General features: G+C 43.1%; 2 protein-coding genes across 5 annotated transcripts; one reads left to right on the top strand and one right to left on the bottom strand.

Annotated features, from left to right (window-relative positions):
* Positions 1 to 2747: 2747 nt before the first annotated feature.
* On the top strand, positions 2748 to 8148 carry LOC112256617 (lysozyme g). 4 transcript variants are annotated; one of them, XM_024429973.2, is made up of 9 exons: positions 2748 to 3067; positions 3323 to 3369; positions 3745 to 3828; positions 3947 to 4146; positions 6190 to 6346; positions 6439 to 6579; positions 6833 to 6916; positions 7107 to 7268; positions 7490 to 8148. In XM_024429973.2, exons 3-9 carry the CDS (start codon positions 3765 to 3767, stop codon positions 7597 to 7599), a joined length of 918 nt encoding a protein of 305 aa, XP_024285741.1. In that variant the 5' UTR covers positions 2748 to 3067; positions 3323 to 3369; positions 3745 to 3764; the 3' UTR covers positions 7600 to 8148. The 4 variants fall into 4 exon arrangements, with proteins under 4 accessions (XP_024285741.1, XP_024285740.1, XP_042181363.1 ...); XM_024429972.2 differs by lacking the exon at positions 3323 to 3369 and having other exon boundaries at positions 2749 to 3067; XM_024429975.2 differs by lacking the exon at positions 3323 to 3369 and having other exon boundaries at positions 2751 to 3067; positions 6833 to 6886.
* A 19909-nt stretch (positions 8149 to 28057) lies between these two features.
* On the bottom strand, positions 28058 to 30965 carry marcksl1a (MARCKS-like 1a). Its single transcript, XM_024429971.2, has 2 exons — positions 30676 to 30965; positions 28058 to 29400 (listed from the first exon to the last, which is right to left on the bottom strand). The coding sequence occupies exons 1-2, from the start codon at positions 30757 to 30759 to the stop codon at positions 28876 to 28878; spliced, it is 609 nt and encodes a 202-aa protein (XP_024285739.1). The 5' UTR covers positions 30760 to 30965; the 3' UTR covers positions 28058 to 28875.
* Positions 30966 to 72089: the final 41124 nt, after the last annotated feature.

Here is a 72089-nt window from a genome sequence, read left to right on the forward strand (position 1 = left end):
TGGCGGCTCAGGACAGACGGGAGACTCTGGCGGCTCAGGACAGACGGGAGACTCTGGCGGCTCAGGACAGACGGGAGACTCTGGCGGCTCAGGACAGACGGGAGACTCTGTCGGCTCAGGACAGATGGGAGCCTCTGGCAGCGCTGGGCAGGAGGAAGGCTCTGGCAGTGCTGGACAAGCGGGAGCACCTGTAGAGAGAAGACGGAGAGACAGCCTGGTGCGGGGGGCTTCCACCGGAGGGCTGGTGCGTGGAGGTGGCACCGGATAGACTGGACCGTGCAGGCGCACTGGAGCTCTTGAGCACCGAGCCTGCCCTACCTTACCTGGTTGAATGCTCCCTGTAGCCAGGCCAGTGCGGCGAGGTGGAATATTCCGCACTGGGCTGTGCAGGCGAACCGGGGACACCATGCGTAAGGCTGGTGCCATGTACGCCGGCCCGAGGAGACGCACTGGAGACCAGATGCTTAGAGCCGGCTTCATGGCACCTGGCTCGATGCCCACTCTAGCCCGGCCGATACGAGGAGCTGGAATGTACCGCACCGGGCTATGCACATGCACCTGGGACACCTGGGACACAGTGTGCTCCACCGCATAACACGGTCAGAACGTGACAGTGGCAGCATCATGCTGTGGGGTTGTTTTTTAGCGGCAGGGACTGGGAGACTAGTCAGGATAAAGGCAAAGATGAACGGAGCAAAGTACAGAGATCCTTGATGACAACCTGCTCCAGAGCGCTCAGGACCTCAGACTGGGGCGACGGTTCACCTTCCAACAAGATAACGACCCTAAGCGCACACAGCCAAGATAGAGCAGGAGTGGCTTCGGGACAGGTCTCTGAACGTCCTTGAGTGGCCCAGCCAGAGCCTGGAGCGGAACTGGAACGGACGTCACTCGCTCTGAGACCATGAAGTAGTTGTTCCCCTTGCTCTGTAAGAGCCGTGGCTTTTCTGGAGCGATGGGTAACGGTGCTTCGAGGGTGACTGTTGTCGATGGGTGCAGAGGGTCCCTGGTTCGAGGCGAGGAGCGGGACGGAAGCAATACTGTTACACGTTCACAGAATATAATACATTGTTTTCATCAGAAGAGAAATGTGTGCAACTGTTTCCAGCAATCAGTATACTGCACACAATTCTAAATCACCCCATCAGTGTCCTACCAGGTACAATATATGGAAACATGTACGCAATGGACTGTATACTTTTATAAATGTTAATGTTTTACAATATTGCGGCCATGCAGAGATACAAGTAACCCAACTGCATTGTTTGCAAGTAACTTTGGGTTACTCCTAAGTCCGCATCATTGGCAACTTCCTTGTATAGTTTGGCTTTGGTGTGGATTGAAGTCTATACATTCATATCAGTTGTACTCCTCCATTGTATCAGCCTTTACTTATGTCTATTGTGGGTAGTGTTTCTTTGCACCAATGGATAGTCTACAAAACAATGAGCAAACCTGCCTTTGTATTGAACACATGGAATTGGATTGTGATACCGATGAATGAATCCGCTTATTTTGTATTTTCTTTCATAATGAATATTATTTGATTAGATGCGTGTGACATTTTTGGGTGAAATATCCATAACAGGAGAGTTATTGTCCATAATTCTTCTTCTAGATAGCTGTACAGGTACTTCCAATTTTGATCATCATGATTCAGTGACTGCAAAGAAAATGTATTGATCTACTTGGATTTTTGAAAGACAGACTAACTTTCTGCTTGGACTCAAGAGACGAGTATGGCTGCGTTAATCTTTTTGCAGGCGTTCTTGTTTTTTTGATGAATCTATTTGCAATTTCGACTTAGACTGTATCAGCTGTTCCCTTCTGAGTGACAATCCTGTCAGAGCTTTTGTCAGTAACAACAACAACACTAAAAACAGAGTCTTTATTGTTCCTTTTAGCTATTTGAATCCAAGGAAATGGTAGCTTGTGAGTATAGTTCATAGTTTGGAGTTAGTCTTGGCAATGTGACTGCTTTGTCTGAGAAAAATATTGCTTTAGTTATAACAATAATGAGGACCCATGTATGCTTGCTTCTCTGTTTAGTATCTGTGACTGCCATGGAAGTTTGAACTGGTGAAGTAGCCAATCCTTTTTTGATACCAATATTTATTTCTAATAATTAATAGCATGTCAATGTAGTAGATTATTACATTTTATGAAGTGAAAATGCATGAAAAATAAAGCATTTGTCTGTATAAAATGACGTTTGTGGTTGCAGATTTATAGGCTGTACATATAATGGTGTGTCCATAACCAGTGCTTGACTTGCACTGAAATAAGTGCCGGTACTCCTTTTGGGTGTAGGTATTGTGTAAATGTAGATGCAGAAACTCCACAATATTGCTTTAGCTAATATTCTATAAGAGGAACAGGAGCTCCAACAGTAGGACATTTGAGGTGCCAGTATTCAGGTCTGGTGAGCTCCTGCCCAAGTCAAGCACTGCCTATAACAATGCTTACTTTGAGATCATTGATTTGAGAATGGCATTTACAACTTTTTTTGTTGTAGAAAATACTACATCTTCGACAGTGGCTAGGTAAACCAAACGCGTGGATTGCACTCTGTCTGCAAACAGGCCTGCATTTTGTAAATTGTGTGGACTACCATTATAAAGCTTGACTCAGCGAAATGACGTTGTCACGAACAGCAATGCACATATTGAGATGCGCGAGATGCAAGACTCGCTCTTACTGTCACATACAGTATTTGCTCATGCGCACGGGCTCGCTTGACGATTTGCACAGAGTGGTAGCCAGGGTACCAAGCAGTGGAGGTTGAGCCTCGCGTTTCAATGCTCTTAGTTGTAACGGAAATACACTTTGCTGTTTACTTTCTCCATCTACGTCAGGGATACACCTCGCAAGATTGGAAAGAGCAAAATCGAAAGTTAAGAGTCTGTTGGAACGTTTGAGATCTGTTGTGTTGTATTTTTCAACATCAACAGATCTTTCAGAAATCGATAGGGAGTAAGAAGCAAGTCGTCTGAAATCATATTGCTGGGTTTGTGTGTTTGACTAAGGATCCTCCAGTTTCAAGAACTTCAAAGCGACAACAACATGGGTGCGCTTGATTTATCAATTACTCTGCATAATATTGGGAAGTATTTGCAAAAAATACTTCTATACATTTCTTAAAGTATTTATGGTATTTGGCATATTGTTAGCTAGTAGTCCATCTCCCTAGATGGCATTGGGTTCTCGAGAGCTAATTCTTAGGCAACTGAATTAACTTTACGAACATGTTGACCTATTGGTTGACGTGGACATAATTAATATTTTTAATTTAACCAGGGAAATCTGTTCTTTCCGGAGCTAGGTGTCGCTATGCATTACTGTTTTGGCACATTGACAGCCTACAACAGGGTTTGTACAAAAAGCTAGTAGCCAACACTTCAGCTTTAATGTTGTGTGGCACTGCATTGTGGATGAGTCTGAACCCAGATTAACCCTGGTGTTTGTGTGCATATGTTTCGGGTTCTGTGTTGGTAATCGCTAGCTGCCACAGTCATACACTTCTACAATTTATCTGATTTGAAATTAGATTTTAAACCTAACCTTAACTCTAACCACGCTGCTAACCTTATGCCTAACCACATTATGTTCATTAATTTTTACAATATTGCAAATTTTGACTTTAGCTGTGGAAACACTGTTGGGGGTTGCAAAATATGAATTTCCATGATCTGAAAAAAAGTGGACACAAGTACGGGCTACTTATTCTTTTTGATTGTCATTTAGCGCCTCCTTATGGAGACATTATGAAGGTAGAAACAAGTGGTGCTTCCTGGAGGACAGCAAAAGCTGATGGGGGAAATGACGAAGGTATGCGCTTTCAGGCTATTCACTCACAAATATTCAATACAATATCCAGTATTAATCCATTTCATATAATCAATTTAATAAAATAAATGCTATCATTTTCTTTACTGTTTTCCTGAAGGGGTGCTTGCATCTCACATAATGGCAGAGCATGACCGTGCTGCCATGGACAAGTACAAGAGACTCATAATGAAGGTGGCAAAGAGGAATGAAGTGGACCCAGCTGTTATCTGTGGCATCATCTCAAGAGAGTCCCGGGCTGGGACAGGACTGGACAAGCACGGCAGGGGGGACAATGGCAAGGCCTTCGGACTTATGCAGGTAGGCACATGTTTGAGGGAATAAGCAGTGGCTTCATATTTAATTGAAATAGTATCTTATTTATTCCCATCCTGAGGTCAAATGTTGACATTATATTTGATAATTGAAATCAAATTGTATTTGTCACACACGTGTTTAGCAGATTTTATTGCTGGTGTAGTGAAATGCTTGTGTTTCTAGCTCCAACAGTGCAGTAATATCTAACTATCACACAATCTAAAGTAAAGGAATGAAATTACGAATAAATTACGAATAGGTGCTGTAGGTGTCCTGGAGGGCAGGTAGTTTGCCCCCGATGATGCGTTGGGCAGACCGCACCACTCTCTGGAGAGCCCTGCGTTTGCGGGCAGTGTAGTTGCCGTACCAGGCGGTGGTACAGCCCGACAGGATGCTTTCAATTGTGCATCTGTAAAAGTTTGAAGGTTTTAGGTGCCAATACAAATTTCTTCAGCCTCCTGTGGTTGAAGAGGTGCTGTTGCGCCTTCTTCACCACACTGTCTGTGTGGGTGGACCATTTCAGTTTGTCAGTGATGTGTACGCCGAGGAACTTGAAGCTTTCCACCTTCTCCACTGCTGTCCCGTCGATGTGGATAGGGGGGTGCTCCCTCTGCTGTTTCCTGAAGTCCACGATCAGCTCCTTTGTATTGTTGACGTTGGGTGAGACGTACCACACCCCCAGGGTCCTTCCCACCTCCCTGTAGGCTGTCTTGTCATTGTTGGTAATCAGACCTACTACTGTTGTGTCGTCTGCAAACTTGATGATTGAGTTGGAGGCATGCGTGGCCACGCAGTCATGGGTGAACAAGGATTACAGGGGGCTGAGCATGCATCCTTGTGGGGCCCCAGTGTTGAGGATCAGCGAAGTGGAGGTGTTGTTTCCTACCTCCACCACCTGGGTGCGGCCCGTCAGGAAGTCCAGGACCCAGTTGCACAGGGCGGGGTTCAGACCCAGGGTCTCGCTTAATGATGAGATTGGAGGGTACTATGGTGTTGAATGCTGAGCAATAATCAATGAACCAGATACTAATATAGGTATTCCTCTTGTCCAGATGGTATAGGGTAGTGTGCAATGCGATAGCGATTGCATCGTCTGTGGATCTATTGGGGCGGTAAGCAAATTGAAGTGGGTCTAGAGTGTCAGGTAAGGTAGAGGTGAAAAAAGCACTTCATGATAACAGAAGTGAGTGCTACGGGTGGTAGTAATTTAGTTCACTTATTTTTGCGTTCTTGGGTACAGGATCAATGGTAGACATCTTGAAGCATGTGGGGACAACAGACTGGGAAAGAGAGAGATTGAATATGTCCGGAAACACTCCAGCTAGCTGCTCTGCGCGTGCTCTAAGGATGCAGCTAAGGATGCCATCTGGGGCGGCAGACTTGCGAGGGCTAACGCACTTAAATGTCTTACTCACGTCGGCCACGGAGAAGGAGAGCCCACAGTTCTTGGTAGCAGGCAGCGTCGGTGACACTGTTATCCTCAAAGTGGGTGAAAAAGGTGTTTAGCTGGTCCGGAAGCAAGACGTTGTTGTCTGTGATGTGGCTGGTTTCCCCTTTGTAGTCCGTTATTGTCTGTAGACCCTGCCACATACATCTTGTGCATGAGCCGTTGAATTGCGACTCCACTTTGTCTCTGTACTGATGTTTTACCTGTTTATATTCAGCCATATTCCCAGTCACCTTGCCATGGTTAAATGCAATAGTTTGCACTTTCAGTTTTGTACGAATGCTGCCATCTATCCACGGTTTCGGGTTATGGTAGATTTGAATAGTCACAGTGGGAACAATATCTCCTATATACTTCCTGATAAACTCATTCACCATATCAGTGTATTTGTCTATGTTGTTCTTGGAGGCTACGCGGAACATATCCTAGTCCGCGTGATCAAAACGATCTTGAAGCGTGGGATTCTGATTGGTCAGACCAGCATTGAATAGTCCTTAGCACAGGTACTTCCTGTTTGAGTTTCTGCCTATAGGAAACTCATACATTTCGTGACCGCCACAGCCCTGGTGATTTCTGTAAAATATCACACATTTTTACAGATTGACACTACCCCAGCCCCGAGCGGTGGCGGGCACACTCCAAAGGGGGAATGGAACAGTGAGGAGCATCTCCAACAAGGCACTGAAATTCTGATTGAGTTCATCAAAATAATTCAAGAGAAATTTAATTCATGGACCAAGGAGCAGCAACTGAAAGGTCATACTCTTTTTCTCAGAGTTTTTTATAAAAATAATGAATATACCTGTTTCAATTGAATATGCAACTATTGCAATATGTTGTTTACCCAGGGGGAATAGCAGCCTACAATAAGGGACATGACCGTGTAGAGTCATATGAGGAAGTGGACACTCATACCACTGGAGTGGACTACTCCAATGATGTTGTTGCCAGAGCTCAGTGGTTCTACAACCATGGTTATCGTGAAACAAGTAAATAACTGTTATAAACCATTATACACATGTTGAACATGATAAATACACCAAATAATAATTACACTGTGTGGTTCAACTTCAAACCTTCTCATCCAAGTTTCTTGTTTAGTTAAGTCTTTCAGCAAACTCTTATGGTTGATGCCAAACAGTCACAAATTCATTTTATTTAAAAAAATGCAGATGCTATAATGTACTGAAAATCTAAAATTGTAGTTCATTGTGTATATACTCTATTTTCTTCCCTATTTAGCAAACCTTGTCATTAAAGTAGCAGCTGTTGTAGTGGGAGCTGCAGTGGGAGGAGGTATCATCATTTTATCAGCATTAACATCAAGTAACTTTTCATAAAGTAAAATGTTTCTGTATCTTGATAGTATATCTTTTTTGTGTGGTTGATTTACTTATAAAACAACAAGAATTTACGAATAATTATATACGTGTAAAAGTGTCATTGGAATGTCACATTGTCAAACTCTTAATGAGGTTGGCTGTGTTTTAAAATGTTTGTATGCTTGGCCTCACAGGTTCTGCTGTTGCCCTGGCACCAATAGTCCTCACAGGGATCGGGTTTGGCGCTGGCGGGATTGCAGCTGGATCAACAGCAGCAGGCATGATGTCTGCCGCGGCCATAGCCAATGGAGGTGGGGTAGCAGCAGGGAGTCTTGTTGCTATTCTACAGTCAGCAGGTAAGGATCGAACCAAAGATGAACAAAGATACAATATTTCAATGCCAATGAGTTATGAATAAAAGCTAAGATGATGGTGGGGTTTCTAACTTTTAAAAGCTCATATGACTGAACTGAATGGATCATAGATTGTTTTGCTTTTTTTACTTTGATGTATTGGATGTTTGTAGATCTCAGATGTGAGTGAGACCGTGACAGACATTGTGTGGTATTCCCTCAAGGTGCCGTAGGGCTCTCGGGAATGGTCACTGCAGTTGTTGGAAGTGCGGGAGCAGCCATCGGAGGAGCAGTGGGAGGAGCTGTGGGATGGCTGAAAACAAAGATTTCTTAAATGTTCCATCGAGCCTTTGAAGAACACCTGTCAGTAGTGCAATACACCCTCACACTGTTGATACTGCATGCTTAAAGTATTCTACTTGTCAACTGAATAAAATAAAAAATCCATTGCAACTCTGCTGTTAAGAAAAACAGGTTCTCTGAGGATTGTTCCCTAATTGTTCCCTAATTTTGCAGTTGAAATTAGCTCAGTGGTTCTACAGCCATGGTTATGGTAAAAAAAAAAAAAAAACTTATTAACCTTTTATGAACATGTTGAAAATTATGACTACACCCAGTAATAATTACACAACTTCAAACAGTCTCATCCAAGTTTCTTCCGTAGTTGAATCTTTCAGCAACTTGTCATTGCGCAATATAATGAAACATTTCTTATTTTCTGACCTTTTGGAATGGATGTGTTTTTAGTTGACTGTCTTGGTGGGACTTGTAGCAATATTGATGTTACTCATATTGATGTTAAAAAAGGAAACAGAAACCAGTTGTTACTTACTTTATTAATGTGCTGATTGACAACATGCCTAGTAAAGTTTGCTTAACTATATATCTTTGTCTGTCGTGACTACAACACAAAGCATATTGAAACATGGTGGCAGCGGGAGTCAAAAGAACCTGGATCTCATCGATGTAAATGAAGAATACATCCCAGGCTGCAGTTTGAAAAAATGCAGAGTTTACAAGCTAGTCATCGCGCCGAACATCAACGTTAGCTGGCTATTGTGAGGGACTTTATGCTAAAAGCTAGCTGTCTATTGGATACAAGCAGATTCGTGAGTAGCTAACATTCCATTCTACAAATAAATCGCCATGGAAAATGCACTGAAACCTCCGGGAAAAATAGACTGATTGTATTTTAGCACTGACCTGGAAAAGATGGAAAGAGGAATTCAATTTGTACATGGCTCTTACAATGACAGAAAAACCTGAGGATTACAAAGTGAAGATACTGTATTATCTCATTGGGGTAAAAGGTAGAAAGATTTGTGAGACCCTATGTGTGGGCAGTACAAAAGACAATCTCTCTGAGGAAGTAATTGCAGCACTGGATGCATTTTGTGATCCCAAGAAAAATGAAACAATTGAGAGAATGTTTTCATGCCAATTCAGGGCCGAGATGAGAGTTTAGACATCTCACTGAATTGAGGACTCCAGTGGCCACCTGCAACTTTGGAGTAATCACAGACTCTCTTATCAGGGACAGGATTGTGTGTTGCACGTGTGACCCACACTTAAAACCTGTCTAGAACTGGGGTTCAGCGGAACCCCTCACCAACAGCCAGTGAATTTGCAAGGTGCCAAAATCAAACAGAAATCTCATAAATCCAATTTCTCAAACATACAAGTATTAGGCACCATTTTAAAGAAAATTCTCGTTAATCCAGCCACAGTGTCTGATTTCAAAAAGGCTTTACAGCGAAAGCTCCACAAACAATTGTTAGGTCACCACCAAGTCACAGAAAAACACAGCCATTTTTCCAGCCAAAGAGAGGAGTCACAAAAAGCAGAAATATAGATAAAATTAATCACTAACCTTTGATCTTCATCAGATGACACTCATAGTACTTCATGTTACACAATACATGTATGTTTTGTTCAATAAAGTGCATATCTATATCCAAAAATCTCATTTTACTTTGGCGTGTTATGTTCAGTAGTTCCAAAACATGCAGTGATTTTGCAGAGAGCCACATCAATTCACAGAAATACTCATAAACATTGATAATAGATACAACTATTATACATGGAACTTTAGATAAACTTCTCCTTAATGCAACCTCTGTGTCAGATTTTTTTTAAACGTTACGGAAAAAGCACACCATGCAATATCAAATCAAATCAAATGTATTTATATAGCCCTTCGTACATCAGCTGATATCTCAAAGTGCTGTACAGAAACCCAGCATAAAACCCCAAACAGCAAGCAATGCAGGTGTAGAAGCACGGTGGCTAGGAAAAACTCCCTAGAAAGGCCAAAACCTAGGAAGAAACCTAGAGAGGAACCAGGCTATGTGGGGTGGCCAGTCCTCTTCTGGCTGTGCCGGGTGGAGATTATAACAGAACATGGCCAAGATGTTCAAATGTTCATAAATGACCAGCATGGTCGTATAATAATAAGGCAGAACAGTTGAAACTGGAGCAGCAGCACGGCCAGGTGGACTGGGGACAGCAAGGAGTCATCATGTCAAAGGAGTCATCATGTCAGGTAATCCTGGGGCATGGTCCTAGGGCTCACGTCCTCCGAGAGAGAGAAGGAGAGAATTAGAGAACGCACACTTAGATTCACACAGGACACCGAATAGGACAGGAGAAGTACTCCAGATATAACAAACTGACCCTAGCCCCCCGACACATAAACTACTGCAGCATAAATACTGGAGGCTGAGACAGGAGGGGTCAGGAGACACTGTGGACCCATCCGAGGACACCCCCGGACAGGGCCAAATAGGAAGGATATAACCCCACCCACTTTGCCAAAGCACTGCCCCCACACCACTAGGGACAGAGCATTATACAATGCAGATACTGTGGATGGACACGAGAGAAAAAATACAATACAGCGTTCAGAGCCCAAACAAGCCAAAAAGATATCCTCCATGTTGTGTAGTCAACATTTGTCAGAAATAGCATTATAAATATTCACTTACCTTTGATGATCTTCAACAGGTGCACTCCCAGGAATCCCAGTTCCACAATAAATGTTTGATTTGTTTGATAAAGTTAATAATTTATGTCCATATACCTCCTTTTGTTAGGGCGTTTGGTAAACAAATCCAAACACGCGTGCAAGTCCAGCGGAAAGGTCAGACAAAAAGTTATATTACTGGTCGTAGAAACATATCAAACGAAGTATATAATCAATCTTTAGGATGTTTTTAACATAAATCTTCAATAATGTCCCAACCGGAGAATTCCTTTGTCTGTAGAAAAGCAATGGAACGCGAGCTGACTCTCTCATGATCGTGCGTCACGAGCCCTCTCATTCAGCCCCCCTTCACAGTAGAAGCCTGAAACAATGTTCTAAAGACGGTTGACATCTGGTGGAAGCCTTAGGAAGTGCAAGATGACCAGTGTATCTCCAATAGGGGCTGAGTTGAAAAACAACCAAACTCAGATTTCCCACTTCCTGGTTGGATTTTTTCTCAGGTTTTTGCCTGCCATATGAGTTATGTTATACTCGCAGACATCATTCAAACCATTTTAGAAACTTCAGAGTGTTTTCTATCCAATACTACTAATAATATGCATATATTAGCATATGGGACTGAGTAGCAGGCAGTTTACTCTGGGCACACTTTTCATCCAAAAGTGAAAATGCTGCCCCCTAGCCCAAACAGGTTATTAAGAGAGTGCTTACTCAGAGAGACTGATCTCAGTTTACAGAAATGCATACAGATTGGACGAGCTGCAGAACTGTCCAGACAGAGAGCTAAAGTCATAAATGTGTAGGGCCCTGTAGCAGTGCATGTAGTAACACAGACAGAGAGACTGAGAGGGAGAGGAGACCCTACAGAGGGACAGAGCATTATACAATGCAGATACTGTGGATGGACACGAGAGAAAAAAGGAAAAATGCCCTGCATATGGACAAAAATGCAAATCCTGTGGAAAAAACAATCACTTCTCTACAGTTTGCAACAGTGCAGGGACCAGCAAGAGAAACAGAGTCCTGGCAATGGAAAATGCGTTAGCTGACTCAGAGAGCGGTGAGGATGTTCTCTGCATCACACTAGGGCCAAAGTCAGAGAGCATCAACGTGGTGCAGGAGAAAACCCCAGACCCCAAATGCAGCTCTCTTTGCAACCATGCTGGTCAACAAAAAGTCAGTCAGATTTCAGCTAGATTGTGGCGCTAGTTGTAATGTTATCCCTACAAACCTCATAAAAGCCAGTCACCTAGAGCCCTGCAGTCAGGTATTGGGGATGTGTAAGAAGAATACTCTGACGCCACTGCACACTTAAAGTGATCAATTCATGCAATAAGAAAACCTCCTGAGTTAAGTTCGTCGTAGTCAACAAGAATGTGCAAAGGCCCATTCTAGGCAGTAAGGCTATCCAGGCAATGGAGTTGATTACTGTGCAGCATCACAACATCCCGGCCATCAAGAAAACAACAGGATCCTGGACTAAAGAGCAAAATAAACAGGAGTACTCTGATGTGTTCCAGGGAGATAGATGCTTATCCTGCAAACTGAAGCTGGAAGTGGATGAGCGAGTGGAGCCCGTCCAGCTGCCAAAGAGAAGAGTGCCAGTAGCGCTATATAAACCACACAAAGAGGAGCTCAGTGGTCTAGAGAAAAGGATGATAAAAGCAGTTGAAATAAGCACAGATTGGATTAGCAGCCAGATCGTAGTGAAGAAACCGTCTGGAACACTAAGTGAGTATTGATCCGAAACCTCTCAACAAGGCACTCAAGAGGAGTCATTACCCACTTCCCACTATTGAAGACGTGCTGCCAGATCTGAACAGAGCACGCGTGTGGAACTGGAGGAGGAATCCAGCTATCTCACCACATTCTCTACTACCATGGGATTCTACAGGTGGCTGCGCATGCCAATGGGAATCAGTCCAGCCCCAGAGATCTTTCAGAGGAAGTTGAACCAGGCAATGGAAGGTCTTCCAGGAGTCAAAATCATTGCAGATGACATCCTGATTGTGGGAGAAGGAGACAATGATGAAGCGGCGACTGTGGATTTGAACCTGCGTGTTGAGATCACGTTTGGTATGGGGGGACAAAATACATTTATGCACGATTGCGCACGTGCGCAGCCGGTTTGGGTTCCGTGTTAGGCCTACTCATCTTGTTGACTGACAAAGGAAGTGCCCTACATTGGCCACCTGCTAACATCAGAGGGGTTGAAAGTGGACCCAGGAAAAGTGACAGCCATCAAACAGATGCCTAGGCCTACAGATGTGCAGGGGGACATAGGGACGAACTGTGGATGTGCAGTCAGATCACAAGCCTCTGGAGAGCATCATGACAAAGCCTCTCCTCAGCGCACCTAAAAGACTACAACGCATGCTCATGAGACTCAAAAACTACGAGGTCAGTCTCCGATACCTTCCCGGGAAAACATGTGGTGTTGGCCGACACCCTGAGCAGGGCGTACCTCACAGAACAAGACAGCGGAGGCCCCGTGAAGGTCGAAGTGGAATCAATCAATATGATACACTACCTCCCTGTGTCAAGCGAGAGACTAAAGCACATCCAGAGAGGCACTGAGCTGGACCGGGAGCTCCAGACACTGAAAAATGTGATCCTGCAGGGGTGGCCTGAAGTGAAAGGACATGTACCCTTGGAAGTAGCCATGTATTATCACAACAGAGATGAGCTGAGTGTGCAAAATGGAGTTATCTTCAGAGGTGAGCGAGTCATTGTGCCTACTGCCGTCAGGTCAGAGATAATGCAGAGAATCCATTACTCACACATAGGAACAGAGGGATGTCTGAGAAGAGCTTGTGATTGTGTCTACTGGCCAGGCATGAATGCACAGCTGAGAACATATATGGCACAATGTAGCACCTGCACTGCAGCAGAAAGAAACATTGAGGCAACACGAAGCACCAAAGCATCCCTGGGAAAAAATAGTGACTAACCTGTTCCAGTTCAACGTCAGAGACTACATGGTCACAGTTGATTATCTCTCCAACTTCTGGGAAGTGGACCATTTGGAGAACACACAGTCGAAAACGGTCATTAGAAAACTGAAGACACACTTTGCACGCTATGGGATACCTGACATCCTTTACTTAGACAATGGTCTAGGGTACTCTTCAGACGAGTTCCGAAGTTTCAGCAAGACTTTACACACAAAACATTGTCTCCAGGATACCTGCAAAGTAATGGGAAAGTGGAATCGGCAGTGAAAACAGCCCAAAGACTGATGGCAAAAGCAAAGAGAGCAGATGCTGACCCATACCTGGCCATGCTGGATCACATAAATACACCGTCACAAGGAACAGACGGCATCCCTGCAATAGTGCAGGGAAGACGTGGGAAGACGTACAAACGGACACTACTTATAATGAGTGAAAATCTTCTGGGACCGGTGATGGCAAACTGTCAGCTGGAGAAGTTCAAAGAAAGACAGCAGAAACAGGCAAAGTACTACTACACCTCTGCTAAGGATCTCACAGAGCTGCAACGAGATGAGAGGGTGAGAGTTCAGCCACTCACAGGACAGAAACAGTGGTGGCAGAGGGCCACAGTAGTCAGACCTGTGGAGCAAAGGTCCTATGAGGTAAAGGCAGAACAGGGACAAGTCTTCAGGAGGAACAGGCAACACCTGAGGAAGAGGAGAGAAATAGAGGAGGATTTCCCCACTGTTGAGGAGCCTGGCACAGGAGGAGCCAGTAAACAGAGCACCAGCTGACGCCCAGCAGGGTGTTGAACACAACCTAGAGGTGGACGCTGCACCTCAACAAGAAGATCCAAACATCTCAGGTCAAGCACCTCCTGATGTAATCAACACTCCCCACACAAGGTCTGGTAGGGCCATCCGAAAACCTATACACCTGAAAGACTTTGTGTGAAGGTAAAAAATAATACTAAATAATGGACAGTCAGAGACAGTAAACAAACATTCAGTTCACATTCCAGTTTATTGCAGACATGGACTACAAGCCAAAGTTAGGTGGAGTTGGCCTTTGTTGTAAAATAAAATTATATCCAAAAACCTCAGTTTACATTTGGCTTTGCCTCCAAAACATCCCGTGAATTTGCACAGAGCCACATCAATTTACAGAAATACTCATAATAAACATTGATAAAAGATACAAGTGTTATTCACAGAATTGAAGATTCAATGCAACCGCTGTATCATATTTCAAAAAAACTTTACGGAAAAAGCAAACCATGCAATAATCTGAGTATGGCGCTGAGAGACCAACACACCCCAAACAGATATCCGCCATATTGGAGTCAACAGAAGTCAGAAATAGCATTAAAACATCTCCTTTTTGTTAGCGTGTTTAGCCCAGTATTCCAAATTCATGACGCGCGATCACTAGAAGCAGACGAAAAGTAAAAAAATTATGTTACAGTCCGTAGAAACATGTCAAACCAAGTATAGAATCAATCTTTAGGATGTTTTTAACATAAATCTTCAATAATGTTCCAACCAGAGAATTCCTTTGTCAGAAATGCAATGGAACGCAAGCTAACTATCACATGAACGAGCATGGTCAGCTCGTGGCACTCTGGGAGAGACCTTACTCATTCCCCTCTCATTCGCCCCCACTTCACAGTAGAAGCATCAAACAAGGTTCTAAAGACTGTTGACATCTAGTGGAACCCATAGAGTGTGCTGCGTTTGTGCCTGTGCTATATACAGTATGTGGGCTATATGGGCTATATATATACTGTATATAGCACAGGCACAAACGCAGCACACTCACTGCAGGGTCATTCAGACGATATCTAGATTTAAGTGATTCATAATATTTAAAAGTGTTCCTTCATAAATGGGTCGGCAGGGTAGCCTAGTGCTTAGAGTGTTGGACTAGTAACCGGAAGGTTGCAAGTTCAAATCCCTGAGCTGACAATATCTATAAAGTTAGATACCTTTGTCTGAAGTAACCTTTGCACAGACGGTGATTCATTGAATGGCTTTTGTTCAAGCCCTGGTCTAATCACATTGTAGCCTCAACACATAAGGTGCTCAACAGGACTTTGATAAGCAGACAAGGGTGTTTCAGGACTGGATCAAAAGCCAATCCAATTGACAACATGTGACTAACAGTGCAGTTTTTTACTTTGAGGGGTGTTAAAGTTGTTACAAGAATTATATTCCTCTATGTTTTAATACCCAATTAAAATTAAACACTCTGTCAATTCCTAAGAATTTGTAAGACTCTTATTTGCATAAAATGGACAGAGACCGGTCTCAAAAATTAACCAGCTGCGTTTATTCTCGAGAGTACTGAACATGATACAGTTTACCACAGGTTATAAACTGAAGATGACGTCATTAGTTTTCGTACTACCCCGTCTCATCTCCGCTCCAGTACAATGGCTGTATGGTTCTCAAGACTTAGATACTTTATGACCAGAGCCAAGGTCTGCCTGTGTAGATAAGCATTCTAGACAGTCTAGCGATAAGTTCATTCATTTCTACCAAGGAACAGACAGTCATTGTTCTAATTCTTGATTATATTTACACACATTATATTCAGTACTAAGGTTAAAAGAAAATTCCTACATCTATACAGTAACATAATAGTTTTCTGATTAGTCAGTCCTGATTGAAATGTATACATAATTAGTCATTATTGATTAAAAAAAATCCCTTAGCATAAGTGCCTTGATTAATATTAGATTTTGTGCACAAGCTGTTATTGACAAGTAGACACAGACCTCCACCCCTTGTCTTACCGGAGGCAGCTGTTCTATCTTGCCGATACACGTAAATCCCAGCCAGCTGTTTGTTATCCATGTCGTCGTTCAGCCACGACTTGGTGAAACATTGAGTGATTGTTAACCTCTCCAGATGTGAAAATCTTAAAGTTGTTGTTTTGAAGAATCTGCAGTCTCTCTTCCTTTTGGTTAGAATTTCCACAACACATTATGAATCGGTTCATATGCTTTTAAAATACCAGTATTGTTCAAGAACAGTATAGATCACTTTTGTTTCAGGTTTCATTTTCAAATAATTTGTTATTTTCCGGTTTTTGGTTCTGTTCCTTGAACCAGTTCCAACCCTTGATAATGAGATACTAAGTCAAGTATGAGATAGTAAGTCAAGTATGAGATAGTAAGTCAAGTATGAGATAGTAAGTCAAAATAAGATATTTAAGCAATAATACGTGAGGCCATATGTAATGACATTTTTTAAATCATGGCTGTGATGTGGTATTAGCCATGCTGCAAAGCAGATTAAAACAAGCTTATATTTTGGACCTTTACTCATGAGCCATTTGAGTTACATTCTTCAAGAATCAATGGCTATACGATGGAAGTAAAAAATCCCAGATTGCCCCTTTAATGGATTGAATTGAATGAATTCAATCTGATGTCAAACAGGCACCAACTCGTATCAACAAAACTCTCCAAACCATTAATATGGAACAATATCACCACACTCTCTCTTGCTCGCTCTCTCTCTCATTAGCTCTTTTTCTCTCTCTCACACACAAACTCTAGTGGTGCGGGCTGTTTGTTCACCCGCACCCACCCACAATTGGTAATAACCCATCCACAACCTCTGACTATATGTGATAAAGTGAAAATCTGAGGCCTACACCCGACCCTAACCCATAAATACACTCTAGGCTACAGTCATAATGTTGTCCTAGAAGACTAAATAAACCCTTGCTCACCAGAATGTCATAAATGATAGAATGAATGCTTCAGGCAAGTTGACATGGGTAAAGTTTCAGTCATCTCTGCTTCTTTCACAGAGCAAAGACGTTTAGGGACCATAGACGTTTAGGGACAGGTGAGAAAATGCAGTAACTCAACAACAAAATGTTACGGTTTTCTGTTCAATTCCCAAATTACATCAGTCTGACCGGTTGTAAGGAAATAGAAAGCGAACCCACATTGTAACGATGTACGCTGAGACGGGAAGCAAGTTCAGGGAGTGAAATGTAATTAATTAATAAACAAACACAACAAGAAACACAAAAAGCACGCCAACATGATACAGAAACAATGACGACTGGGGAAGAAACCAAAGGGAGTGACATATAAAGGGCAGGTAGTCAAGGAGGTGATGGAGTCCAGGTGAGTGTCATTATGCTCAGATGCGCGTAACGCTGGTGACAGGTGTGCACCATAACGAGCAGCCTGGTGACCTAGAGGCCGGAGAGGGAGCACATGTGACACACATGTTTCTGATTTCAGTTTGGCTTTGATTCATATTTTATGTAGGTGAAATACTATCAGCTTTTATGATGCTGATAAAGATAGTGCCTCTACAGATGGTATCTAACTGCGCATTCACATTCTCTCAAGTTGCTGAAAGAAAGAAATCATATTTCTCCACTCTTGCTCCCTAGTCACAATGTGTATAATCTTACTGCATGAAATGCTTAATTCTGCAGGAGTTAATATTAAGACTATGAGAGAGTTTATAGACTTGCAGACTTGCAGTTAGTTTCCATCTTTCAGTTTCCATTCAACCCATATAACCATAGGCTACACTTCCCTTGATGTGCCATAGGCCTATTTGAAATCCCCTTCTTGTGACTGTCAAATTTGTGCAGCACCTCACAATCATCAGACATAACATAGGCACCGCTGTCATCCTCTTTTACAAGTCTACCAAATATTTACCAAACATTACTTTCTGGTCTTCCCTTCTCTTTATTTTCAACTCTCCATTTCGCAGCTTTTCTCTTATTGAAATAAACTCAGACATAGTTATTTTTTCCTCGGGGGTTCAAGGTAAACTTCTTCTGCCCTTTTCCGCCTATTCCCAAAAGCATTTGGCAATTGGCGTGTAGGTTATTCAGAAATCGTTATTCCATAGAGACCTCTGATTATTCACTGTTAAGGGTTTATACACATTTTCATGACTTCTAACCAAATTGTCATGGCTATTATTATAGCCTAAATTAAAAAGTAAGCATTATTGATACGGGAAGGCCTCTGTGTCTGATCCCATGTAGATCTACCATCTCTTGCCGCTGTGCCCTTGATCAAGGCACTTAACCCCCCACAAAGTACAACTGTACTGTTAGTCACATGTTGTTAACATGTGGTCAGCCATCCATTTTGAGAGCTCCTGGCTGTGCAGGCTTGGCTTTTGGTCCATCCCTGAAACACCCAAGTCTGCTTATCAAGGTCCTGTTGAGCAGCTGATGTTTAGGCTACAATGTGAGTAGACCATGGCTTTAACCAAAGCCTGTAAACCCATGCAGTAGCTATCCTGAAGGATGGCTGCCACCCTTGATGTAAAATATTGCAACATTACAACCAAAGACTTTTGCCTTTATAAAATTATTCCCTAATTCAGTGAATCAGGGATCAAATGGATAATGTAGGCTACTTCAAAGCAAGGTATCTAACTAGACATGTTTATATATAAGGCTCAAATATTAATGTTTCAGGTTATTTGCAATTTAGGCTATTCTTAGAATATTTTTTTGTGTTGTCCCAATTACATGGCTACTGTTTAATAGAGGGGAATCCCAGTTTTTCAACGATGCAGATTTATTTAGGCTCTACAGTGCCGGTGGAAGGTTTACACTGACATGAATGCTTAGTTAGCTAGCGAGATAACTGCTACAAGTAATGTTTTGAATTGGACATCTAGTTTGTCTATTGTCTGTCATTATTTTATATCTGCTGCTGAAATGTCCTGTTCTTTCTCCTTGGGCAACTTCCTACTGGCAATGGCACACACCCAGCACACACAGACATGCACTGAAGGGTCATTCCTATCATTTCTGATAAGTAGCCTAGATTTTCAAGTCATTGATCTTATTTAAAAGTGTGCCTTCATGAATTATATTAACAAAAATTATTTAACTAATTCCCATGACTTTTCATGTCCTTACAAACCCTCATTTGACAGTTTGGACAGTGATTCGCATTCAAACTGGCACGTTTTCAATTTGTGCAGTCTCAAACAGCCTACTCTCATGCACAGATTCATAAACTCGCAGCAAAAACATTTGAACAAAGCGGAATCAGGAAATGAATACCCACTCTCCATTGCTATTCTATGCAGATCCCGCCTTTATTCTTATTTGATCAACCTTTTTTGCCTCAGTGTGTGAATCTGGCTGGGGAATAGGCTACTTTGTCACAGTTTCTAAACTCAGAGGCACAACATCGTGAGACTTCCAGGAATGCTTGCAAAGCAGACCAAGCAGAGCAGGCCTGGTCTTGAGAAGTCAATGAGAGAAGTGAACATTTCTTCCTTAGTTGGTATTTTCTCAAAATCTAAATGCACAACCTAGATTCGAGTGAATGTCTTAGGTAGTGTCATGGACATTCTTACACAAGGACACTCAAAGTCAATTTTAAATGAATCATGGTTTATTTGTCAGCGCGCTAGAGAGGTTCCAACCCACTCAATGCACCATAGTACACATGTCAATAAGGAGCTCTCCCTGGGCAGTCCCAGCAGTTGTCTTATATACGCCAATACACAGACAAGTTATATTTGCATGATTTAATTAATCATTGCCATTTGTTTCATTCATGTGACTGACCAATACTGGTTCATAACATGTGACAGACCAATACATCATGAGGCTTCTTCTCTCTAAGCTGAGACCTTGAAACTGAGATATCAAAACAAAGTCTGGGCGTGCTACCAAATTGCAGCTATTGATAGTGAGGATTTGTTCAGTCACCCACTTGCATGAACACAGAAATTGGTTTATAGAACAGCACATTAGTGAATGAGTGATAAGAAAAGCACAAACATTAACATTTCCATTACAGTAGCTGAACATGTTATTACTCCAACCTTGTAAAAGTCACAAACTGACACGTTTCCATTTTCGTCAAAAACAACTTTATTGACTTGACGGCCTGCACAAGCGAAAATCGGCATCGTTATATGCTTCGATGCATGAGCTTAGCCAGCCAATGTCGCGATGACATTGCTTACAAGTGTAATCGAGGATTTCTATTGGAGAAGCAATTTCTGCCTATCTTCACACTGTGTTTGCTGTCTTTGACTTTGTTTTTATGGAGGAGCTGGTACACAATTCCCCAAAAATGTTAAGAAGTGTCGGTATGGCGCTCCAGACAGCTCCGGCCCAACCCAAGCTCTGGGTGCAGTAAAGTTAGTCCCTAAAGCTTCATTTATGCACTAATGCCAGATAGCTGAAAAATTATGAAAGAAAAACCTCAATGTAGCCTATAGATAGGCCTATACATTGCACAAAAGTAATACTTTTAAGGATTTGCTTTATGTATTGTTTCAACCCGACACTGACTATAACTGGGAACTGGGGAATGAGTCAACCCGTGCATCACTAACACACACACGCACACACACACAACCACATTCTCACACACACAATGTGTAGGCTAATTGACTATAGTATAGGCTTTACATAAGTTTATCCTTGAAAGTTGAGTGCCTGATGCAAAGTGCACATGGGATTTATGTGGTACAGATCGCCTAAACATATCATATTAATGACTTAGCCTACTGTATCATAATTATGTCTAAAATGTATCATAATTACGACTTACTATCTCATAATGATGACTTACAATCTCATAACTATGACTTACTATCACATAATAACGATGGACAAGCTCAGAATTATGACTTACTATCGCATAACTCATAGTCAGATTTTCTATCTTTTTCAAACACCTAACCATTGGGTTGGTAGACGTTCTCGTTATACACCTATACATCCGCCCAACCTTAGTTTTTTGCTTTAAGTAACCTTTAGCCTTATGTAACAATACCAGATGTAACATATCATACCAATTTCAGGAGTCCGGATTTAGATTTACTATGTTACATCTAGTCTATGAGACCAGGCTGCGGAAAGGGGTAGGGGGTAAATGGTAAAGATACCTGAAGACCTAGTCATTTTCACAGACCCTGTAACCAAAATACAGATATTGGGGCTGTGTGAATGGTCCTCTGGTTTATTGCAGGTAAATTCATTAACACTTCCATTGTTTAACACCTCCCTCATTTGAAATGCAAACAGCCCCCATGGCTTAACAACAACCTTCCCACACCTGAATTTGCCAGTTACCCACTGATATGTATAAAAGGAGTATACCTGCAAGAAAGTGGTAAATTAGGGGCTGTTTGAATGGAGGTCATATAAACATTGCCTTATATTTGATACAGGTAATATACCATCCACATCTTCTGTCTGAAATGGGTATAAGTTACATGTCAGTATTTGTATCGTTTTGTCCCATCACTTGACACTAGGTGGTGCCAAAGACCCACAAGTGACAATGCTGCAACTACAACTGTGAGTGAACAGTTACTCTACTGGAGTCTCTTTAACCTTTATTACTGTAAAACAACAACCATCCATCATCTCCTCAGTAAGGACATTACAATACAAAGCACAACTATCAATTGAGAGCACTGCAATTGATGTGTGTTTTGGTTAACTAACTACTAGGCCATGGGGTTTTGCAGAACAAAGGGAAAAAATTGACCAGGAAGTAAAGAATTTAAAGCAACTATTTTAATAAGTTCTTAAAAAATATATATTTGAATACGTAGCATCTAGTAGTGCAACCTCATGAAGTGGTTTGTACCTCATTTGAGTGTAATTTCTAAGGTGTTGGACTGTCAGTTAAATGGACGCAGTTGAGTCCAAGTCGAGGTATTATCACTCAAATTATAGTAAATGTCAAACCAATATGTAATCTAGTGTAAAACTTGTACCTTGTGGTAGAATTACAGTATATATACAAACATATGTGGACACCCCTTCAAATGAGTGGATTAGGCTATTTCAGCCACACCCATTGCTGACAGGTGTATAAAATCAAGAGCACGGCCATGCAATCTCCATAGACAAACATTGGCAGTAGAATGGCCTTACTGAAGAGATCAGAGACCTTCAATGTGGCACCGTCATATGATGCCACCTTTCCAACAAGTCAGTTATCAAGCGTCAGCTGGAGTGATGAATCACGCTTCACCATCTGTCAGTCCAACAAACAAATCTGGGTTTGGTGAATGCCAGGAGAAGATGCAGGCTAAAGTTAAATCTAGACTTGGTTTCCTCTATCGTAATCGTTCCTCTTTCACCCCAGTTGCCAAACTAACCCTGATTCAGATGACCATCCTACCCATGCTAGATTATGGATACATCATTTATAGATTGGCAGGTAAGGGTGCTCTCGAGCAGCTAGATGTTCTTTACCATTCGGCCATCAGATTTGCCACCAATGCTCCTTATAGGACACATCACTGCACTCTATACTCCTCTGTAAACTGGTCATCTCTGTATACCAGTCGCAAGACCCACTGGTTGATGCTTATTTATAAAATCCTCTTAGGCCTCACTTCCCCCGATCTGAGCTATCTACTGCAGCCCTCATCCTCCATATACAACATCCGGTCTGCCAGTCACATTCTGTTAAAGGTCCCCAAAGCACACACATCCCTGGGTTGCTCCTCTTTTCAATTCGCTGCAGCTAGCGACTGGAACGAGCTGCAACAAACACTCAAACTGGACAGTTTTATCTCCGTCTCTTCATTCAAAGACTAAATCATGGACACTCTTACTGACAGTTGTGGCTGCTTTGTGTGATGTATTGTTGTCTTTACCTTCTTGGACTTTGTGCTGTTGACTGTGCCCAATAATGTTTGTACCATTTTTGTTGCTACCATGTTGTTATGTTGTGTTGCTACCATGCTGTGTTGTCATGTGTTGCTGCCTTGCTATGTTTTTGTCTTAGGTCTCTCTTTATGTAGTGTTGTCTCTCTTTCAGCATGTTTTGTCCTATATTTATATTGTATTTTTTTTACACCCCAGACCCCCGTCTCCGCAGGAGGCCTTTTGGTAGGGCATCTTTGTGAATAAGAATTTGTTCTTAACTGACTTGCCTAGTTAAATAAAGGTTAAATTTAAAAAAAATTAAACGCTGCCTGCCCAAACGCATAGTGCCAGCTGTAAACTATGGTGTGGGAGGAATGATGGTCTGAGCTGTTTTTTTATGGTTTGGGCTTTGCCCCTTAGTTCCATTGAAGGGAAATCTTAACACTACAGCATGCAATGACATTCTAGATGATTCTGCGCTTCCAATTTTGTGGCTTCCAATTTGGGGAAGGCCATTTCCTGTTTCAGCACGCACAAAGCGAGGTCCATACAGAAATGGTTTGTCGAGATCAGTGTGGAAGAAATTAACTGGCCTGCACAGAACCCTGACCTCAACCCCATCAAATCAAATTTTATTGGTCACATACACATGGTTAGCGAAATGCTTGTGCTTCTAGTTCCAACAGTGCAGTAATATCTAACAAGAAATCTAACAATTCCCCAACAACTACCTAATGCACACAAATCTAAAGGGGTGAATGAGAATATGTACATATAAGTACATGGATGAGCGATGGCCGAGTAGCATAGGCTAGGTGCAATAGATGGTAGAAAATACAGTATATACATGTGATGTAATGTAAGATATGTAAACATCATTAAAGTGGCATTATTTAAAGTGGAATTGTTTAAAGTGACTAGTGATCCATTTATTAAAGTGTCCAGTGATTGGGTCTCAATGTAGGCAGCAGCCACTCTGAGTTAGTGATTGCTGTTTAGCAGTCTGATGGCCTTGAGATAGAAGTTGTTTTTCAGTCTCTCTTTCCCAGCTTTGATGCACCTTTACTGACCTCGCCTTCTGGATGATAGTGGTGTGAACAGGCAGTGGCTCGGGTGGTTGTTGTCCTTGATGATATTTTTGGCCTGCCTGTGACATCGGGTGCTGTAGGTGTCATGGAGGGCAGGTAGTTTTCCACCGGTGATGCGTTGTGCAGACCACACCACCCTCTGGAGAGCCTTGCGGTTGAGGGAAGTGCAGTCCAGCCACGGTTTCTGGTTAGGGTAGGTTTTAATAGTCACAGGCGGTACAACATCTCCAATGCACTTCTTTATAAATGCACTCACCGAGTCAGCATATAGGTCAATGTTGTTCTCTGAGGCTGATACAGTCCACGTGATCAAAACGTGGCTTCTGATCACTTTGAATGGTTCTCGTCACTGGTACATGCTGTTTGAGTTTTTGCTTATAAGGCGATACAAGCAAGATGGCGCCGTGGTCGGATTTTCCAAAGGGAGGGCGGGGAAGGGCTTTGTATGCATTGAGGAAGTTAGAATAGCAGTGGTCGAGAGTATTAGCTCTGTGTGTCGTGCAATCAATATGCTGATAGAATTTAGGTAGCCTTGTTCTCAAATTTGCTTTGTTAAAATCCCCAGCTACAATAAATGCAGCCTCTGGATATATAGTTTCCAGTTTACCTTGAGTCCAGTGAAGTTCCTTGAGGGCCGTCTTGGTGTTCGCTTGAGGGGGAATGTACACAGCTGTGACTATAACTGACGAGAATTCTCTTGGTAGGTAAAATGGCCGGCATTTGATTGTAATGACTTCTAGTTTGGGTGAGCGGAAGGACTTGAGTTCCTGTATGTTGTTATGATTACACCATGAGTCTTTAATCATAAAGCATACATCCCCGCCCTTCCTCTTTCCCAGAGAGGTGTTTATCTCTACTGTCGTGATGCATGGAGAAGCCCGGAGGCTAAACCGATTCCGACAACATATCCCAAGAGAGCCATGTTTCCGTGAAACAGAATGTTACCATCTCTGATGTCTCCCTGGAAGGCAACCCTTGCTCGAATTTTGTCTACCTCGTTGTCCAGAGACTGGACATTGGCGAGTAGTATACTCAGGAGCCGTGTGCACGGCTACGGAGCCTGACCAGGAGGCCGCTCCATCTGCCCCTTCTGAGGCGCTGTTGTTTTGGGTTGGCTACTGGGATTAGATCCATTGTCCTGGGTGGTGGTCTGAACAGAGGATCCGCTTCGGGAAAGTCGTATTCCTGGTCGTAATGTTGGTAAGTTGACATTGCTCTTATATCCAATAGTTCTTCCTGGGTGTATGTAATAAGACTTAAGATTTCCTGGGGTAACAATGTCAGAAACAGTCAGAAACAATATTGCAGTTTCCTAAGAACTCGAAGCGACCATCTCTGTCGGCGCCACTTTACTCCATCAAACCCATCGAATTGGGATGAATTGGAACACCAACTGCGAGCCAGGCTTAATCGCCTAACATCAGTGTCCGACTTCACTAATGCTCTTGTGGCTGAATGGATGGAAGTCCCCGCTGCAATGTTCCAACATCTAGTGGAAAGTCTTCCCAGAAGAGTGGAGGCTGTTATAGCAGCAAAGGGGGGACCAACCCCATATTATAGCCCATGGCTGAGCCTGGGAGGGCAAAGGCCCACCCATTTGGTAGCCAGGCCCAGCCAAACATAATCCCCCCCCCCACAAAAGCGCTTCCGAGTGGCACAGCGGTCTAAGGCACTGCATCTCTGTGCAAGAGGTGTCACTGCAGTCCCTAGTTTGAATCCAGGCTGCATCACATCTGGCCTTGATTGGGAGTCCCATGGGGCGGTGCCAATTGACCCAGCATCGTCTGGGTTTGGCCGGGGTAGGCCGTCATTGTAAATAAGAATTTGTTCCTACTGACTCGCCTAGTTAAATAAAGGTTCAATTAAAAAATACTTGTTTTTATTAGACATACTCCTCAGCACCCCCCTCCAGATGATCCTGCAGGTGAAGAAGCAGAATATGTACGTCCTGGACTAGCGTGGTTACATGTGGTCTGCGGTTGTGAGGCTGGTGGGACTTTCTGCCAAATTCTTTTATCGACATTGGAGGTAGCATGTGGTAGAGATTTGAACATTAAAATCTCTGGCAACAGCTCTGGTGCACATTCCTACAGTCAGCATGTCAATTGCACAATCCCTAAAATCTTGAGACATCTGTGGCAATTGTGTTATGTGACAAAACTGCACATTTTAAAGTGGCCTTTAATTGTCCCCCAGCACAAGTTGCACCTGTGTAATGATCATACTGTTTAATCAGCTACTTGATATGCCACACCTGTCAGGTGGATGGATTAGCTCGGCAAAGGAGAAATGCTCACTAACAGGGATTTAAACATTTTGGACAACATTTGAGAGAAATAAGCTTTTTTTTTGTTTTCTGTAAATTTCTGTGTTTTTTTTATTTCAGCTCATGAAACATGGGACCAACCCTTTACATTTATACGTTTATATTTTTGTTCAGTGTATATTTTGCACTAGCTTGGGGATAGTTGAAACTAAACTCCAATCTAGGTAGTTTTCAGTAGCCATGTAGCAGTGTAACTAACAATCTAGTATACACTACTTTTTTTTGCAAAAATTAAATATGGGTGAAGTAGGAAATAATGTCCTTTATTTTTCAGCATTGTCCTGCCTAATTATCACTTGAAACATGTTAAATAGGTGAAAATTACACCTTGTTAACATATGACCCCAAAGTGATTTGTTCTTGCAATTTGTGGTCTATTACATTTCAGATTCACATAATTATCCAAAGTAGTTTGGAAGTAGTTAACTACTTTTTCAAAGTAAACTTAATTATGGGTAGCTTTAGTGTAGCTTAACTTCTAGTGTGAAGTAATTGGCTACCTGCCCTTTACCAAGCTACCTAGTAGTTAGTGTTGGGCCAGTAACCGAAAGGTTGCGTGATTGAATCCCCGAGCTGACAAGGTAAAAATCTGTTGTTCTGTCACTGAACAAGGCAGTTAACCCACTGTTCCCCGGTAGGCTGTCATTGTAAATAAGAATTTTGTTCTTAACTGACTTGTCTAATTAAATAAAGGTTTAAAAACAAGACTATTTCCAGAGTAGATTCCCCAAAACTGCCTTTATCCCACTGTCACTACACCACCAAATCATTGAGTTTTAGTGTATCTAATTCTTCAGAAAAAGTATGCAATTGCTTTGGTTATGCATTCACTTTCGAGGATTATACTTGGATAGTTTTAAGCAGTATGATAAAAAATTTACCAAGCCCATGAGGCAAGGTGACACTACCATGTTGTTATAGACATCCATTCAATGTACAGATTACAGAAGTGTGTCTAGGTGCTCTATAATTGTGTCTGGATAGGGCCAAATGTCACGTGTGTCTGCTTACTTCAATTCAGCAATTTGACCTTACGGCTAGGGTGACGGGAAGGGGGATACCTAGTCAGTTGCACAACTGAACATTCAACCAAAGTGTCTTTTGCTTTTAACCCAATCCCTCTGGTTAAGGTGAGCAATGCTCTGAGAGATTGCACCAGAACCGGTTATCTATTCATTATTGAACTAAATGAGACAACGGAGGGACCTCCCTAAACTTGTACAATATATACACTCCAGATCACCCAGTCTTCCACGCAATTCCCACAACCTAATTTCCAACCAAGGCCACATTGTATAGAAAAACCACCCATCTTCAGTATAGGTTTCTTCCTTACCAGTTGCTCTTTGGAAGTTTAGGCTCCAATCTCAGTTAAATTCTTTGACGTGGATTTGTAGAAAGTGCACAAATTGATGATTGATTGGTGCCAATTAGTTGGTCTTCTAACTTTAGCCAAACTTTCCTTGACATACAGCTTGTTTTGGCAAGTAATAAATATTTTAAAATTGTAAAGTTATAGTATAGTCTGAGATGTGAGAAGAGAACGCACTTGTAGCCAAGCGTGATACTGACATACTGTGGCTCAATTTATAAGTTTGGTACCTTGTCAGTCATTGATTTGTCAGTTTATAAAGTTCTTCACCTCAGCCATCCTCTTGGAGCTCTGTGAAGATGTACTGATCGAAGGGTCTTGGAGGCAATTCATGTGGTGCATTCATCCATTTTCAAGAGCTGTGTGGGTATAAAAACTGCCCCTGGTAATCCTATCCCAAGATGAACCTCTCCCACATGGTTTAGGATGACAGAGGCAAAACACGATCAGAGGGGATCAAACATTTATTTACCCTTATTAAAAGTTACAATAAAACCATGAACATCTTTAAAACAATAGCAAAATAAAAGAACCAAAGATATTGGCCAAAACATATTTACAGAGACAAATTGCAGATAAAAAGCACATTTTGTACACAACCCCAACCCCTGCATCATAAACTCTGAAATGTGAATACTACAAGACCCAGAAAGCGCAAATGTGGTTTTAGCCAGAAAATTATCAAAATGCACAAAGACATCACCTTTTCCACCTCCCCTGGTTTAATGTATTTTTCCTATACAGCACAAAATACTTGAAATTTGGGGGTAAAACATAGGAATGTAGAATTCAAGAAATGAGTAAGATCATTTGAACGGTTTATGTCCATATAACAGTCATTTTGAGTGAAGGAGATGGTCTGCCCTGCTCCATAACCGCTGTCAACTATTAGATCCCAAGATATAAGAAATGAAAATGTTATAGGGCTGCCACGCTGTTAAAAGGATGCGTCTCCATGAATTGGGAAAATAAGTCAGTATTCCAGATTCGTTCTACATCCAATCCAAAACCTTCCCCACGCGCCAGTTCCAGTAAGTACCATGAGGGGGCACCGCAAGCCAACAGTTTCATCATGAGAGGGCCGGTGAGATTCCAATCAGCAGAGAAATGATAAAGGCAGTGAACTGGTGGCTGAATCAGCAAATGTGATATATCCTTCTTCATTTGTCTTCGTTTGTAGTTTTGTTTATAACGTTAAGAATGTGGCACGAGTCTCTCATATATACTTTAATCTTGGAAATAACGTTCAAGTAGCCGTGACGGGCACGGTCACTCTGCCTTGGGCTCGGCCTCGGATGCTGCGGGTGTCGTGACCTCTGCAGGGGTGGCAGCCTCCTCGGCGGGGGCTTCCTCTGCTGGAGGGGCTTCCTCTGCTGCGGCCTCGCTTTCTGGGGCCAGAGTGGCCTCCTCCTTGGCCTCTGCCACAGGCTCGGTAGCCGGCGTCTCCTCTTTGGTCTCCTTGGCTGCGTGGCCATTCTCCTCTGGCTTGTCCTCCGCCGTGGGGGAGGCAGCCTCCTTGCCCTCCTCACTATTCTTCTTGGTCTTCCTCAGCGAGATGCCCTTGAACTTGAAGGAGTTCTTCAGGGAGAATTTCTTCTTCTTCTTGGCATCCTTTGCGGCCTCCCCTTCGGCCTTGACCGCATCTCCTTCAGCAGCAGGGGCGGCCTCGATGGCATCGCCAGCACCCACCTCACCCGGTTTGGCTGGCTCGGCTATGCCATTCCCATCTACGGCAGCTGCATCCCCATCAGGCTTGGCAGAGACATCTCCATTGGTTTTAACATGGCCGTTCTCCTGTGGACAACAGCGAGAAACCATTTAGACATATGTGGAGAACAATTCAATTATCAAAATAAACTGGTATTGGGGAGAACATTACAGCAGCCCATACCTGTATGCAATTGATTCATAAGTATACAGGCAAATGTGGACCAAGGAAATGGCTGGTGGGATAAAAAGACAGACTGATTTTTTCGGGAGCGAATTCAAGAAGATTGTGGTGTATGGCCAACCAAGTAAAACAGGTTGTCATTGTGGACAATTATTTGAACGGGTCAAATGCACAGCAAAACGCTTCATATGCACAGCTAGTTTGCATTACTCCCATCGACCACGTGGAGGCATAAGTGCTCCGCGACAACAGGAATCCGAATTTTGGAACAAAGGACTCCGATCAAATTAAGAAGCAGATTAGTTGTGCTATTCGTTGCAAAATGTCAATATCGTACATTTGTATATTTCTTGCTATTCGAATAACCCAAACGATCTAAAAATGTATGTTATGTAAATTTGTGATATCAAACTTGACTATAATAATTGAATCTCCTATAATCTTTAGGCCAAAGAAAATGTAAATTAAACAGAGAATGCACCAACTGGTAGGCGTGCCGCCTCAATGAGACAGTAGACTGGCAATTGCACCCATTTTTACAACCATCAGCTACAGTAGTATAGCGAGTCATCATCCAGATAACGGCCATGCGAGCGGCATGTGCAATAAAACAAGGTTTGACTTTACAATTTAATGTTTTCATCTCTACAAATGAAGGAGTACATCGAAAACAGCACAACATAGACCGAGAGCTTTTTTTTTAATATACGACGCTTTGCTGGCCCCGTGCACATTGTTTTCAAGCCTCGAGCAAACTCCATTTGCATCCTGTGCATCTGTTGTTCGGCGAGTGGGCGATCGCTGCCAACTTATAGCGCCAACTCATGAGAGAGCTAGTTGAATTTAAACTGATATTTCCATTCATGTGATAATAATTTGAGAATTTTTGAACAGCCCTGGTGTTACTTTATTAGGCAAAAAGTTCGAGACGAATTTAACAAAGGGGTTTGGTGGTTAGCCACCCAATCATGCACACATTTTTAAACAAAATACCATCGAACCATGAGGTTTTCATCCAAATATGATTTAGCTAATTAGTAAGTAACGTTAAATATAATGTTCACTGGTAGGCGTGAGGTCTCGCAAGTCTGGTAACGTTAACACGTTGCCCATGCAACTCACGCTGAACGAGGGCGTTGGGTGCCAAATGCAGAAGCATGCAACTGGACTTGTCTTACCTGGCCATTTGTTTTAGCGACAGCCGGGTCGGCGACCGCTTTCCCCTCAACAGCTACTCCACCCTTGGACAACTGAGCTCCCATATTTTAGGTTTTCTAAACAAAAAGAAAATCTAAAAGAAAAACCTCAAGTTTCACGGTTTAAAATCCAGCACAGAGAAAGGTGGATCTTGCCAGATTTTGAAATCCGTGTTTATCCCTTTCCTTACGTTGGAAAGCAACAACAGTTTCCCGCTTTAGACAACAAACCTCGCGGCTGCTGAACTCAAATTAAAGAACGCTAAGCCTACAAGTGTGAGTATTTCAACCGTGCATCAAAATCGTAGAGGACTCCACCTAGGGGCGTGACTTCACTGACATACCCAATCTACAACCATGGGTTGGAATCCTCTTCCCGCCCCCTTTCAGCTTCAACGAGAGTATTTTCTCCTTTACATGTGGTATTAATATGGTGAGAATTGTATCTGTATTTACTGATTTTTCTATTACATAATTTAAAGCCCGAAGACACATTTACAGTCAATGGCTTCTAGGTCGTTTTTCGTTGTTGCTGTGTGTTCTGCTCTTTGCAGGCAAGTGCACGCTTTGAGAGAAGGGCGGAGAATCAGAAAATAACTCATGACGGGCAGAGACCCCCGAAAAAAACAAATCCGTCGTGGTCAGATTATGATGACACCTAAAATCTCAGAAATGCCTTTACCTACAAGGCCTGTTGTCCAGTCTGGAAGATAGGAGGCAACTGTAGATTGTATTTTTATTTGCTCGTGTATTTCTTTTTAACTCTGCATTGTTGGGAAAGGGCTCGTAAGTAAGATTTTCTACACCTGTTGTATTCGGTGCATATGACAAATAACATTGATTTGAACACAACACTTGTTCATATCTTGCAGTTTCCAAGCACTCTACTCCAAATTAATCAAATGAGAAAATCTTCCATATGCTTGCACTACAATACTAGATTTCACAGTGTCATTGTTTATGGAATGGTTCTAACTGAGGTAAATCAAGTCCAAGATCAGTGAATAAATCTATCCCAATAGTATGGTCCATCACAGCTCTCACCTCCACTAATACTCCCTTCCTGCATGAAAATACATCACACAAGAGGGCCAGTGGTGACCCGTCATTCAGGGCAGGTGGGCTTGCCTGTTTTGCTTGTTATTTTGGCAGTAATATGTGTCACGTATCAGTTTGCAAACAATGTAAAAAAATAAATTAAAAAAAAGTCATTGAGTTAATAAAGCTGCATACGAATATGGTCTCTTTTTTGCTTTCTTGAATAAGGCAGCTCCAAAATATAGGTGTTTCAGCCTAGCTCCATGCTTTCTGTGGTGTTGGGGCTATCCAGCAGAAAATACAGAGCGTTGCACCAGTTTTCTGTCATGATTGGCTCAGTGTTCTGTCACTCATGGGATAGTAGTCATCCCCAATTCTAAGGTTAGAGCTTGAAAATGTTTGCCCCTTGGGTTCTGCCATTGAGTTGTATTAGAAGTGCCCATCCAAGAAGGCTCAAGGCCATTGGCCACAGATAGAATGACATCAAACATGTTATAACTACAGTAGCTTTTTTTTTAACCTTTACTGGACATGTCAACATCATACTTTCAAAATCTTAGCTAGCAGTCGTCAACATGAATCAAGTCGACAGTCAAATCCTTTTCAATTCTTGTTTTATGAAGAAAAATTATAGGGTGGAGAATCTGAAAATATATGATTAAGTGTTGTGTTCAAATTTGTCACGTGCGCCGAGCTCTAACCTTAGAATTGGGGATGACGTACGGTCCTCATCGGCCATTGGACATAAACATTATACAACAAGTTGAAATCGCAAATTCAACAATGAGTGGTTTGTGAAGGAATCAGTGGCTAACTGTGAGTTCAAGACAACTGGGAACTCGGGCAAAATAAGCTACGACTGGTAAAATATGTTTTGAACGGTCATTCATTTCTCTTTGATGAAAAAATTTGCCCACGAAGGACCGACCGTGCCACTTTCCTGTTCAAGCACATCACAATGTGAGTCCAAGAATATCTTATGCTGCTTCATAAATTATATAGAATGCCAGAGAGATATGTATACTGTAGCTAAAGTAATACAAAGTGTATGTTGTGTAGTAAGCTGTTAGTAGCCCATGTGCCTCACCCTAATAATTTGGTCTATTTTCACCAATGCGGTATTGTAAACACATCGTTCATGGCCGGTGTGTGCTTGTTTGCCTATAACCTGTTTTAGAGAAATGCAATCATCGAATATTGTAAGAGCTTTCATTGTCTGTTTTTTGTAAGAACGGCTCATGTTCTGAATTCTGTCACTACATTTCAAAAGTGCTGAACAAATAGCTATATTGTCTACGTCCGTCGTCTCTCGCTCATTAATATCTTAATCGAAATTACCGATTGCTTCTTATCCGCTTGTCGTCCCCTTATGCCATAGTTTGTACATCTCTATTGTCAGTAGAAACCACATTTGTTTAAGCAAGTCAGCCATATCAGCTATGTTTTTTAAAAAGGCAGTAAATGAGGCTGAATGAACTGTAGCAGTGGTAAGGTGTTGGGATTGCTGTTGGGACAGCTTTATGTAGGCCCTAACAGTTTGTGGGCACCGTTTGTCTCCGTTCTAGTGCAATTAATGTATTGTTTAGTGTTGTTTTGTTGCTTTCCTGGCATGCATCCCACATTTTTTTTGTTTCCCCCACCAATATGTACATGCTAAAATCGTCACTGAACGGGACCTAGGACTACTACTGGAAATTCACATTCTGCTGTTTTGCTGTTTCGTCTTCTTGGCCATTGCATTTCTATAGACTCATGAATATGTATTATCTGCACATCAAACCTGATAACTTGAACTATAAAGCCTGAAGACATATTACAATGGCTTCTAGGTACAATTTTCTTCTGTGGTTCTGCTCTTTGTACGCAAGTGCACACTCTGAGAGAAGGGTGGAGAATCTGAAAAAATCCCATGACAGACAGGGAAAAAATCCATCGTAGTCCGATTATGACGACACCTAAAGTCTCAGGTAGGCCTTTCCCTAATCACTAGGCCTGCTGTCCTTCCTGGACGGTAAGAGACCAGTTTCCCCTTAATTTCACCCCACTTTCTTTCACATTGATCATTTACAGAGATGATTTACTCTGCAAAGCTATAAGGTTAGTCTGGCCAGTCAACACCATCAAGAAAAGGCTCGTTTGGATCCAACAACCACAAGACCATGGCATCTTATTTGGTGGGGACTTCAAATGAGATGAGAGCATGATGAGTTAAAACTCTGTTATAAAGCTCTGTACCAATGGAACCCTTTTTTGTGGAACCCACATTGCAGTTTAACCACCGAGCAGCCTCCTTAAAATATTCCAGACCACAAGGTGGCAGTAGCTTGTTTGGCTTGTGCCTGTTGTAGATAGCTTATGTTAGCTAGCTAGCAAGCTGTGCTAATGTTATACCTACTAGCTAGAATTTGAAAAATACTTAAGCAGTAAGGCCTGAGGGAGTGTGGTATATGGCCAATATACCACGGCTAAGGGCTGTTCTTATGTGCGATGCAATGTTGAGTGCCTGGATTTACAGCCCTTTGCCGTGGTATATTGACAATATACCACAAACCCCTGAGGTGCCTTATTGCTATTATAAACTGGTTACCAATGTAATTAGAACAGTAAATTGTTGATACTAACCAGATGGCCACAACTAGATAAGTAGAGTAGCTAGCAACATTATAATTACATCACAATGGATTTGGGTTTGAATGAAGCAGCTGCCTGTTAGCTATGTTGTGCTAACTAAGGGTGCGTTCGCTCTGGTTATCTACTGCGATTTATATGTGGAAGAGCGCAGAATAATTTATGAATTTACAAACGCTCAACACCCGTCGAATATGACTGGTGTCAGTAAACGTCCAAAAAACGTAATTAAATTATTGCCAGCTGCACAGTTACAGTCACCAACACTCTAGATAACATGAGAACAGCCTAGCCAGCTCTGCTAGGGTGAGTAAAATGGTCATAGTGAGGTGTTCTCTCATTTGTGTCTGGAAGTAGCTAGGAAGATATCCAACTTTAGCCAGTTAGATTAGGTGCTTGACTGCGGTTGTGAGGTATTTGTATTTATTATGGATGAGAACGCTCGGATCAACCCTACTCCTCGGCCAGAGCATCCAGTGTGCGCGCTGAACGCTCAGAGAGTGAAACGCAGTTTACTAAATGACAATCTTTCAACACTGAATTTACAAACACCAGGGGCGCACTGAGCGAACACACCATAAATAGCGATGCTAAACATTTAGCTAATGCTAGCTGGCAAGCAAACTGGCACAGGCTATATGGGATAATGGAGAGTGAATTGAATTATTTCTTCATCATCTTGCTAGATAGCTAGCTTGGTAAAACATTTAGTGGTGTGTGCATTGGGCTGCACTTACCACCGCTTTCGTTTCATATGAAGTGTGTGTGACTGCCTGGCTCAGTTAGCAAGCTAATGTTAGCTAGCTAGCAAACTAATGACCAGTGCACATTATCAAACCTAACAAAACAATCCTTCTTCAAGCACAAAACTTGTAAAGGCTTGCTATAGAAAAAAACATGTATTATGCAGCTTTATTATTTTAGTTCAAACAATACTGATGAAAAGGTGGCTGATTACGCTGGCCCACATGGAGGTTTGTGGTCTCTGATCTCACGGTCTTAGAGTCTTTAGCCACATGGGCTTTCATGTGCCTTTTACTGAGGAGTGGCTTCCATCTGGCCACTCTACCATAAAGGCCTGATTGGTGGAGTGCTGCAGAGATGGTTGTCCTTCTGGAAGGTTCTCCCATCTCCACAGAGGAACTCTAGAGCTCTGTCAGAGTGACCATCGGGTTCTTGGTCACCTCCCTGACTAAGGCCCTCCTTCCCGATTGCTCAGTTTGGCCAGGCAGCCAGCTCTAGGAAGAGTCTTGATGGTTCCAAACTTCTACCCTTTAAGAATGATGGAGGCCACTGTGTTCTTGGGGACCTTCAATGCTGCAGAAATGTTTTGGTACCCTTCCCCAGATCTGTGCCTCGACACAATACTGTCTCGGAGCTGTACGGACAATTCCTTAAACCTCATGGCTTGGTTTTTTCTGTTTTATTTTATTTTTAATACATTGCAAACATTTATAAAACCTGTTTTCACATTGTCATTATGGTGGATTGTGTGTAGATTGATGAGGAATTGTTTTTATTGAATCCATTTCAGAATAAGGCTTTAACGTAACAAAATGTGGAAAAAGTCAATGGGTCTGAATACTTTCCGAATGCACTGTATTGTGTATGTCCTTACATGTACTCACACAGTGGCAGACAACATTTTTTTCAGTAAATAGGAAGTTCACATTCCCATCTTTTTAAGGATATTTTTTGAAGATGTCTTGCTTGGCGCAATGAGAACGATAAAGTGGGCTGGTGTGGTTGAGAGATATGAAGTGAATGACTGGTTGGAGATAGATGGAGAGTGGTGGAAATATGCTGACCACAAATTGCTACTTTTGCAAAGCATGTGTGCAAATCATGCCAATAAAGCCCTTTCAATTGATTTGAATTCTGGTGATAGCATTTCCTCGGTTTAAAGGTTTCACAGAAAGCCTGTGCACATGACTGTCCACAGATTCATCCAGTAGGCTAGGCTGTTAACTTTAGATAGACATTTGGATTGCCGGTTCTACACTGTCACCACCCACAATGTGAAAAAGAGGGCCAATTACTTAATATAAGCTATTTGTTGATAAGTGTTAAATAGTTATTTTTATTCAACATGGCATAGTCAGAAGAAATATAATCACAATGTTCTTTACAATTTCTGCCAGTGAGATAAGAAACACACACACATATACACACACAGCGTCAGAGTGATGAGGTCAGATTCTCGTGTGAGAAGAATGCGTGTGGTTAGAGGGCTTCCTCTGGCCTAGACCTGCCTACTTATTTCTGTCATGTTTAACATGGTGCATCTTCTCTTCCTCTTCCCACTGTTCAGTTTTTTACATAGTCAATGCCTCGGTTTGTGTGGCTGCCCATATTTCATGCCATGCCACAGGATGACCTCCCTCCCCGCAAAAAGACTCCATTGTTCCTCTTTCAGCCAGCCAACTGACTAGAGAGAGAGAGAGAGAGAGAGAGACCACTGTGACTGACTCAAAATGAAGGAAATCTATGTACAGACTCAGTGAGCATAGCCTTGCTATTGAGAAACTTCCTGCCAAATGTATGACCGTATTAGAGGCATATTTCCTTAAGATTACACAGATACACAAAGAATTCAAGAAAAAATATCTAATTTGGGTGAAATACCACAGTGTGCAATCACAGCAGCAAGACCTGTTGCCACAAGAAAAGCATAACCAGTGAAGAACAAACACCATTGTAATTACAACCTATATTTATGTTTATTCATTTCCCCTTTTGTACTTTAACTATTTGCACATCATTAAACACTATATATACATAATATGACATTTTAAATTACTTTATTATTTTGTAATGTTTACTGTTAATTCTTTGTTTATTTCATTTTTGTTTATTATCTATTTCACTTGCTTTGGTCATGTAAACATATGTTTCCCATGTCAATAAATCCCTTAAATTGGAGGGAAAAAATGGAGAGAGAGACAGAAATCTGAGAGACTTCTCAGGGGTCTTCTTGCAAGAGGGAGGAAAGGTTGTGTTTGTGACTGAGACACCTTGAATAGATCGCTAGAGCATATCTGTTCAATGAATATGTAATTTCCCAGGGTTCCCTATTTTGTCAACAATTCATGCATACAGAATGACAAAAAAGACACAACCCAGACCGCCTCCGTTCAGCTTTTCCCATGGTTTAGAAGAGAAAGATGACTGATTTCTCACAGTTCTACACAGCCTATGACCAAATACTTACAGGAATTTGTCCTATGAGGCACATAGACATGTTTTATAGCACATTACTGTATATGAGAAACAGAAGTTGACAGAGCACAATACAATAGTTCTTGTCAAACGTAGTGTTATTTAGTATGGTACAACGCAGCCTACACACTTTCCTACACATTCCTGTCAATGAAGACAGAAGGTATAGCAATATACAGTAAATTAATTGATGTGCAATAAAATGAATGTATGCTGAGCAGTGATTCCAGATAGACTGTGTTTCTCAAACATCCACCATTTGCATTGATGTCTATCTAATTAGTAGAATAATCAGGTAGATAAAAGCCAGCCCCATTGGCATGAATACAGCTCAACACTTACAAGAAAGGCCTTTGTAATGCTAATAAAATTAATGAAGTGGTTTATTGACTGAAAAGGTTCTGAACAGCAGGAGCCCACCAAGCTAAACATAGCAACAGTCCTCATAGGGTTGCTAGAAATGTAGCAAATCTGTCTGTCTCTGTGGGAGTTTTGGCTGCTCTCTCTCTGAGGATGATGATGGGATGCTAGCTGTATGTCTGATTTTCAACCAGGCATGATTCCATCCCAAAGAGATCAAGAGATGGGCAAGTGCAGAAACCTTGAGCAGCAATCAGTCCAGTTACAATGGTTCCCAACTCCGGTCCTCGAATACCCACAACAGTACAGATTTTTATTGTACTTAATCTGTCTCCTTCGTTCACTGTCTGGCTTGCTTAGTTGGTCTATCTGGCACCCTTGTGCTCTCTCTCTCTCTCTCTCTCTCTCTCTCTCTCTCTCTCTAGCTGCCCCTGTATCTCCCTCTCCGTCTGTCTACCTCTGTCTCAGCCCCAGGTATGGTGGCGTAGCTTATTGAATGCAAATTAAACCAATTGCCACACGTTTGCATCTCTTGTGATAACATTGAGGCCAATCAGTTGATGCCCAAGGACCCATAATACTCCATCTCCATACACACACACACACACACACAGACACACACACACACACACACACCAACCTCAGCTCTAGATAGATACATTTGTTTAATGTATTTTTATTTAACCTTTATTTAAATAGGCAAGTCAGTTAAGCACAAATTCGTATTCACAATGACGGCCTACCAAAAGGCCTCCTCCAGGGACAGGGGCCTGGGACAAAAATAAATAATAATAAATACAATATAAATGTAGGACAAAACACACATTACAACAAGAGAGACAACACTACATAAAGAGAGACCTAAGACAACAACATATTCAAGGCAGCAACACATGACACCACAGCATGGTATCAACACAACATTCTAGCAGCACAAAACATGGTACAAACATTATTGGGCACAGTCAACCGCACAAAGGTCAAGAAGGTAGAGACAACAATACATCACACAAAGTGGCCACAACTGTCATTAAGAGTGTCTATGATTGAGTCTTTGAATTAAGAGATTGAGATAAAACTGTCCAGTTTGAGTGTTTGTTGCAGCTTGTTCCTGTCGCTAGCTGCAGCGAACTGAAAAGAGGAGCGAACCAGGGTTCTGTGAGCTTTGGGGACCTTTAATAGAATGTGACTGACAGAAGGGGTGTTGTATGTGGAGGATGAGGGCTAAGAGGGTTTTATAAATAAGCATCAACCAGTGGGTCTTGCGACGGGTGTTCAGAGATGACCAGTTTACAGAAGAGTATAGAGTGCAGTGATGTGTCCTATAAGGAGCATTGGTGGCAAATCTGATGGCCGAATGCTAAAGAATATCTAGCTGCTCGAGAGCACCCTTACCTGCCGATCTATAAATTCTCCATAATCTAGCATGGGTAGGATGGTCATCTGAATCAGGGTTAGTTTGGCAGCTGGGGTGAAAGAGGAGCGATTACGATAGAGGAAACCAAGTCTAGATTGAACTTTTGCCTTCTGCTTTGATATGTGGTGAGAGAAGGACAGTGTACCGTCTATCCATACTCCCATGTACTTGTATGAAGTGACTACCTCAAGCTCTAAACCCTCAGAGGTAGTAATAACACCTGTGTGAAGAGAGGCATTCTTCTTACCAAACCATATTGACCTTTGTTTTGGAGGTGTTCAGAACAAGGTTAAGGGCAGAGAAAGCTTGTTGGACAGAAAGAAAGCTTTGTTGTAGAGCATTTAACACAAAATCTGGGGAGGGGCCAGCTGAGTATAAGACTGTATCATCTGCATATAAATTAATAAAAGAGCTTCCTACATTCTGAGCTATGTTGTTGATGTAAATTGAGAAGAGCGTTTGGCCTAGGATCGAGCCTTGGGGTACTCCCTTGGTGACAGGCAGTGGCTGAGACAGCAGATTTTCTGACTTTATACACTGAACTCTTTGAGAGAGGTAGTTAGAAAACCAGGCCAAAGAACCCTCAGAGACACCAATACTCCTTAGTCGGCCCACAAGAATGGAATGGTCTACCGTATCAAAAGCTTTGGCCAAGTCAATGAAAATTGCAGCACCAGGCATCGCAGTGCTAGCTGTGCCACCAGAGCTGTGCCACCAGAGATTCTGGGTTCGAGCCCAGGATCTGTCACAGCCGGCTGCGACCGGGAGGCCCATGGGGCGGCGCACAATTGGCCCAGCGTCGTCCGGGTTAGAGTTGCAGCAATGAGACAAGACTGTAACTACTACCAATTGGATGCCACAAAATTGGGGAGAGAAAAAAAGGGATAAAAAATTGAAGAAACAAGAGAAAATAGCAGCACCATATTGCTTAGAATCAAGGGTAATGGCAACATCATTGAGGACCTTTAAGGTTGCAGTAACACATCCATAACCTGAGCGGAAACCAGATTGTATACCGGAGAGAATACTATAGACATCAAGAAAGCCAGTCAGTTGAACATGGAGTGAGAGGGGAAGTGGAAATAGAGATAGATCGGTGGAAATACATAGAGTCAAGGAGGGAGAGGGGTGGTTTTTGTGTGTGAACGGTGTACAGTGTTAGGAAAGCGGAAATAAAGATAGATAGGTAGAAATACATAGTCAGGGAGGGAGAGGGGTGGTGTTTGTGTGTGAATGGCGTACAGTGTTAGGGCAGCTCTTCCCCACTGACAGTGACGCTAACGGCATTAGTGGATCAGTGTGCCATCATCTAGTTCATCAGCACTACAGCCATGTATCTCTGTGTTGAGGTGAAACTGATTTATGGATCTGGGTGAAGATACAAAGAAACACTGAATGATATCTCGCTGTTGGAGCGGGGCGTTAAGTATGTTAACCACACTTTGTTAAATTGCATGACAGCTTTCTAGTAGCAGAGAAACAGCCTGCAGCACAACTGCTGCACAGCTGCTTATAACACATATAAATGGCTGCAGGGACTATCTGAGTTGACTTGTATTTTATCACAACTGCTGCACAGCTGCTTATAACACATATAAATGGCTGCACGGACTATCTGAGTTGACTTATTTTATTTATATTTCCACTGTCTTTATGCACTCTCACAGGACTCTACACGCTCATGCACACTGACACTCCAGCACACTCAAAACATGTAGACACATTTACACACACACACACACACACACACACACACACACACACACACACACACACACACACACACACACACACACACACACACACACACACACACACACACACACACACACACACACACACACACACACACATACACACACACACACACACACAGACTAAAAAACAGCTTCTATTACCAGGCAATCAGAATGTTGAACAGCCATCAGTAGCCACCAACCAGGTGATGCACACTCACTTACACAAAACATACACACAAGCTATCACACACACCTCGTACTCACAAACGCACGCACATACACTATCACACACACACAGCCAAGGCTGATGTCCCATGCTATAGAGACATTGAACCAATGGTCACTTCCTGTTTCACACTGTGTATTTAAATACTGTATCCCCAACGTAGCTCATCATAATATTTCTACTACTGTACACCGCATATTTGTTTATACACTGGATTCTTGACATATCTTACTGTAATATGTTGTATCTATTGCTGTACATATAATTTTTAGCTTATCTTGTGTAAATTCTTCCAGTGTACATATGTATAGATTGTATTTGATTACTGCAACAGTGCTATGTGCATTGTTAATCAAATTCATCCCACCGTTCTTGATTTCATGTCTTTTTTGCGATTTAATTTATTTTTTTGAATTGTTTGACTTTTTACTGCATTTGATCAGAGCTAGTGACTTAAGCATTTCGCTGCACCCACTCTAACACTTGCAAAACTGTGTACTCAAAATATGAACATTGATCTGAGTATGAGTGGGGTAGCTGGCTGTGCCCTCTTTGATTTGATTTGAGTATGAGTGGGGTAGCTGGCTGTGGCCTTTGTGGCAGCATGCATGCCAGAGTTTTGTGTGTCTGTGTTCTGTGAGATCATCACTCTGAGCCCCCTTCAGTTGTCCCCTCTTCATTCCCTGCTTTCTGATTGGCTGAGCCCTTCCTCTAGCCCTGCCTTTGTAATGCAGATTTTGGGGGTTTGGAATAGAGGGATAGAGAGATGGGAGGACAGGGGATGGGTATATGGACTCTCTGTGAAGGTTTCAGGGGGGGGTTGGGGGGGTGTTAAGTATGACCTAGCAACCCTGCTGTTTCTTGGCAGAGTCCGGCGTGGGCTGGGGGGAGGGTCGAAACTTAGAGGGATATCTAGAATTCTCCCCCTCTCAGCAATCCTTCACTCTGTATGCATGACTCAAGCATCAAACATCACTCCCTCAGACCCCCAAAATCACCACCTGGAAATGAGAATGATGTCTTGCTGGTGTGCATAGGGCTGGCACAATTACAGTATAATCATGTAACCGACGATTATGGATGAAGAACGTCATAAAATAAAATAATCGTCATAACCGTAAAATAAAATAAAAACATGATGAAAACTCTGTTGCCCTTTCCTGCACAGCAGCACATGCAGTCAGGAAAATTGGTATAAATACTGGTTGTATGTGTCTAGGTTCATGTATGTGTCTGTCTGTAGATCTATCTATGCGTGTGTGTGTTGGGGGCTGGGGGGGCTAACCAAGCTCTTCCCAGCTGTCGGAGAGTAATCTAGTCTCTCTCTTTCTCTCTCTCAATTTAATGGGGCTTTGTTGGCATGGGAACGGGGCTGCAGTGGAGAGGGCCGAGAGCTTCAAGTTCCTAGGTTTCTAAATCACTAAGGACATAAAATGGTCCACTCACATGCGCACAGTCGTGAAGAAGGCGCTACCAGCGCCTCTTCCCCCTCAGGAGGTTTAAATGGTTTGGTATGGGCCCTCAAATGTCCGGTTGCATCACTGCTTGGTATGGCATCGATTGCATAGCACTACAGAGGGTAGTGCGGACAGCCCAGTACATCACTGGGGCCGAGCCCCTGCCATCTAGGACCTCTATATCGGCGGTAGTGCTGGGCGATATGGCCAAAATCTCATATCCCGATATAGGTCATTTCATATCCTGATAACGATACATATCAAGATATAGCATCCTTTTCTGTAAATTGAATGAATAAATTTATATAAAATGACCACGTGTAAAGGCCTATTTCTTATTACATTTTGAATTATACTCAACAACTAAAAAGGTACTTACTCAAATTTTCAATTAAGCATGCAACAAAATATAAAATATGAGTTTATAAAATCTAAAAAGGTAAATAGAAAACACATCAACTGCAGTAGCAAAAAAAAAATATATAGGCCTAAAATATATATATATTTTGGGGCTTGCCTGTTTTGGATGTTATTTTGGCATTAATACGTGTCACATATCAATTTGCATTTAGTACCTTGGGTTGAGTGTTAGCACCAACTCACGAAACCCCCATTTCTTGACTGTGTAAACTGGGGCCATGTCTTTGCAGATGTAAGTTGGAATGGCAGCTGTTATCTCCTTCCATCTTCGTGATTCTTTGCCATATAGTGTGCCACGGGCAAAAGCCTTTTGCAACGTCTGAGTCGGGGGTTTGTTTTGAGAACTCGACTGTACTTTTTTCATCCGTAGACTCTCTATACTGTTTGACATGATTCTTGCGTAGGTGGTAAAAGAAGTTAGTGGTGTTTGAGCCTGTTGTCGGGACCGGCCTACGGCATATTTTTGCAGTGTCAGACTTTTCATACCCAAACCACGTCCATGCGACCGAAGTTGCCCCTCTTTTAGGTACAAGTTCCATGTCTCCATGCTCTGTGTCACATTCACTTGTCATCGTCGCAAATTTCCTTCCACACGGCATGCAACGCGTCATCCAATTGACAAAAAATATTGCCGTAAAGAGTGTGATTTGCGACACAACGAAATAAACGATAGAGCACAATATAAAATGATAGACGTTTTTCTATCGTCACACGATATACAGTGCCTTGCGAAAGTATAATTTTGCACGCCCAATTTTTCAGTTTTTGATTTGTTAAAAAAGTTTGAAATATCCAATAAATGTCGTTCCACTTCATGATTGTGTCCCACTTGTTGTTGAATCTTCACAAAAAAATACAGTTTTATATCTTTATGTTTGAAGCCTGAAATGTGGCAAAAGGTCGCAAAGTTCAAGGGGGCCGAATACTTTCGCAAGGCACTGTATATCTTCATATCACCCAGCCCTATCATGCGATGTGAAAGGAAGCCCTGGATAAAAATCGTTAAAGACTCCAGCAACCCAAGCCATAGACTGTTCTCGCTGCTCCAGCACGGCATGTGGTACTGGTCTGGTCTGAAACCAACAGGCTGCTGAACAGCTTCTATGCCCAAGCCATAAGACTGCTAAATATGTAGCTAACAGAATGGCTGCACGGACTATCTGAGTTGACTTGTATTTTATTTATATTTCCACTGTCTCTATGCACTCTCACAGGACTCTACACGCTCATGCACACTGACACTTCAACACACTCATAACATGTAGACACATTTACACACACACGTGCACGCACGCACACGCACATGCACACACACACACACACACACACTGCTGCTACTCTGTTCATCATACAGTATCTACTGATGCCTAGTCATGTTACCCCTATACATATCTACCTCTATCACTCCAGTATCCCTGGATATTGTAAATATGGTTCTGGAACTGACCCTGTATATAGCTTCTTACTTTCTCCTGTTCTTCTTATTACTTATTTATTATTTTTATTTCTCGTATGTTTTTGTTATTCCTTTTGTGCTACATTGATATTGATTACTGCATTGTTGGGTTTGGAGCTTGCACGTGACATTAACACTTGGAACTTGAAACGTGTTTACATTGCCAAAGCAAGTGAAATAAACAATAAACAAAATTGAGAAGACACAAAACATCATCAACAAAAAACTACTAGAAATTAACAGTAAACATTGCTCTCTCTCTCAGTATTGCTCTCTCTCTTGCACTCTCTCTCTCGCTCGGTCTCTCGCTCTCTCGTGAAATTGAGTAAGCAGTGTGGCATCAAATGAGAACTTAAACCAATCAGTATACAAACCTCTTTCACTCCACTCACCATGCAGCCAGCCACTCTCTCTATATGCTCTCCAACAACCAGCTGGGTGGAGAACTCAGACAGTGGGGGAGAGAAAAGGCCCTCAAGCGGAGGATTGATAAGCATATGGAGTCGATACATGAGACGTGTGTGGTGTGGGCTGAATGAGTCCACACACTCCCTTATTTCACCGAAAAAGCACTGGACTTCCAGGAGCAGTAATCGTCCCTTGTACAGATCACACTAATTGGAGCCATCAATGTCCGTGCTAAGAACCTATAGCACAAATCACCAACCCACCAAATTAAGCATGTTGCACAAATAGGATCATGGAGGTTACATGGTTCAAGTAATTGTGGCTGATTCAATCCCAGGAGAATGTGAGCTGACCACTAGTGACCTTTATTTTATTTTATTTATTTATTTACCTAGGCAAGTCAGTTAATAACAAGTTCTTATTTACAATTACGGCATACCCCCACCCCAAACCCTAACCCGGACGACACTGGGCGAATTGTGCGGCGCCCTATGGACTCCCAATCACGGCCGGTTGTGATAGAGCCTGGAATCGAACCAGGGTCTGTAGTGACACCTCTAGTACTGAGATGCAGTGCCTTAGACAGCTGTGTCACTCGGAAGCTTACTCTACAGGTGTAGGATCTTAATTTGAACACTCTTTTGTTGCTGAGAATTTTCCAGGAAATGCAAATGAATTTCGTGATTTACATAAATTCACTGAAAACCCACACTAACACATGGTTATATTAACAGTATTGCACTTTTCATGTAGCCTACTTTTGGCCAGCTAATAGGTGTCAGGTAGCCTAGCGGTTAGAGCGTTGGGACAGTAACCTGAAAGGTCGCTGGTTTGAATACCCGAGCAGAGAAGGTGAAAAATCTGTCTGTGCCCTTGAGCAAGGCACTTAACCCTCCTGGGGCCCCACACTACTATGTCTGTAAAACAACACATTTCACTTCACCTATCTGGTGTATGTGGCAATACAACATCTCTAATAGGCCGAACCACCAATCAAGCAACATTATGGACTAAACATTCAAATCCTGTTGCTGCAGGATTGTTTTGCTGTGACAATATAGGTCAAATTAAGGTCTTACATCTGTACCTCAACCAGCTTTACTCTGATTCCTTATTTGGTTGTAATTCTTCTCCAATTAAAATGTTTACCCTTCTGCCATTGCAGCTGGGTTGTCATTGAGCATCATGACAATGTGTTGAGCTCGTTTGACTGTGACCTATTTTTAATCCCACCCCCCCCATCTCTTACCCCCAATCTTCCAGTTTGTCAAAACATGGTTGCATTGAAAAAGCAGCCCTGAATGCAATTACTCTGCTAACAGAGTCAGCACTCTAAACGTGATTCAACATTCTCAGTAAAGAATACAGGACAATGGTTTTATGATAGTAACTTGAAGCTAAGCATATTTTATACTGTATATAGGCATGGCCAAAATGTGCGTCAAAGGCTAGTGGAGCTCTTGTGAGTGATACGATTCTGTTGCTACTGAACGTGTCTATTCATGTGGGAACCAGGGTCTGTAGTGGCACCTCTAGCACTGAGATGCAGTGCCTTAGACCGCTGCGCCACTCGAAAGCTTACTCCACAGGTATAGGATCTTAATTTGATCACTCTTTTGTTGCTGAGAAGAGATATTTTTTTTCAGGCACCAGGCTTTGGCATGATTGTGGAGGTATGGCTACGTGAGACTAACCCCTAACCACCATAGATGACCAAACCCCCTTCCCTTCTCAGTGTCTTCTCTCCAACCACAGGTTTGTGCGGTTGCCTGGAGAACTCAAATGTCAGTTATGCAAATGAGGTTAGGAGGAGTCTCAGGGCTGCTGGGCGCCCTCTCCTTCCCTCTCCTCTCCTTGATAGATTAATAACACCACGACTGGCAGCCTGGGTGCTGGTGCTTGTCCAATGCTCACACATGGTCGACTAGCATTGACCTCCACTAGCCTAGTCTGGTCTGGCAAGCCATAGCTAGCTCTGTCTGTCCACGGCCAGTGTTGCCTGATGGACTGATTGGAGGTGATTGATTATCTATTGATCAGCAGTGAAGGGGCAGGCTGGAGGTGGTGATGGGGGGAGCCGGGGGGTATATTTACGGCCATGTATCATCAGGGAATAGGTGGAGTCAGACTCCAGAGGATTTACTGTTACTGCAGTATTATTCCCCCATACATTCACCTGTTGTCAGAGCATGAGGAACAGCCCTGGCAAACAGATACATAAAAACAAAGCCGGGTGAGTATCTCTGGCTGACATGTACAATATGAGAGGCACCTGCTTCTCTAACAGGAAGAAAGACATTCCTCTGATGCTTCCCAAGGAACACCACGTCACTCTCTCTGCCCATGTCTTTCTTCCTCCAGGGCTGATTTAGGGTGTTTTTACACTACGATAGTTTCTCTAGAGGTTTCGAGAAATACCCTTGACTAGACCTTTTACTATAGTGTAAACTTGTGAAATACTCATGTCTACTACACCACCTCCAGAGGTCGCGGGTGAGACTCAGTCTGAGAGTACCCCCATTCGAGCAGTTAGATGGAAACAGAATGGTCTCTTCAAGCAAAATGCTCCTGCAGTAAAAATCTTAATAGCAGAGCAATGTTTTTGAAACAGCTGAAATGTATTCCTTATATTTTTAACCTTAAATTCCAGTAACAACCTTTTACATTCCGAAATTGTCGCCATAGCTTTAAAAAACAGTCAACGGTCCTTGGTTGCACTGCACGTACATTTGGCAGGCAAGCAGCTCATCTCAAATTCCAAGATGGCACTGGAGAGGATGGCTGCCGTTTCGTGGGCTCTTAACCACCCGTGCTATTTGGTTAGTTTTTTCACATTATTTGTAAATTATTTTGTACATAATGTTGCTGCTACCGTCTCTTATGACCGAAAGAGCTTCTGGAAATCAGAACAGCAAGTACTCACCTTGAACTGGACAAAGAATTCCACCTTTAATGTGTCGGACAAGAGGGATTTACTCCAGACACCCGAACAGTCCCTCATCCCCGTAATTCGCAGGAGAAAGAGACGGAAAAGATATTGCAGAAAGAGATCGGGTGCCTGGTGAGGATTCGCCGAGGAGTATATCCTACCAACGGGACATAAAAAACTGTAATGTCTTATGTTTCACCGAGTCGTGGTTGAACAACCACATGAATAACATACAGCTGGCCTCTGGTAAGACAAGGGGTGGCGGTCTATGCATATTTGTAAACAACAGCTGGTGCATGATATCTAAGGAAGTCTCGAGGTTTTGCTCGCCTGAGGTAGATTATCTCATGATAACCTGTAGACCATACTATCTTTCTAGAGAGTTTTCATCTATACTTTTCGTAGCTGTCTACATACCATCACAGATCGATGCTGGCACTAAGACCGCACTCAATGAGCTGTATACCGCCATAAGCAAACAGGAAAACTCTCACCCAGAGGTGGCGCTCCTAGTGGCCGGTGACATTAATGCAGGAAAACTGAAATCCGGTTTTACCAAATTTTTACCAGTATGTCACCTGTGCAACAACAAGCGAAAATCCTCTAGATCACCTTTACTCCGCATACAGAGACTCATACAAAGCTCTCCCTCACCCTCCTTTTGTCTAATCTGACCATAACTGTGTCCTCCTGATTCCTGCTTAAGCAATAACTCAAACAGGAAGTGGTCCAATGAAGCGGTTGCTAAGCTAGAGGAATGTTTTGCTACCACAGACTGAAATATGATCCGGGATTCATCCGCTGGAATTGAGGAGTTTACCACATCAGCACTCACATCTGTAGACATGAAATGCTTTGAAAGGCTGGTCATGGCTCACATCAACACCATCATTCCAGACACCCTGGACCCTCTCCAATTTGCATACCACCCCAGCAGATCCACAGATGACGCAATCTCTATTGCACTCTACTCCCTGTTCACCCGTGACTGCATGGCCGCAGATGACTCCACCACCATCATTACGTTTTTAGATAACACGACGGTGGTAGGCCTGATCACCGACGATGAGACAGCCTACAGAGATATGGTCAGAGACCTGGCAGTATGTTGCCAGGACAACAACTTCTCCCTCAATGTCAGCAAAACCAAGGAGCTGATCGTGAACTACAGTAAATGGAGGACCGACCACGCCCCATCCATATCGACATGGCTGCGGAACAGGTCAAGAGCTTCAAGGTCCTCGGTGTCCACAAGGAATTATCATGGTCCACACACATCAACACAGTCGTGAAGAGGGCACAACAACGCCTCTTCCCCCTCAGGAGGCTGAAACGATTTGGCATGGGTCCTCAGATCCTCAAAATGTTATATAGCTGCACCATTGAGAGCTTGACTGGCTGTATCACCACTTGGTATGGCAACTGTTTGGCATCCGACCAAGGCGCTACAGAGGGTAGTGTGCACGGCCTAGTACATCACTAGGCCCGGGCTCCCTCCCATCTAGCACCACTATACCAGGCGATGCAAGAGGAAGGCCCTAAAAATTGTCAAAAAAAATTGCAAGCAGTACCGATGCACCAAGTTTGGAACCAACAGCCAATAGCTACCCGGAATATCTGTATTGACCCTTTTTGCGCTAATCTCTTTTCACTCATACTGTTTATTATCTATCCCATTACCTATTTACTTTATCCCTACCTAATCAGTATGCACAGTGCATATCTTCCTCAATTACCTCGTACCCCTGCACATCGACTCGGCTCTGGTACCCCTTGTATATAGCCAAGTTATCGTTACTCATTGTGTATTTATTCCTTTTTTTTCTCTTTTTTTTCTCTGCATTGTTGGGAAGGGCCTGAAAGTAAGCATTTCAATGTTAGTCTGCACCTGTTGTTTATGAAGCGTGTGATAAAGAACATTTAATTTGATTTGAGGATTCTGGTCATCGACTACAGCTCAGCTTTCAACACCATAGTCCCCTCCAAGCTTGTCACTAAGCTCAAGGCCCTGGGTATGAACACCTCCCTCTGCAACTGGATCCTGAACTTCCTGACAAGCAGACTCCAGGTGGTGAGGGTAGGCAACACGGGGGGGCTGTGTGTACTCCTGTACTCCTTGTACACCCAGGACTGCATGGCCACGCATGACTCCAACACCATCATTAAGTTTGCCGACGACACGACGGTGGCGGGCCTGATCGCTGCCGGTGACGAGACAGCCTACAGGGAGGAGGTTATAGCCCTGGCAGAGTGTTGCCAGGAAAACAGCTTCTCCCTCAACGTCAGCAAAACCAAGTAGCTGATCGTGTACTACAGGAAACAGGAGGGGGAGCACACCCCTATCGCAAAGAAACATTCTCCCTCCCCAAATTTTTAAAACAATAAAATGCCCCACCAAAATTAGACAACTATACTGAAAACCCAAACTCAAATTGCTGAAATAAGGGAATAAAATCAATGAGCGAATTTTTAGATGAACTGAAACTAAAATAGCATCGCAGATGGCACTCCTTTGTTAAGTGGAGAAATGTATTATAGGTAATAAATGTGTAGGGGAATTCTGAAATTCTACAGACTTTGTGGCATAGCAGAAAGATCAGCATACTCTAAACCCAGAGATTATGAGTTCAAATCCCAGGTGGGGTCATATTAAAAGTAATTACAAAGTGATCATGTCAAATAGTCATTGATGAAACATTTTTACACTGTTTAAACTGAACAGTGTACCACTTCCCTTAAAACCCCTTATAGTGGTTTGGGAAACCTGGGACCATCAAGTGACAAAAACCTCAAGGGGTCCATGACACAACGTCCCAAGAACGTTCAGGGGACCTTCACAGGACCATTACACAACATCCCAAGAACGTTCTCGTGGACAATCCTGGGTCAACCCGGGAGCTAGACAAAACCTCCAGGGGACCATGACACAAGGTCCCAAGAACGAGCTAAAAACTTCCTCAGAGACATCCCCAGGACAAACCGGGAACTAAACAAAATCTCCAGGGGACCATGACACAACATCCCAAGAACGTTCAGGGGACCTTAAGGGGACCATGACACAACATCCCAAAAACGTCCCTGGGACAAACCGGGAACTATAAAAATGAGAGTCAGATAATGTTTTCTTGGGACATCACGCAACGTCCTAAGGACTAGTAAAATGAAAGTCATGAGAACGTCCTAAAAAATTCCTGACATGGTCCTCAGTGAAGTCCTGGGAACTTACAGGAAACTAGACAAAGGTCCTCCAGAGAACTTAAGGGACCTAATGGGAATATCACCAAATGTCCTCAGGACAGCGCCTGTTTGCTGGGGACCCACTTTATATTGGTAAATACAGTCATACATGGCATAGCACATAAATTACTTGTAACCTATATATTATTGTGTTAATATCAGGCTATTACTTTTAATTTTTATTTGACTCTTTATTACTGATATTGATTATTGTACTGCAATGTTGAGGGATCCAGCACACAAGCATTTCGCTGCATCTTTCATACCTACTGTAAAACGGGTACTTGACAAATACAATTTGATTTCATTTTGATTGTGTAACCCTGTCACCCATGGTCTGGGCCACACAAGCCGATCAGCCTGTGGACCAAGGGTCTGTGGTGTGGCAGATAGTCAGATTGAACCTGATGACAATGAATGTGATAACTATAGATGGCCATAATATGATGAGATCTCCTTCCCTGGTATTGAAACGATGGGATGATTTAGGTCTATAGATGTATACATGTAAAATGACCACGTGACATGCACAATGTTGAGATTTTCAGCTTGGTGCATGAATGACTGGCGCAATTCGATTTCTCTCCACAGCGTGTGGCCTGATGCATGACTTATGAAGGGTTTATGAAGAGGGGTGTATAATATATTGGATATGGGTTGGATATGGCTGTTAAAATGTGTAATGCAAGTATATGTGAGCTATGGATGCTATAAGGGGCGGCAGGTAGCCTAGTGGTGAGAGCGTTGGACTAGTAACCGGAAGGTTGCAAGATTGAATCCCCGAGCTGACAAGGTAAAAATCTGTTGTTCTACCTCTGAACAAGACAGTTAACTGTTCCTAGGCCGTCATTGAAAATAAGAATTTGTTCTTAACTGACTTGCCTATTTAAATAAAGATTTTTTAAAAATAATGTCCATTGTGATGTGAAGGTGGTCTGGATGAAAGGAATTTTCTTTGTGTATGATTGATGTTGCTGATTTTAAAGAGAGATCAGTTTTCCTCCACTGAACCAACAGGGGCTCATTCCTAAACATTCCAGGCGATCCAATGTTTCCACAAGATACAAAATGTGGACGTAACCAGACCCACCTTTCTCTTATATGGAGCTTCATACCACTTCCCCGAGAGAGAAGGACGTATAGCGAAAACGACATAGCCTGATAAAAAATGTTTTCTTCATTCCACACATCATTCTCCTAGGAGAACCAGCCTCATATGTAACCATTCAGCTCAGGTCTGCTCACCATAACATGCAACATACAGGCACGCACACACAAACAAACTAATGGGCTGATTTAACTGGCCTGTCTGGTTTTATGTTGTGTTAAGAACGCTCTGAGGGTTGGTTTACACAGATTGATGGGGGTGTCATCAGAAAAGATTGGAAGGAGGAGGTGAGTTTTCCATCCTAATGAGCTGGGTGACCCCTGGCTCCCCAAGGTCAGGCTGATCTTTAGTAATTAATGACCAAACCCAGTTTCCCGATAGCGATGGAACGTAGGTTTATGGTTGTTTTAACGATGCATCTTTCCTTGTAATGGCCGAAGATGTAACATGCGTTTCCCAAAACACCATGCAGAGAGAACGGTCATTAAGTGCATCGTTGGATCGTTGTGTCGATACTGATAGGATCGAAAGAAAGGGAGCGCTGATCTTGGATCAGCTTTTCCCATTCAAACCTTTCCTTAACCTTACAATTATCTCACAATACTGACGAAGGATCAGCTCCTAGAGAGATGTTACCACATACGGCTGCAAATATTGAGGCGGCTTATTCAAATGCTTACCCAATTAAAATTCACAAAATCACAGATTTGGCACATCATTGCGCACATGTTAGGCTACACATCATTAAATATATTGAGACAAATTACAGACAGTAGCCTACAAGTAGCAAAATAGAACTCCATTGATTTTATTTTGATGTGATTGAAATAGGCACACATCAGCCTGCTGTTCATATTTTAATGCAGTCCTCTCTGTTTCCATTCGAAGCATCTTGTTTATACGTCACTTGTTTGTATCAATTGCAAAGACATTGGCCACTTTTTATTTGGAATCAACTTTGTTCTGAAGTTATAGGTGGTCACACGGATAAACCACGTGATTCGATGTTTAGCTGAGATCTTCTGTGTATAAAGTGACATGGGGGGGGGACAAAAAATGCATCCAAAGACATACTTTTCTACGAGTGGTTTGATGCAGGCGTTAGTTTACGAGTATTTTCAAGTGCAATGTTTTGGGAATTTTTTGTTTTGGGAAACAGCTCGGAGATATAACGATGCTCCCATAAAGGTTCTAACGATGAACTTAATAGCCTTAAGATGCTTTTGGGAAACCGACCCGAGAGGTGCTGCTAGAGGAACCTTAAGTCACCTTACGAGGCTGTCATTAATCACACTGCTTTCTATGACTATGGGGGGGGCATGCTCCAAGGTAACACAACTATGCACACATGCACGCACGCACACATACACGCGCAAGGGTGTCTCAGGCTTCAGCTGGAAATAAGTTGAGCTTGAGTAATGAAATGTCACATCAAGGTAAAGGTTTGTCAATGTAACAGTGCTCCCTGTCACACCGGTGTGTATATACGTTCTCTCAGAGCTCTCACACTCCCAAGGTGTCTCGGGGAACAACAAGTTGGCTTTACATTGAGTAATGAGAGTTTATGGGCCATGTGCCCTAGCACTCAGAGCTATCAACAAACAACAACACAACAGAGAAAGAAGGGCATTCTTACTGCTGCTAGGGTAAAAATATATTTAGCGGGGCCATCTGACCTGACCAGGAAGGTTGTGACTGTTGCTGTGATGTTTGACTTTGTTATTCTGATTAAAACAAAGGAAAACGGCTCATAATTGATATCTGCTGAGTGTCAGGGATGAGAAATACAGAGGTCCAACATGCAAAAGCTGCAGGGGAACCATGCTTTGGGCGGCCAGCGGAAATCAATATTAATACGCACTTTTCAGATGGGGGAAAGAGATGGGTGGAGGACAGTGGACAGTAGAGACACCTACCAACCTCTCCTTACTGCTGATGTGTTACTGAAACAGTACAGAGCTCAATCACCCATATTTAACTTAATTTCAATCTTTATTAACGTATTCTAACTAACTAGGTATTTCATCTATCCATAAAAGGCATCTATCCCAACCTTTGCTAATAAACAAATAAATACAAGCCATGCAAATAAAGCCAAAATCTTTTCCCCTCTCACCAACCAGATGAAACGGCCCAGCCCAGCCCCAAACATGAACCCTTGGTATAGTAGAGTGCACCACATCCCTTGCTGAATATTCCATAACTTTTTCATCAGCTTGCATCACATCATCCAGTGATAGATCAGACAGGCCCTACTGTCACTTTGCAGCTGAAATGGAAAAAACAAATACAACTCATGCAGCTGAAGAGGCCCCTAAAACCCTCACAAATTTCTATAGATGCACCATCGGGAGCATCATGTTGGGCTCTATCACCGCCTGGTACAGCAACAGCAGGGCTCTCCAGAAGGTGGTGCGGTCAGCCCAACGCATCACCAGGGGCACACTGCCAGCCATCCAGGACATCTACAGCACCCGGTATCACAAGAAGGCCAAGAAGATTATCAAGGACGTCAGCCACCCGAGCCACAGCCTGTTCACCCCGCTACCATCTAGAAGGTGGAGACAGTACAGGCGGATCAAAGCTGGGACTGAGAGACTGAAAAACATCTCCAGGCCATCAGACTGTTAAACAGTCACCGTTACTAGCCAGCTACCACCTGGTACTCAACCCTGCACCTGAGACTGTTGCCCTATTACATGGTCATTGAACACTGGTCACTTTAATAACATTTACATACTGTTTTACCCACTTCATCTGTATATACTGTATTCTAGTCCAGGCTCATCCTGTCACATCCTTTGTTTTGTCTTTGTTTTAGTATGGTCAGGGCGTGAGTTGGGGTGGGCAGTCTATGTTCCTTTTTCTATATTTCTGTGTTTGGCCTGGTATGGTTCTCAATCAGAGGCAGCTGTCAATCGTTGTCCCTGATTGAGAACCATACTTTGGTAGCCTGGTTTCACTTTTGAGTTGTGGGTGATTATTTTCCATGTCAGTGTTTGTTCCACACGGGACTGTTTCGTTTGTTTCATTTATTCACGTTGTTATTTTGTACTTTTCAGTGTTCTTTTAAAAGTAAGCAATATGAACACGTACCACGCTGCACATTGGTCCTCCGATCCTTCCTTACTACTCCTCCTCGTCAGAGGATAACATCTGCAAAATAGGTGTACGCCACCAATAGAATTTGATTTGATCTGAGAGACCATTCCACTGCAAGAGACATTCTGCAACCCAAGGCTAGACTGCTGACCCAGATGGGATAATTTTCACCTTTTTTCAAGGGATTGTCCATGAATAACATGTCTGAGGATATTAATTGGTGCAGCTTAAGCCTGCAGACCATATAAAGGTACAGTACATGTTCCTAGAGTGCCTCATGAGACCTGTCTCCGTGTGTAGGTTTTCTCTCTCAATATTTGTCCGTCCATCCTTTTGTCAAATGTAAGAGATTACGATATGAATCTAAATGGAAATATCTGATGGTGCATGTCTGTCTGTCTATCTCTCTTTCTCCATCTCCATCTCCATCTCCCCCTCGCCTTCCAGGTCCCTCTGCTGCTGCTGTGCAAATGGATTAATCTTGTTGCGCCCAGTCTGGGGGGAGGGTAGAGTGGTGGTTCTCGTCAGAGACAGATTGAAATGTGTGTGTGTGTGTGTGTGAGAGAGAGCGAGAACTGAAAAAGTATGTGTATTTAGGCGATGCTGAAATGTGCATGCATTCAGTTTGTGCAATTGCATAGTGTGTGTATGAGAACTAAAGGGGGGGAGAGAGAGAGTACAAATTATGTGGAGAAATTAAAAACATTTGTGTGTGTGCTCTGTACATGTAAGATGTAAGCACTTCATATGGAGTCCCAAAAATAGCGAGATGTCCATTAATTAAACATGGACCTGCTGTACATACTCCCTTTCCAACATCCCTTTGAGAGAGAGAGGGGGGCAGTCATGATGGGGTATTCACTGCCAGATTCTGGAGAGGAACTGGGATCATGTATAGCCCTGGGTCACTAGAAATGAGTCTATATTTCAGTATGTTTGTAAAGCCTGTGTCCTGTTCATTCTACACGTATTTTGGTCAAATCCCATCCTACATTACCGTGTCTTCCCTCGCATTGTAGCTCTCCATCCACATCTATTTGCACCCCCCATCTCTTTCCCTCCCTCACCTCTCAGCTATATCACTACCCCATTTTATTTCTCTCCCCTCTACCTCCCCGAATGAACAGTGGCATCAGTGACAGTGATCTAACTGGTTCCCATGACAATGCCATGACAACAGTGATGGAATGAATTGGCTATCACTGATCTCATGAACGAAGATCCTGAGGAGTGGCATGTTGGATGTACAGTACATCTGAGGAGGTGGAGAAACAAGATTACCCTCACCCCAACTCCTATTTCATCACCCCCACCTCTCTCTGACTCTCCCATGCCGAGAGAGAGAAGCAGCTGGGGAACGACCAGTGGCAAGACCGCGTGAGAAAGAGAGACACAGTGACAGAGAGAAAAATGTAAAATATTGAGGATGAGAGTGAGAAAGGAGAGAAAAGGGGTAAAGATAGAGTTTGGAAAAGTCAGTACTTTAATGAAAAATATTGGCAGTGGCTTGATTTGTATTCCAGCAACAGTCCCTCCTCTGAAACGGCAAAATGTATCCCAACATCCTTATCTCCACAAAGCTCAACCAAGTGCTTACTTCACACTACTCACCACACAGTGGCTACACACATGGGCCTCGCCATCACATCCATAATGGCAGCCACGGCTCCAGCTGCCATCAGCTGTTGGACATTAAGCAAAGTGCAGGTGGATTTGGCTGAGCCAGTTATGGGATAACTTAATAACAATATTTTGTTAGGTCGGCCTGAGCTGTTTATTTTAAAATGCACTGTGGTTTTACCACGGCCAGCTATCTAACTCCCAGGCATGGCCGTACATTTCTAAGCTGATTATCTCCCTTAGTCTAAGTTTATGGGGTGGGGTGGGGGGTGGGGGGGGGGCAAGGCACAGGCCTTCTGTGGTCAATATTTCAGGGGTGGCTGTTCCCACTCTGGAAACTTCCCTGCAGGAGAACTCGAAGCAATGAAGGAAGCGGTGGAGGAACACCTTAATGGAGTCCACAACAACGCCAGGCGTGAAGAGGAGCTGGAGGAGATCAAGGAAACTCATCAAACCAGATGATCCCACCATTCCTTTCAGGGCATTGGAACACAGCTGGTGAGCCTAATGGTATTCCGTACAAGGTGTACAAATACAGCGAAAGGCCCAGTAGAAGATAATGTAGGCTGCCACACTTTTAACCTAAACCTAAATTGTGACATTTTTGGGGATTTTACATTAGTTGACAACTAAACCAAATGTAAATCAAAACTAGATGCTGAACTGAGATCTGTGCCCAGTTGGTCAACACAACCGTACAAAAGGGCAGAGTTCCAGGAGTGTCCGGCTGCCTTGAACACACAAGTGTCATCTCAAAGAATAGAATAAAGGAGACCTGGCAGTTCTGTGGCTAGAACTAATCAACAACGACAGAACCATACACCACAACCTGGTGGAAACCACTCTCAAGACCTACCATGTTTTTGCAAGATTCCAGAATCTCCTCCAGTGCTACTTTGACAGCCTCAAGGCAGAGGCTGGAGGTAAATACTGTCTAAGCCATTCAGGTGCACTGTCTAAGCCATTCAGTTTTCTGCAGCAATGAACCTCCCCGGGATATGAGCCGAGAAGCTCAGACGGGGTGCAGTATCCAGCAGGCTCCAATCAGAGCATTCATGTACGGTCTGACAATCACAGCTAAGTCAGTTCCAGAAGGCAGATGGATTTTGGAGGATCTGGAAGAGCTCACCAAATAGGCCAGAATTTAGTTCAAGCCTGAAGAGTCAAGAAGACTGGTCCTGAAAAGGGAAGATTCAAGATCAGAGAGGAGACCATCCCCACAGTCAGAGAGAAGCCTGTAAAGAGCCTGGGGATGCGATACAGGGCCGAGCTCAATGACAAAGGGTGTGTGAAGGAGATGCACTTGCAAGCCGACACGTGGATGACATCTCTGGAGAAGAGTGACCTACCAGGCAAGTTTAAGGCATGGGGCTAACAACAAGGGGAACTTCCTAGACTTCTCTGGCCATGGCTTGTCTATGAAGTACTTCTTTCAAGAGTGGAGGCACTAGATAGGAAAATTATCAAATTCTTCAGGAGCTTCTGTTCCATTGGCCTGTACAGTGGTAGAGGAGTACAAGGCAACAAAAGCATATCAGGCTATGATGCTGTGAGACAGCAAAGATGAAAGGGTTCACCAGGCAGAGATTGATGTCAGAATGGGTCGCAAGTGGTCAGCCAGCAGAGCGCTTAGGTAGGCAGAGGAACAGCTGCAACATGCTCACACTGTTGGGTCTGTAAACGAAGATAGGCTGGGTCTGGTATTTACAACCCGGTCAAGCTGTAAGAAAGCAGATCCAAAGGAGTGCCTTGGCGTGGTGCAGAGGGAAGTCTGAAAGGCTGAGGAAAGCATGTCAGAAGCCAAAAAACAGGGCAGCTGGACATGCTGGGAGAACGTGCGAGAGAGGACCCTCATCTGGCAAGACATCTGGAACATGGAAGGGCAGTGGATTAAGTTTCTGCTTTGCTCTGTGTACAAAGTTTTGCTCATACCAACAAACATCTGAAAGGGGTGGTTGTCAGAGAGCTCCAGCTGTGCACTATGTGGATGACCAGCCAAACTCGAGCACATGCTCTCCTCCTGCCAAGCAGGTCTGAACAATGGAAAATTCAAGTGGCAGCATAACCAAATACGTGACTGGAGCAAGCAAGGAGAAAGCTGAAACAACTCACCCAGGGCCCTGTTTCATCCACTTCCTCAGGTTAGGCAAGATAGCAGCAAAGGGCATAAGGAGCAAATGGATCCTTGCCACAGCAGGTGACGGGCAGACTTCAACAAGCAGCTCAGATTCCCAGAGAAACCAGCACAAGCCTCAGACCAGATATTGTTGTCTGGTCTAGAAGCACCAAGCACAGTACCCTGGGAGGAGAGGATAGAGGAGGCACCAGTCCCTCATCCTTGAGAGTCAGCAGAATGGATGGAGAGCCTGGCATTTACCAGTTGAAGTCGGCTGCAGGCAAATCACTCTGGAGAGCCCTGGGGCTACTCGGCATTGAAGGAGTTGCAAGGAAGAAGCAAGTGGCTGACGTCAGCAAACAGGGAGAAGTAACATCCCGTTGGATCTGGCTGAAGAGGAATGAGCGGTGGCAGAGCCAAGCCAGCAGTAGGGAGTGCCTTTGAGCAGGGTATGGTAGTAGGTGCCAGGCGCACCGGTTTGAGTGTGTCAAGAATTACACTGCTGGGTTTTTCACGCTCAAAAGTGTCCTGTGTTTATCAAGAATGGTCCATCACCCAAAAGACATTCAGTCAACTTGACACAAATTGTGGGATGCATTGGAGTCAACATGGGCCAGCGTCCATGTGAAACACTTTCGACACCTTGTGGAGTCCATTCCCTGAATAATTGAGGCTGTTATTTTTTACCTTTATTTAACTAGGCAAGTCAGATAAGAACAAATTCTTATCTTCAATGACAGCCTAGGAACAGTGGGTTAACTGCCTTGTTCAGGGGCAGAATGACAGATTTTTCCTTGTCAGCTCAGGGTTTTGATCTTGCAACCTTTATGGTTACTAGTCCAACGCTCTAACCACTAGGCTACCTGCCACCCCAAAGGGCAAAAGGGGGTGCAACTGAATATTAGGAAGGTGTTCCTAATGTTTTGTACAGTCAGTGTATTTATTGTCAGTATATTCCATTTGTTTATTATGTGTCTGTATATTCTGTTTATTGTGGCAGTACCATTTCACAGAGACAAATTCCTGTACGCGCAAATGTATTTGATGAATAATGGTGATTCTGATTCTGATTCTGAGTGCATTGAAGGAGGAAGAAGGAGCGACTGCATTGCCATCTGGCTCACAGAAGGCACGGGGTGGCAAATACCTGTCAGGTGAGCCGGCAGTGATGACCACCATCGTATTTTAGATATGGGCCATTACAATACGCCTGAGCCTATCAGTCAAAGCCATGCCACACCTCTCAATCTACCTCTATGTAAACCTATGATTGTCTTCATTCATTTTTCTAAGTGCATATGATTAAACTATTCTTAGATTAGACCAATAGATTGCTCTAGAACCTCTATTGCTGGCCTGTGTACAGGTGCCATGCTTCTTTTATCCTGAATGGATGTATTGCTCTAGGGAAGCAGGTTAAGTGCCTTATTAGAGAAGAACGAGTACTACACAGTGTCCCCATCTCCCAACAAGTGCTGCTGGACAAGTTTTTCTTAGTAAATCCACAGACCACACAAGATCTCCCTATCAAATAAACAGTTGACCTAAATGTGTATGTTTGGAATAGGACAAGTGTAGTTATTTTTGAGGAGCTGTTTTTGATGACCTGTCTAGGCCTGAATCTCCTATCGGTGTACAGTAGCTCTGATAGTGTGTGTGTGGTTGTGTGTGTGTGCATCCGTGTGCATGCGTGCATGTGTGTGTGCCTGGCGCAAGACAGTTTGACAGTAATTGGTAGGGATAGAGGCGGCAGCTGTGGGAGAACTCAGGGCAGAAAGGTGATAGCCTAACCCCCCCCACCCCCTGTTCTATTCACTGCAAGCCTGTGGGGTTAGGACCCGCATTTGCCCCTCCCTCCCTCCACCCAACCTCTGTTCTACAGTTTCAACCCAAGATCTAATCTTTCCAACCTGGTCCCATGAACTCTCACATCACCAGCAAACGTGTGACCTGGAGTCAGTTGTTAGGAAGATTTTATCCATTTATATCTTGACATTTTAGAACAGTGTTCTTCAATCCTGGTTCTGAATACATTTTCTAGCCCAGTACTAACATACCTGAACAAAAATATGAACGCAACATGCAACAATTTCAATGATTTTACAGAGTTATAGTTCATATAAGGAAATCAGTCAGAAATGAATGTATTAGGCCCTAATCTATGGATTTCACATGACTGGGAATATAGAAATGCATCTGTTGGTCACAAATAACTTTTTTTTAAAGGGTTTGACTGGTTTTGTGGATCACTATGTGGTGTGACCATCATTTGCCTCATGCAGTGCGACACATCTTCTTCACAAAGACCTATCAGGCTGTTGATTGTGGCCTGTGGAATGTTGTCCCACTCCTCTTCAACGGCTGTGCGGAATTACTGGATATTGGCAACCCAGAGCATCCCAAACATGCTCAATGGGTGACATGTCTGGTGAGTATGCAGGCCATGGAAGAACTGGAACATGTTCAGCTTCCAGGAATTGTGTACAGATCCTTGTGACATGGGGCCGTGCTTTCTCATACAGAAACATGAGGTGATGGCGGCGGATGAATGGCACGACAATGGGCCTCAAGATCTCGTCACGGTATCTCTGTGCATTCAAATTGCCATCGACAAAATGCAATTGTGTTCGTTGTGCGTAGCTTATGCCTGCCCATACCATATCCCCCCTGCCACCACTGGGCACTCTGTTCACAACATCAGCAAACCACTTGCCCATATGACGCAATACACGTGGTCTGCGGTTGTGAGGCCTGTTGGACATACTGCCAAATTCTCTAAAATGACATTGGAGGCGGCTTATGGTGGAGAGAATAACATTACATTCTCTGTTAACTGCTCAGTTCGACATTCCTGCAGTTAGCATGCAAACCGCACGCTCCCTCAAAACTGCACATTTTAGAGTGGCCTTTTATTGTCAACAGTACAAGGTACACCTGTATAATGATCATGCTGTTTAATCAGCTTCTTGATTTGCCACACCTGTCAGATGGATGGATTATCCTGGCAAAGGTGAATTGCTCACTAACAGGGATGTAAACAAATTTGTACACAAAATTGGAGATAAATAAGCTTTTTGTGTGTCTGGAAAATTTCTGGGATCGTTAATATTCCAGCTCATGAAACATGTGACCAGCACTTCACATGTTGTGTTTATATTTTTGTTCAGTGTAGTATCAAGGTGTTTATGATTTCATTAGCTGAACCAGGTGTGTTATTGCTGGGCTGGAACAAAAATGTGCACCCCTTGGTGTTGGGAATCCCCATGGACTAGAATTCTAGTTCACAGTTTTAGAGTGATGCTCTTCACCTTCACATGCTGATTTAACATATGAACATGGAAGTTAGACCTAAGGTATCTGCCGCCATATCTGTCTACTGCAAGGGTCGGCAACAAAAAACATGTAAAAAAAGACTAAAATAACCAGGAATTCAGCTACAAATGCGTTTAATTTAGGAAGTCTGTTCACAAGCATTCCCACAAATAGAAAAGAGAGACATTTGACCATGTCTCAATGTAATCAAGTTATGAAATTATTGTTATTTTCAAATACAATCTCTTTTTGGGCTTAGTTGTGGTCAATTTGCAATGTATAAATTATTATAATTAAGTTCCGGCCGCCCAACCATCCGCTCCGTCAAAAAAACGTCCCGAATCTAGTTGAATCTAGTTGCCGACCCATGCCCTACTACATTTTCTTTGATTCATTCACAACACCCTGCCGAGGACCGCAAACCTATAAATAACTTTTAAAAGCTTTCCTCCGGTATCCCTCTTTACTTCATCCTGTCCTTCATATCCTTCCCTTGGCTTGATTCTTCTTTCGTCTCTCTTCCTTCCTTTTAAGTTGTTTTTAAGATAAGGAAGGAGTCTAGGAGCTAACAGAAAAGATAATAAACAGACAGAGCCAAGAGAAAGCATATGGTCTCATTTTACATAAACACACAAATACATGCATGCACAGTACATGAGTTCAGACAATACACAAGAATTCATGTACAAACAAACATACCTTATATACTGTAGATGCATAAAGAAACAAAGGAAGCAAACACGTGAGCACATTTTCAAATGGCATCCTGGGTTATTGTAACTGGTGGTCAGTATAAAACAGTGTGACAATGAAAACCCCAGTAGGCATGAGTGATTGTGTGCACTACACATGGGTTCTGTGTGCGAGTGTCTGTGTTTGTGTGTGTTTGTGTGTGTTTGTGTGTGTTTGTGTGTGTGTGTGTGTGTGTGTGTGTGTGTGTGTGTGTGTGTGTGCGAGTGTCTGTGTTTGTGTGTGTTTGTGTGTGTTTGTGTGTGTGTGTGTGTGTGCGCGTGTGTGTGCGTGCGGCTCAGTGTGTCAGTGCCCCAGGCCCCACACAGGCCTCAGGGCCACTCTGTCTGTTCAGTGGGGGATGGGCCTGGTTCTGCTCTGGCCGTTACTGCTATCTGGGTCAGTGGATGAGTGGCGAAGCGGGTCCCGGTGACCTCATTGCTCCTGCATTATCATTATTTCCCCAGTCACTCACTCCACAGGGATTCAGGGAGAATCTGGAACCAGGAGACAGCCGAGTCCCCTGTGCACACATACACAAGGATAGTAAAACCAAACACACACACACACACACACACAGTGGAGAAGAAGCTCGGTTACGACAGCCCTACATAGAGGTCAGAGGTTACAATTACAAATGACTGGCTCTCACGTTCGACTATCCAACAGCTTCACTAATCGCACACCTATATGACTCAAACCAGACACTCTCAATCGCTCCTTTTCCCAAGGGGTTTGGCCTCCTAACTCCCTCCTTTTCACTAGTGGATCTTAAGCTCTCTCTAGCCATGCTGGGTAGTATTCTACCAAATAAACTGCAGGCGGAAACCCTAATCCATTAACAGCACATCCTTTTAGACACCTAGTGTAGTCGGTAACCCCCAAGCCACCCCCCTCTCTCTAGTAATCTCCCCTGCCAATGGTCCCTCTGAACCCCTGAACCCCTGCCAATGGCTGTTAAAGGAATCTGATCTCTATTATTACATTAACATGCTCCACATGTTCCGTGGGAGATATTTGACACCTCTGGCACTAGAACTGCCCAGGAGACCATGGAGACATACAGAACCAGTCAAAAGTTTGGACACACCTACTCATTCAAGGGTTTTTCTTTTTTTTTAAACTATTTTCGACATTGTAAAACTATGAAATAACACATATGGAATCATGTAGTAACCAAAAAAGTGTTAAAGAAATCAAAATATATTCTAGATTTGAGATTTTTCAAAGTAGCCACCATTTGCCTTGACAGCTTTGCACACTCTTGGTATTCTCTCAACCAGCTTCACCTGGAATACTTTCCAACTGTCTTGAAGGAGTTACCACATATGCTGAGCACTTGTTGGCTGCTTTTCCTTCACTCTGCGGCCCAACTTATCCCAAACCATCTCAAACCACACCTCCTCTATCATCCATTCACCTACTCTGCGTCTCACAAATACCCAGAAGTTGATATCGAAAATCTCAAATTTGGACTCATCAGACCTAAGGACAGATTTCCACCGGTCTAATGTCCATTGCTCGTGTTTCTTGTCCCAAGCAAGTCTCTTCTTATTATTGGTGTCCTTTAGTAGTGGTGTCTTTGTAGCAATTCGACCATGAAGGCCTGATTCATGAAGTCTCCTCTGAACAGTTGATGTTGAGATGTGTCTGTTACTTGAACTCTGTGAAGCATTTATTTGGGCTACAATTTCTGAGGCTGGTAACTCTAATGAACTTATCCTCTGCAGCAGAGGTAACTCTGGGTCTTCCTTTCCTGTGGCGGTCCTCATGAGAGCCAGTTTCTTCATAGCACCTGATGGTTTTTGTGACTGCACTTGAAGAAACTTTCACATTTCTAAACATTTTATGGATTGATTGACCTTCATGTCTTGTAGGGCAGCAGGTAGCTTAGTGGTTAGAGCGTTACTGGATCGAGTCCCTGATCTGACAAGGTAAAAATCTGTTGTTCTGCCCCTGAGCAAGGCAGTTAACCCACTGTTCCCCGGACGCTGAAGATGTGGATGTTGATTATGGCAGCCGCCCGCACCTCTCTGATTCAGAGGGGTTGGGTTAAATGCGGAGACACATTTCAGTTGAATGCATTCAGTTGTACAACTGTCTAGGTATCCCCCTTTCCCTAAAGTAATGAGGGGCGGCAGGGTAGCCTAGTGGTTAGAGCGTTGCTCTTGACCCTGATCTCTCTTTTGAAGAACATATCAAGACCATTTCAAGGACAGCTTTTTTCCATCTACGTAACATTGCAAAAATCAGAAACTTTCTGTCCAAAAATGATGCAGAAAAATGTATCCCTGCTTTTGTCACTTCTAGGTTAGACTACTGCAATGCTCTACGTTCCGGCTACCCGGATAAAGCACTAAATAAACTTCAGTTAGTGCTAAATACGGCTGCTAGAATCCTGACTAGAACCAACAAATGTGATCATATTACTCCAGTGCTAGCCTCTCTACACTGGCTTCCTGTCAAAGCAAGGGCTGATTTCAAGGTTTTACTGCTAACCTACAAAGCATTACATGGGCTTGCTCCTACCTATCTCTCTGATTTGGTCCTGCCGTACATACCTACACGTACGCTACGGTCACAAGACGCAGGCCTCCTAATTGTCCCTAGAATTTCTAAGCAAACAGCTGGAGGCAGGGCTTTCTCATATAGAGCTCCATTTTTATGGAACGGTCTGCCTACCCATGTCAGAGACGCAAACTCGGTCTCAACCTTTAAGTCTTTACTGAAGACTCATCTCTTCAGTGGGTCATATGATTGAGTGTAGTCTGGCCCAGGAGTGAGAAGGTGAACGGAAAGGCTCTGGAGCAACGAACCGCCCTTGCTGTCTCTGCCTGGTTCCCCTCTTTCCACTGGGATTCTCTGCCTCTAACCCTATTACAGGGGCTGAGTCACTGACTTACTGGGGCTCTGTCATGCCGTCCCTGGAAGGGGTGCATCACCTGAGTGGGTTGATTCACTGATGTGGTCATCCTGTCTGGGTTGGCGCCCCCCCTTGGGTTGTGCCATGGCGGAGATCTTTGTGGGCTATACTCAGCCTTGTCTCAGGATGGTAAGTTGGTGGTTGAAGATATCCCTCTAGTGGTGTGGGGGCTGTGCTTTGGCAAAGTGGGTGGGGTTATATCCTTCCTGTTTGGCCCTGTCCGGGGGTGTCCTCGGATGGGGCCACAGTGTCTCCTGACCCCTCCTGTCTCAGCCTCCAGTATTTATGCTGCAGTAGTTTATGTGTCGGGGGGCTAGGGTCAGTTTGTTATATCTGGAGTACTTCTCCTGTCCTATTCGGTGTCCTGTGTGAATCTAAGTGTGCGTTCTCTAATTCTCTCCTTCTCTCTTTCTTTCTCTCTCTCAGAGGACCTGAGCCCTAGGACCATGCCCCAGGACTACCTGACATGATGACTCCTTGCTGTCCCCAGTCCACCTGGCCGTGCTGCTGCTCCAGTTTCAACTGTTCTGCCTTATTATTATTCGACCATGCTGGTCATTTATGAACATTTGAACATCTTGGCCATGTTCTGTTATAATCTCCACCTGGCACAGCCAGAAGAGGACTGGCCACCCCACATAGCCTGGTTCCTCTCTAGGTTTCTTCCTAGGTTCTGGCCTTTCTAGGGAGTTTTTCCTAGCCACCGTGCTTCTACACCTGCATTGCTTGCTGTTTGGGGTTTTAGGCTGGGTTTCTGTACAGCACTTTGAGATATCAGCTGATGTACGAAGGGCTATATAAATAAATTTGATTTGATTTGTTAGAGCGTTGGACTAGTAACCGGAAGGTTGCAAGTTCAAATCCCCGAGCTGACAAGGTACAAAATCTGTCGTTCTGCCCCTGAACAGGCAGTTAACCCACTGTTCCTAGGCCGTCATTGAAAATAAGAATTTGTTCTTAACTGACTTGCCTAGTTAAATAAAGGTTAAATTTTCTTTTAATTTAAAATAAAAATCTTTGCTTATATGAGCTGTTCTTAGCATAATATGGACTTGGTCTTTTATCAACCAGTACCTGTCAAAAGTTTGGACACACCTACGCATTCTTCTGTATACCACCCCTACCTTGTCACACAATTGATTGGCTCAAACAAATTAAGAAGGAAAGAAATTCCACAAATTATCTTTTTACAAGGCACACCTGTTAATTGAAATGCATTCCAGGTGACTAAGAGTGTGTAAGAAGCTCTCTGAGAAAATGATAGATGGCATACAGTCTGTGCTCAGTGTAAACACAGACGGAGGAGGAGTGTGTGTGAGCATATAGGAGTGGCTGGGCCTGGATGGATGCAGGGTAAGCTATGACGAGAGAAAGTGCTCCATACGTGGACTCCAGATGAACCATCTGTTTGGCCCTGTCTTTATGGCCTGGCCACTGGCTTGCCACAGGAAGCAGCAAAGCCCCTTGGGTCTTCAGACGGGAACATGATCCTTTTAATAAGTCCTGTCAGAACCCCAGCCCCACTTAGGGGGTGAGAGGGCCGATACCCAACACCACACTGTCCCTCTCTGCAGTCACGCTTCAAAGACTACACACAGAGCACAGGAGCTGGGCCTCAGTAGCACCATGCTACTGACCTCAGCGTCACTCACACAGACCTCAGCCTTGTAACGGACACTACATTTAGGAGAACATGGGTGTTATTAGGTTATGACTGGCGGTTGTGTAATCAAACTATGATGTCAAGTATATGTGATCGGTAACTTACGGAAGGAAGCTAGTGGGCCCTAAATAGTCTACACTAATTTGAAGATCAACAATGAACGCCGATTAAAAATATATAATGGCCTTGAAAATAAAGAGCATGACAAACTGGAGCGGTTACATCAAGTCAACCGTTTTCTCTTTCCAGCATTTGGAACCATTGGGAGATTCTTTATGCCAACCACACATACTATACTCTAGACATGTGAATTTGCAGCACATGAGGCAAACACATGTGTAAATGTGTGTGTGTGTGTGTGTTTGAGGGTTGGACACATTTGTGTGAGGGTTAGACACACATTTGCAGCACATTTTTGTCCCTCACAGGACATAACTTCTTCTGCTCTATGTGTTCTGTGTGCCACGCAGACCCATGCATCATCGCTGCACTTCCTGTGGGTGCTCAACGCCAAGCATGAAGGGACGATATGCACAGCACTAGTGATTGTCGCAGTGCTTCAGACTGTACAGCAGCCTTTTCTGACTAAAAGTGTTTCCTACTTTAAAAAAAAAAAATATCCATAGAGTATTTATTGGATGCCGTATAGTTAAAAAACAATGACTTGTTACATAGCGCTGTCCTTGCTTGTAGGGACAAGTTTTGTTAATTTTTTTCTCAAGAGGATGGATATGAAGAAATGGAGAGAAATAGTAATCATTATATGACAGTGTTGTTCCCTCTTTCTGCTATCCTCTCATCCATGCCTTTTAACCCCAAACTGGGAAGTAAGGATTTTAGTATTGGAAGATGTAGTATACCTTTGCTTGTGTGTGTTTCTGTGTTGATACAGGGAGTGCTTGCTTTCTTGACAAGGAGACAAGGAGTGTAATAGGAGAGAGGGGTAGAGAGACAAGGGGAGACGGACAGAGGGAGAGGGGCGAAGCCATCCTGCCCAAACGTGAGTTTTTTCAGAGACATTCCGTCTCCTGGGTATTAGGCTGCATGATAACATTCAAGACCGTTAAAGACATTAGTTGACTGACACCACACTAAACAATGACAAACCAGGCTCTCCTGATATTTTGATAGAACTTTTTTGTATTTTAGCCAAGGGTGGAATTTATTGTTTTAGCCAAGGCTGCATCGGGTTGACCAGTGTTGACGGGCTTAGACTCTCAGAGTTGCGTACTTGAACATTCTATCTAAATCCCAACATTCCTTCAGTCTGGTCAAGGAGACAGTGGAACACTTTTTTCTGCTGTTTGTAAGAATGGACAGACAAATTAATCAGACCTATGACAGCAATGGTTTAGGTACTGTTGACATGCATGCGAGCGCGCACACACACATACACACACTAATAGTGATGACTAACATTCTACCTAATCTGGAGTGTTAATTTTGGGAGCCACATTCTACCTGACCAGTGAGCACATTCTTCTTCATGTTTGTGTCGCAATTCGAATAAGTGTCCTCTGTGTAACTTCCTCACTCACTGAGTATTCTTATCTGTAATCTTACCACATTAATACAGGTTTGCTTTCACTATGAGAACATAGGAAGCCTGTCCTCTCTTTGTAGTAATTACACAGTAGTAACTCTGCATTCTTTGTTGCTGTTGTGACCGGACACTGGTTAAGTGTTAAAAATTTCCTCCGTTTATGTTGACTACAACTGTGAAAGGGCCTTCATTGTCCAATCACTAGTATGCATAGAGCATGTTGCCATGTTACATTATTTTGCTACAGAATAAAGCTGAAGTACTGACACAGCACAAAGTTGTCGTAGTATACCTATTCACCTGATGAATCCTTGGAATTTACCTGATGAATCACTGGAATCAGTAAACAGTGAGTTCATTGACACTAATGTAATTTGTTAGTTCTGAATAAGGACATACACTCTGGTTAGTCTCTGAGTCACTCTGACTGTTTACACCATTGCAATCTCTATCTTATTACAACCACTGTAGAACCCACATTCAGGCATGCCCTAGAGCTAATTCCACTCATTCTTTAGATGTTTTTCACATATTCACCCATACTCCATCACTCCCCGAGGACCCCCCCTCCCCTCCTGGAATTTAATTTACAACAGTGTGTCTAGAGCAGCTTTCTCAGCCTTGGGAAGAGGAAATTGAGTAATAGTGCTGATGTTGAGTCACTGGCTAATGAGTCCCTAGACCAAACACCAATTCAACTCACTTAATTTACAATGACATAGTAAATGAACTGTCCAGATAAGTCCAGAACATGAAGCGACAGACATAAGTGAGCAGTGCTTAATATTGGATATACAGCTTCCCATCCTGACTCCTGAGAGGAGAAAGGAAATCCTTTCATGGAGAATAAGCCCAGCTATATGAGTAAGTCAACGGTCCAGCACCTGGACTTCAAATTCATCAGCTCAGCACTTCCCACCCTCAAAAGGCCCTAAGGGTTCCATCACAATGTCCTAAAAGGAGGCCAAGCCTAGTTCTGACCATAGGGCCCTGAAAACAGAGATCCTATAATTGAGATTCTATATGTAATTCTATTACCCTGAGTTTCTCTTGAGCACTTTACCTGACCAAGGAACACTATGGGAGTTTTTCTTGGCCTGGTCACATGATCAGGAAAAACTCAGGGCTCAACATATAGCACTTTCATTCCCTTTCACTCTTATCCTCGTGTACCATTTTTGAGTATGTTGTCTCACCACCTTTTCAGCACTGTCTCTGGATCACCCTACTGGACTCGACACCTTGTATAAAACAGCCCTTTCTGCGGTGTGTTAATGGTGCTGTGCAGAGAAACATAATATGCTTCTCTGCGTCTCTGCATGCCAGCTAAGACAGATAGACAAGCTGCTCTAACCTAATCAATAGCCTGAAATGTCTTGGTAGCTAGCTTTGAGGTTGAGAGATTAGGAACCTATCTCAACAAGCTCCCACGGTCTCACATCAGAATTCGACGTTCATCCATGTTCCTCAAACGTCAAATTTCAACGTGTTTGGTTACTTCTCTGTATCGTTTAAGTTTAGGCATTAACTCAGAATTCTTAAAGTTAGGCATTACCTCCGAATGGTTAAGGGACGAGTTAATGTTTGGGATAGGTTTAAAACAAAAATATATAAACTACTTTCTATCACTGAATTCAAACTTTTGAACATTTGAACCTTGAATAATTATGATAAAACGTGGGCTTAAAAAATGAAGTTTGGTAATTCATTTAACATCTGAAAAATAAAAAGCTGGACAAGCTGGACAAGCTGGACACTGTGCCCCCAAGCTGGACACTGTGCCCCCAAGCTGGACATTGTGACCCCAAGCTGGACATTGTGACCCCAAGCTGGACATTGTGCCTTTCTTTCACAATGTTACACTCAAAGTCACGTAAGCCATCTAACCACACACACACACTGAATTGATGGAATGTCAAGATGTGTTTTATCTGATGCTTAACAACATTCTCCCAGAAGGAGTCAGTAGTCATGAGGTTCCCTGAGGGAAGAACTCTGGAGGTGAGGGTCAGGGGTCAACATCATGGCTAGATTAAGGCTAGCCAACAGTGATGTCGGGTCATGGGGTGGTTGGTACAAAATATCACAAGCCACTCAATGTAGCTACCTGCAAAACAAGACAATAACAGCCAACCTATTATGCTTAAGGAGAGTATTGTAAAAGGGAACACAATACCAAAACACATGATTTCATTACACTCAGACACATTGAGCTGTTCTCCATATTGAGTTGTTGGGCATTCTCCATCCCTCTGTCTCTTTCTCTGTGCATTCTTGGCATGCCTGTAGATGCTAATGACACGTACTGATAAGAATGTGTGCTGAGTGAGTTAAAGGACTCCCATGTGTCTCTCGCCTTCTGCACCTCCGGGCCTTTTTCACACCATGACGCATGTGGAAAATCAAATGGGAACTCAAGACTTTGGGAAGGGGGGAATTTCATGGCTTAATCCTTAAGAGTCGATTGATGCACCCATGCGCCAATCATCTAATTAACATAATAAAATAATTTCCATAAAAATCTGTCTGTTTAACTTAGATATCTGCTTTTTGTATGGTCTGAGTCTCAATCCACCTCATCCGCCAATGTGAGCCTTCTGCATCTGCTGTGGAAAGTGGCAGAGCTATAGCAATGTTCGTCAGACCAGGAGACATCTTGTAAATCGGTCTGTCTCACGAAAACGTCTGAAGCGTCGGAACGGTTTGACCCCACAACTACCACGGTACTCGTCTGAAGCCGGTACCG

This window comes from Oncorhynchus tshawytscha, linkage group LG08 (genome assembly GCF_018296145.1).
Source record: "Oncorhynchus tshawytscha isolate Ot180627B linkage group LG08, Otsh_v2.0, whole genome shotgun sequence".
Classification (NCBI taxonomy): domain Eukaryota; kingdom Metazoa; phylum Chordata; class Actinopteri; order Salmoniformes; family Salmonidae; genus Oncorhynchus; species Oncorhynchus tshawytscha.

Excerpts from the sequence above, each read along its gene's own strand:
- LOC112256617 (XM_024429972.2), top strand. Across the intron at positions 3,829-3,946 it reads TGATGGGGGAAATGACGAAG|GGGTGCTTGCATCTCACATA; the intron begins GTATGCGCTTTC and ends GTTTTCCTGAAG. Across the intron at positions 6,917-7,106 it reads TTTATCAGCATTAACATCAA|GTTCTGCTGTTGCCCTGGCA; the intron begins GTAACTTTTCAT and ends TTGGCCTCACAG.
- marcksl1a (XM_024429971.2), bottom strand. The coding sequence starts at position 30,759 with ATGGGAGCTCAGTTGTCCAAGGGTGGAGTAGCTGTTGAGGGGAAAGCG. Across the intron at positions 29,401-30,675 it reads TCGCTAAAACAAATGGCCAG|GAGAACGGCCATGTTAAAAC; the intron begins GTAAGACAAGTC and ends TGTTGTCCACAG.